General features: G+C 44.7%; 2 protein-coding genes across 2 annotated transcripts in view; both read right to left on the reverse strand.

The window, feature by feature from the left end:
* Positions 1-10,320: 10,320 nt before the first annotated feature.
* LOC123993409 (neuronal acetylcholine receptor subunit alpha-3-like) lies at positions 10,321-36,492 on the reverse strand. The gene is made up of 7 exons (XM_046295522.1): positions 36,231-36,492; positions 18,833-18,972; positions 18,674-18,718; positions 18,447-18,556; positions 18,061-18,268; positions 16,834-17,805; positions 10,321-11,135 (listed from the first exon to the last, which is right to left on the reverse strand). The coding sequence occupies exons 1-7, from the start codon at positions 36,286-36,288 to the stop codon at positions 11,010-11,012; spliced, it is 1,659 nt and encodes a 552-aa protein (XP_046151478.1). The 5' UTR covers positions 36,289-36,492; the 3' UTR covers positions 10,321-11,009.
* Positions 36,493-53,699: 17,207 nt separating this feature from the next.
* LOC123994081 (neuronal acetylcholine receptor subunit beta-2-like) overlaps positions 53,700-72,089 on the reverse strand; it is a 38,459-nt gene continuing 20,069 nt past the window's right edge. The window contains exons 2-5 of the mRNA XM_046296577.1: positions 62,812-62,957; positions 62,574-62,728; positions 55,455-56,469; positions 53,700-55,246 (exon numbers count right to left, since the gene is read on the reverse strand). Coding sequence (XP_046152533.1) covers positions 55,091-55,246; positions 55,455-56,469; positions 62,574-62,728; positions 62,812-62,957 — 1,472 coding nt within the window. The 3' untranslated portion in view covers positions 53,700-55,090. The remainder of the gene's footprint in view (positions 55,247-55,454; positions 56,470-62,573; positions 62,729-62,811; positions 62,958-72,089) is intronic.

Here is a 72,089-nt window from a genome sequence, read left to right on the forward strand (position 1 = left end):
TGCTGTTGTTCTTGTTTGGCCCATAATTAGTACATGCAGAATTTGACTCAGTAAAGAAGTATAAATAAGTAAAATAGTCTTCTTCCTCTCCCTCCCCTGCGGGTTAATCTTAATCTGTTTGTTATTTGAATGATTGTGACACGAGAGGCTAACGAGGGCCATCAAAGCTCAAAATCACCCAGCTTCAAAGGAAATGCACAGAATATTGTCTCAGTCAAAGTTGTACTCTAACAGCAGCTGTTATAGGCTATAGGTCCACTAATTAATACAGCAAGTAAGAAATAATCATGAATAAATAAATAATTCCCCTGTTCTGGTGTTTGAAGACATCTTTGTATGGTGCCTTATTGCTCTGATGAACTGAGATCTCTCAATCAGCAACTATGAAAGGCTACACTCATCAGAGATACGATGTGATTGAAAACCTTCAAACTGGGTTCGTGCTGGGCTTCAATGGTTAATGGTTAACTGGGTTTTACTGGCTACAGTATTTAGCTAGAGGCCCACATCCTGATCAGAGAAAACTGTCTCAGTGACTCAAAGCTGATCAAAGCAGGTGAATCAGAAGGAGAAAAAATTTATGAGAGGAGAGGATTATGGGAAAATGGCCACTCAGTGTCGACATGGTGCATTCTGGGATGGAGGACTTGAGGGGTCATAGTTTAACTGACTGAGTTGAGAAGAAAGTCGTGACAGAAAGATAATAGAAATTCCTCATCTGACCCCAATCTCAAATATGCTCTCTCTCTCTCTCTCTCTCTCTCTCTCTCTCTCTCTCTCTCTCTCTCTCTCTCTCTCTCTCTCTCTCTCTCTCTCTCTCTCTCTCTCTCTCTCTCTCTCTCTCTCTCACACAAGACATGTCCACATTCATGGCATGTCTGTCAAAATGATCTAGAAGAGGATGGCATATTCCCCTTAACATAGTCAGTGACCTGCATTTGCTTCACCCAGCCTATAGAATCCAGCCAACGATTGACACGTGATGTCACAGCCCATAGAATACGATTGACAAATGATGTCATCGCATCTGGGCGATGACAGCTGATATTAGGAGAAAAAGAGTTGACATTTTTATTTATTTATTTTATTTCACCTTTATTTAACCAGGTAGGCTAGTTGAGAACAGGTTCTCATTTGCAACTGCGACCTGGCCAAGATAAAGCATAGCAGTGTGAACAGACAACACAGAGTTACACATGGAGTAAACAATTAACAAGTCAATAACACAGAGAAAAAAGGGGAGTCTATATACAATGTGTGCAAAAGGCATGAGGAGGTAGGCGAATAATTACAATATTGCAGATTAACACTGGAGTGATAAATGATCAGATGATAATGAACAGGTAGAGATATTGGTGTGCAAAAGAGCAGAAAAGTAAATAAATAAAAACTGTGGGGATGAGGTAGGTGAAAATGGGTGTGCTATTTACCAATAGATGATGTACAGCTGCAGCGATCGGTTAGCTGCTCTGGATCGGATCGGTTAGTCCATTGGATGGACTAAAACGCTAACATGCAAACCACCACTACAACATCTCATACCTTCGTCCTTATCAGAGTGATGGGCTGTTCAAAAAGTTTGTGACTATGGTGTTTCTCCCCCCAAATAGGTCTTATTAGTTATTAATGAACCACTTCACCACCACAGCAATACAGAGATAGATACTGTAGAGAAGTGTTAACTGCCTTGGTCAGGGACAGAACGACAGAATTTTACCTTGCCAGCTCGGGGATTCAATCCAGCAACCTCTAACCACTTGGCTACCTGCCCCCCACTAGGCTACCAATACCCCTATAATGACAAAGAAAAACAGGTTTCTAGAATTTTTTGCAAATGTATAAAAAATGAAAAAATGAAATATTACATGTACATAATATTCAGACTCTTTATTCAGTACTTTGTTGAATCACCTTTGGCAGTGATTACAGCCTTGAGTCTTATAGAATATGATGCTACAAGCTTGGTAAACCTGTATTTGGGAAGTTTCTCCCATTCTTCTCTGTAGATCCTCTCAAGCTCTGTCAGGTTAGAGGGGGAGTGTCGCTGCATAGCTATTTTCAGGTATCTCCTGAGATGTTTGATATGGTTCAAGTCTGGGCTCTGGCTGGGCCTCTCAAGGATATTCAGCGACTTGTCCCGAAGCCACTCCTGCATTGTTTGGTTGTGTACTTAGGGTTGTTGTCCTGTTGGAAGGTGAACCTTTGCCCCAGTCTGCGTTCCTGAGTGCTCTGGAGCAGGTTTCCATCAAGGATCTCTCTGTACATTGCTCTTTCCCTCGATCCTGACTAGTCTCCCAGTCCCTGCTACTGAAAAACATCCCCACCAACATGCTTCACCGTAGGGATGGTGCCAGTTTTCCTCCAGACGTGACACTTAGCATTCAGGGAAAAGTGTTCAATCTTGGTTTCCTCAGACCAGAGAATATTGTTTCTCATGGTTTGAGAGTCCTTTAGGTGCCTTTTGGCAAACTCCAAGTGGGCTGTCATTGTCATGTCCTGACCGTAGCTATCTTTGTTTTCTTTATTATTTTGGTTAGGTCAGGGTGTGACGAGGATGGTATGTGTGTTTTTTGTCTTGTCTAGGGTTTTTTCTATATCTATGGGGTTTTTGTATGTCTAGGTATTTGTAGGTCTGTGGTGGCCTGAATTGGTTCCCAATCAGAGACAGCTGTTTATCGTTGTTTTTAATTGGGGATCCTATTTAGGTTGCTATTTTCCATTTTGGTTTTGTGGGTTATTGTCTATGTGTAGTTGCATGTCAGCACTAGTTGTTTAAAGCTTCACGTTCGTTTTGTTAGTTTGTTTAAGTGTTCTTCGTTTTAATAAAAGAAGAATGTATTCCAATCACGCTGCGCCTTGGTCTCCTCGTTACGACGAACGTGACAGTCATATGCCTTTAACTGCGGAGTGGCTTCCATCTGGTTGTCCTTCCAGATGGTTGTCCTTCTGGAAGATTCTCCTATCTTCACAGATAAACTCTGGAACTCTGTCAGAGTGACCATCAGGTTCTTGGTCATCTCCCTGACCAAGGCCCTTCTCCCCCGATTGCTCAGTTTGGCTGGACGGCCAGCTCCTGGAGGAGTCTTGGTGGTTCCAAACTTCTTCCATTTAAGAATGATGGAGGCCACTGTGTTCTTGGGGACCTTCAAGGCTGCAGACATTTTTTGGTACCCTTCGCCAGATCTGTGCCTCAACACAATCCTGTCTCGGAGCTCTACGGACAATTCCTTCAACCTCATGGCTTGGTTTTTGCTCTGACATGCACTATCAACTGTGGAACATTATACAGACAGTTGTGTGCCTTTCCAAATCACATCCAATCAATTGAATTTACCACAGGTGGACTCCAATCAAGTTGTAGAAACATCTCAATGATGATCAATGGAAACAGGATGCACCTGAGCTCAATTTCTGGCCTCATAACAAAGGGTCTGAATTCTTGTGTAAATAAGGTATTTCTGTTTTCACTTTGTCATTATGGGGTATTGTGTGAAGATAGTTGTGGAAATTAATTAATTCAATACATTTGAGATTAAGGCTGTAACGGAACGAAATGTAGAAAATGTCAAGGGGTCTGAAGACTTTCAAATGCACTGTAAGTAGGAGGGTAGGAGATTTGGGTTGTGCCACAGGGCATATGTGTTGAGTTGATCACGTTCTAGGTAAATGGTTGAACTAATTCCTGTCTCCCTTCTCATCATTATTGAATTGGACGTGGTTACGGAACCCACGAGACATAACACTCAGTGTGCTTAGTATCACAAACCAAATCATTCCATCTTCAACATAGTGTACTTATGAAACTATTTCATCCCTTAACTGATGCTATCATCAACAGCCTCGAACCACACACACACACACACACACACACACACACACACACACACACACACACACACACACACACACACACACACACACACACACACACACACACACACACACACACACACACACACACTAGGGCTTGCCCTGTCTTCTCCATCTCTCTTCTCTCACTCCTCTTCAGTGGTTTGTCCCAGCAGATTTAGCTGTGCCCCCCCTCTCCTTCACAGGCACCCCTATGAGTACTACTGTGATTTTCACCCTAACATGGGGGGGTGGTTCCCTGTCAAACACACACACATTCCTATCAGTCCCTGGGTTTGGGGGTCACAAAGCAGAAATAGATTCATACATGATAATACAATTGTATTTCTACATGATATTACTATTAACATGGACCATCAAGCTATTTGACTCTCTGATTCTCTATTTTTGGACACCTGGGGTTATCAGAAATAAATGTGTGAAATAGTTTGATGAATCTTAACAATCTGACCTCATTGCCGTTATCTCAATAAGTTGTAGCACAAGGTATGTCAAATCAGATCATGGGAAATGTCAGTCTGTAGTGGGAAGTATGCTTTTGGAGTGATTGAAATACATCTGAAAATGTATTGGACAGTTCAGGAAAACATCAGGGATGTTATGTGTGATGGTTTGTGGAGAATCAATTCATTTCCCTCAGGTATTATGTGCAGATTCATCACGCCTCCCTTCTAACGATTCCTGCACAGCTTGTGTCGTAGGTGGAAACCTAAGACACATTTGTGTTCCTGAGAGTGTTAGTTTTCAGGGATGGGGTAGTACCAGTCATAGTCGGTAATAGTTCTCAATGTTCAAAATCTAGAAGCACATTTGTAGGAAGAAAATTATTTAAAGATGGGTTTGTCCCAGCCGCTACATGCTTAGGGTCCAAAATACTGAATATCTTCATTACAATATGATACTTAAGCCATTCTGAACTATTTCTTGTCAAAAGCACATTCTGTTGTTTATCCAAAACTAACATGCTGTTCTTTTTTAAATTCACTGAAAATGTCTCTCTGTCCTGCCATGAATATTCAACAGCAGTAAGTACAATAAGACAGACAACACACCCAATGTGGGGGGGGGGGGTGTTTGTGTGTACTAATGTGAGCGGGAATGTGTGTGCATGCACAAGTTTGTGTGTGTGTTTGTGTGTACTGTATGCACACAAGTTTGTGTGTGTGTTTTGGTGTGCATATGCACAGCTTACCATTGTAATGAATTATTTCGCTCAGAGTCTCCTCCACTTAGTCACGGTCGTCTGGCCCCTGGCTTCCCTCCCTCAACGCGGGAGAACACCCCACCTTACCGTTAGTCTACTGCGGTACTGTCAGTCAACCATGCCCTTATACCACAAATGTCCCTCACTGCAACCTGTATGTCCTTATGGCAGCCCTGTCACCTACAACAGCTGTGGAACCTCACCTACGAACAGAAGGTCCAGGAAGAGGGCTCCAGGGGAAATAGGGAGAACAGAGAGAGGAGGAGAAAGAGGGAGAACAGAGAGAAAGGAGGAGAAAGAGGGAGAACAGAGAGAAAGGAGGAGAAAGAGGGAGAACAGAGAGCAGGGATGAGGTCAGAGCAGAAGGAGAGGCACGGAGAGGGAGAGAGGGAAATAGAGAGAGAGCTAGGGCAAACACGAGGCCGAAAGGAAGAATTGGCGCGAAAGAGAGAAGGAGAGATGGGTGAGAGCAGCAGGGTGGTGGAAACAGGAAACAGTTATTGATATGGATTTCGAGAAGAGAAGAGAGTGAAAGGGAGGTAGAGTGGGAAGGAGAAGAAATTTAGAGATGGAGCAGGAGGAAGTGGTAGGAGGAGGGGGATACAGGGAAGAAGAGATTAAGCAAAGGAAATAGAGAGGGGGCCCAAAGGAGGAGAAGGGCACAGGAGCACAGGAAGCTTCCTGTCTCAAACATTGTTGTCAGACTGGATGTTTCTAAAAGTTTGATGACAAAAACACAGACCATACTACTGTCTGAACACACACACACACAAACAATGCAAACACACACACTTTGCGTTGAGTCTGATATGCCATCCAAGAGCTGGATGAGTGCCGTCACACTGTGAGCATGAAGAGAATCATGTACAATATTCACCCTGTGCCAGTCTTAATAATACATTACTCTGCCACTTAAAGTACGGATGTGCCACGCCTCCTACAAGCCACACTCTGAAAATACATCAGGCATTTCTGCTCCTGACACATCCCAGAGATGCATGAAGGAGTTGTTGGCTTAGCTTGGAGGTTGATTCTATGCTTTGAGTTTTGCCACATCATCTGGGCCAATCATGTGTCAGAAGGCTAAAGTCTGGTGTGGATCATGATAATTTGAGGAAACAGCTATGTGACCAAGTCAGGATCAAAGATGAGGGGAGGAGACAAAAAGAGAGAGATGAAGATGACAGCAGGGAGGGAGGGAGGGGGTGATGACAGGGGGAATGAGAAGTAGACACAGAATCAATCTCTCTCTCTCTCTCTCTCTCTCTCTCTCTCTCTCTCTCTCTCTCTCTCTCTCTCTCTCTCTCTCTCTCTCTCTCTCTCTCTCTCTCTCTCTCTCTCTCTCATCTTTAGGCCACATTATGAGCAGCCCATGACACTGTCAGGCTGCTCTTTGGTCTGGGTGGATGAGGGCAGGCAGGCAGACAGACATCTCCATATTAATGACTGGATGACTCTTCACCATTTCCTAATCCCCCAGCTCCAAAGTGGGACAGGGATTACATACCACCACAGGAGGGATGTTATGAGCCAACCACAGTGTTGTCAGACCCACACTAGGTCTCAGACAGGCTCAGGCTCTAGTCTAACTGGGAGATGAACAGTAGAAGCACCACGTGACTCAGTCAGACACAGTGTTGTCAGACCCACACTAGGTCTCAGACAGGCTCAGGCTCTAGTCTAACTGGGAGATGAACAGTAGAAGCACCACGTGACTCAGTCAGACACAGTGTTGTCAGACCCACACTAGGTCTCAGACAGGCTCAGGCTCTAGTCTAACTGGGAGATGAACAGTAGAAGCACCACGTGACTCAGTCAGACACAGTGTTGTCAGACCCACACTAGGTCTCAGACAGGCTCAGGCTCTAGTCTAACTGGGAGATGAACAGTAGAAGCACCACGTGACTCAGTCAGACACAGTGTTGTCAGACCCACACTAGGTCTCAGACAGGCTCAGGCTCTAGTCTAACTGGGAGATGAACAGTAGAAGCACCACGTGACTCAGTCAGACACAGTGTTGTCAGACCCACACTAGGTCTCAGACAGGCTCAGGCTCTAGTCTAACTGGGAGATGAACAGTAGAAGCACCACGTGACTCAGTCAGACACAGTGTTGTCAGACCCACACTAGGTCTCAGACAGGCTCAGGCTCTAGTCTAACTGGGAGATGAACAGTAGAAGCACCACGTGACTCAGTCAGACACAGTGTTGTCAGACCCACACTAGGTCTCAGACAGGCTCAGGCTCTAGTCTAACTGGGAGATGAACAGTAGAAGCACCACGTGACTCAGTCAGACACAGTGTGTCAGTGAGTGGTGTGACATACAGTTGAAGTCAGATGTTAATATACACTTAGGTTGGAGTCATTAAAACTTGTTTTTCAACCACTCCACAAATTTCTTGTTAAGATAACAAACTATAGTTTTGTAAAGTTGGTTAGGACATCTACTTTGTGCATGACAAACAATTGTTGGGGAAATGACTTACAGACAGATTACTTCACATATTATTCACTGTATCACAATTCCAGTGGGTCAGAAGTTTACATACACTAAGTTGACTGTGCCTTTAAACAGCTTGGAAAATTCCAGAAAATTATGTCATGGCTTTAGAAGCTTCTGATAGGCTAATTGACATCATTTGAGTCAATTGGAGGTGTACCTGTGGATGTATTTCAAGGCCTACCTTCAAACTCAGTGCCTCTTTGCTTGACATCATGGGAAAATCAAAAGAAATCAGCCAAGATGTCAGAAAAAACATTGTACACCTCCACATGTCTGGTTCATCCTTGGGAGCAATTGTCAAACGCCTGAAGGGTGGTACCTTCAGGCGTACAAACAATAGTACGCAAGTTTAAACACCATTGGACCATGCAGCCATCATACCGCTCAGGAAGGAGACGTGTTCTGTCTCAGAGATGAAAGCAGTTTGGTGAGAAAAGTACAAATCAATCCCATAACAACAGCAAAGGACCGTGTGAAGATGCTGGAGAAAACAGGTACAACAGTATCTATATCCACAGTAAAACGAGTCCTATAAATCTACATAACCTTGAAATGCCACTCAGCAAGGAAGAAGCTACTGCTCCAAAACTGTCATAAAAAAGCCAGACTACGGTTTGCAACTGCACATGGGGACAAAGATCGTACTTTTTTTGAGAAATGTCCTTTGGTCTGATGAAACAAAAATAGAACTATTTGGCCATGACGACCATCGTTATGCTTGGAGGAAAAAGGGGGAGGCATGCAAGCCGAAGAACACCATCCCAACCGTGAAGCACGGGGGTGGCAGCATCATGTTGTGGGGGTGCTTTGCAGCAGGAGGGACTGGTGCACATCACAAATGGAAGTAAAATTATGTGAATAATTTTGGTCGCAAATGGGTCTTCCAAATGGACAATGACCCCAAGCATACTTACAAAGTTGTGGCAAAATGGCTTAAGGACAACAAAGTCAAGGTATTGGAGTGGCCATCAGAAAGCCCTGACCTCAAGCCTATAGAAAATTTGTGGGCAGAACTGAAAAAGCGTGTGCGAGCAAGGAGGCCTACAAACCTGACTCAGTTACACCAGCTCTGTCAGGAAGAATGAGCCACAATTCACCCAACTTATTGTAGGAAACTTGTGGAAGGCTACCTGAAACATTTGACCCAAGTTAAACAATTTAAAGGCAATGCTACCGAATACTAATAGAGTGTTTGTAAACTTCTGACCCACTGGGAATGTGATGAAATAAATAAAAGCTGAAATAAAGCAATCATTCTCTCTACTATTATTCTGAAATTTCACATTCTTAAAATATAGTGGTGATCCTAACTGACCTAAGACAGGGAATTTGTACTAGGATTAAATGTCAGGAATTGTGAAAAACTGTTTAAAAGTTTAAATGTATTTGGCTAAGGTTTATGCAAACTTCCGACTTCAACTGTACAAGACTGTGCATGTGTGCGTGTGCGTGTGTGTGTGTGTGTGTGTGTGTGTGTGTGTGTGTGTGTGTGTGTGTGTGTGTGTGTGTGTGTGTGTGTGTGTGTGTGTACACATGACATTGAAGCACTATCAGGGGTCATATTGATGTAATTCAAGTGGCTGCTCTGCCCAGGGTCTCTCAGACAGGTACACAGAGAGAGATGACACATTAAAGCCAGCATAACATTAACAAGCCCCCAGTAATTCCTAGATGACTTTAGTTAACTCCCCACATCATCTAGCCTTCACGGTCTCCTCTTCCTTGATCCCTCTATCCCCTACCTTCAACTGGATCTACATCTATACAAGAGGTGTCCAAACCCTGGCTTGTGGGCCAACTGCAGCCCCTGAATACTGTAGGTTTACAACAGAGCACAGGATAGTTTATGTGTGTGTGGACCGCAATAGGAAACATAAACATACAAGTAACTTGTTTCTGATAAAATGGACCATAACATAATTAGCTCAGTAATACTCTCTCCCGCTTTCATCTAGTCTTCCCTTCCCTGCCATTTCTCCCTGCCTCTCCATTTATTCACCACCCTCCACTAAAACTCTCCTCCATCCATGAGCTCACTTGTCCTCTCCTCCATCTGCCTATGGGACTTATTGACCCCAATAAGGATTCCATGGTTTATATAACATCATTATGGCATTATTAACCCCTTTCATCCCACCATTAACCCTCTCTGTCCCCAGAGCAGACACTGCCTGTGGCCAACAACACAAGCAACACACACACACACATAACACAAAACATCAGAGCCCGCTGGCCCTGTACCCATACACTTGAAAAGCCCACTTGATTCCAGAGAAGCAGAGGGTGATTTTCCACCAATCCCCAGTCAGAGATCGTATAACAGTCACGTTACTACACGTTTACACCTTCTGAATGAATGAAACCAGACAGGATGGGTTTTCACATCTTTTACAGAGAGGTTTTAATCTACAACGTGCATTTCAAAGTGTCTTTACAGTTTGTACATTTACATTGAGTGGTTAGCCAACCCAAGTGTGATATGTAAACATGCTATCATGGTCTATTAAAGTCATAAAACCATGTCTGTACAGAAACCTTATTTAAAGTTAGCATCATTAATCATGCATCATCTATATATTTTGTACAGTACCAGTCAAAAGCTTGGACACAAACTATTTTGTGTGTATGTGTGTTTTGTGTGTTCTGCAGCAAAGCTGTCATGAAGGCAAAGGGTGGCTACTTTGAAGAATCTCAAATATAAAATATATTTTGATTTGTTTAACACTTTTTTGGTTACTACATGATTCCATATGTGTTATTTCATAGTGTTGGTGTGTTCGCTATTATTCTACAATGTAGAAAAGAGTTTAAAAAATAAAGAAGAACCCTGGATTGATTAGGTGTCCAAACTTTTGACTGGTACTGTATAGAAAGTATAACTTAGGTCAGGAGTATTTCCATAGAGTTGTTCCTGGTAAAGAAATACTCCTAGCCTTAATTAAGCATTGCACAGGAGTGAAGATAGGTATAGAAGATAGAGATATAACAGATTTACATCATGAACAAATCAGTAGACTACAGTATCATAACATGAACAGTATGCCATTAAGAAAGAGGCATCGTGTGGTTACTCCTTCAGTCAGCCACTACATACGGCACAGAGCTACATATTCTAGATCCGTTTGGCATCATGTCTAGAACAAGAACTAACTTCTCTACTGGCATAATACAGGGGTAGTAAGAGAGATGGTAACCAGTAAGAATGTAGTTGTCCTAAGAAAAGGGTTACACAGTAAATCACTGGTTATAATGAGGCAATGCCATTTAAAAAATACAAATACATGTATTTTTCCTGCTTTTGGACAGGAAGATAATAGATGCCAGTAGAAGAGGAAATAAATAATGGGAGTGTGAGAGAGAGAATTGGAGAGAATGAGAGGATAACGGAAACAGAAAGACAACAAAGAAAGGAGAAAAGAGTAGTGTCACGGTTCATGTGAAGAAGCCGATGAGAGGCTGTAGGAACAGTCCCAGAGTTCCAGTGATACACACCGTCACAAACACCCACAGGAAGATCCTGTCAATCACCATGGCTACGTACTTCCAGTCATCCTCCACCTGGGGGGGGGGGGGGACACAGCTCATTAGAGGACAGGGAATCACAGATCATTAAAGGCAATTGGAAATACTGTAAGACAAAAGAAGGAAAGGGATGTGAGGGGAGGGTTAAGCAGGGATTTAAAAGTTCAAAAGGGAAGTAATATTAATCTCTTTCCCTCCCTCTCTTTCCCCCCTATCTCTTTCCATGTCTCTCTCCCCCTCTCCCCCTCCCTGTCTCTCTCTCCCCCCTCTCTGTCCCTCATCTTATGGCAGGCAGTAATGTAGTGTGCTGCCAACCCACAGCTCTCTGCGTCCTCCCCCAACAGGACGGGTAGCCTATTCCTATCAGAGAGGTCTTTGAAACCTTGAATAAGGGTTTCAAATTTGGGGAAATTACAAATTGGTTTATATTTTTGACATTTTGTCAGGAAATGCAGCTCTGTCTCAGGTTCTGCTGTTCTGCAGTGGTTGCACAACCTTTCCTCTACAGGGAGCCAGGTTTTCCTGTGTCTACCCTTCTCAATGGCAAGGCTGTGCTCACTGAGCCTGTACTTTGTCAAGGTTTTCGTAAGGTTTTGGTCAGTAATCATGGTCAAATAGTTAGCCATGGTATACTGTCAATTTAGGGACACTCACTGCCTTTTGCTTGATGCTTGTGCTTATGTTTCCCAATAAGCAAGAAGTTTTGTTTTGACTGTGTTGTAATTTGGTTTATTCTGATTGATTGGATGTTCTGGTCCTGAGGATTCAGTGTGTTAGTAGAACAGGTTTGTGAACTCCAAGACCAGATGGATGAGGGGACTCTTTCTTTGCCCAGCTCTTGGCATTGCAGGGCTTGGTAATGATATGAGAGGGGGTGTTTAGATGTTTCCAAAACTAAATTGCTCTTTTTTGCATTTGTATTATTAGTGGATATTGGCCTAATTCTGCCCTGCATGCATTGTTTGTTGTTTTCCTCTGGACATGTAGGAGAATCTTACACAACTCTGCATGCAGGGTTTCAATGGGGTGTTTGTCCCATTTGGTGAAATCTTGTTTTGCAAGTGGACCCAACACCTAATCAAATCAAATCAAATTTTATTTGTCACATACACATGGTTAGCAGATGTTAATGCGAGTGTAGCGAAATGCTTGTGCTTCTAGTTCCGACAATGCAGTGATAACCAACAAGTAATCTAACTAACAATTCCAAAACTACTGTCTTATACACAGTGTAAGGGGATAAAGAATATGTACATGAAGATATATGAATGAGTGATGGTACAGAGCAGCATACAGTAGATGGTATCGAGTACAGTATATACATATGAGATGAGTGTGTAAACAAAGTGGCATAGTTAAAGAGAGTACAGTATATACATATGCATATGAGATGAATAATGTAGGGTAAGTAACATTATATAAGGTAGCATTGTTTAAAGTGGCTAGTGATATATTTACATCATTTCCCATCAATTCCCATTATTAAAGTGGCTGGAGTTGGGTCAGTGTCAATGACAGTGTGTTGGCAGCAGCCACTCAATGTTAGTGGTGGCTGTTTAACAGTCTGATGGCCTTGAGATAGAAGCTGTTTTTCAGTCTCTCGGTCCCAGCTTTGATGCACCTGTACTGACCTCACCTTCTGGATGATAGCGGGGTGAACAGGCAGTGGTTCGGGTGGTTGATGTCCTTGATGATCTTTATGGCCTTCCTGTAACATCAGGTGGTGTAGGTGTCCTGGAGGGCAGGTAGTTTGCCCCCGGTGATGCGTTGTGCAGTCCTCACTACCCTCTGGAGAGCCTTACGGTTGAGGGCGGAGCAGTTTCCGTACCAGGCGGTGATACAGCCCGCCAGGATGCTCTCGATTGTGCATCTGTAGAAGTTTGTGAGTGCTTTTGGTGACAAGCCGAATTTCTTCAGCCTCCTGAGGTTGAAGAGGCGCTGCTGCGCCTTCTTCACGACGCTGTCAGTGTGAGTGGACCAATTCAGTTTGTCTGTGATGTGTATGCCGAGGAACTTAAAACTAGCTACCCTCTCCACTACTGTTCCATCGATGTGGATAGGGGGGTGTTCCCTCTGCTGTTTCCTGAAGTCCACAATCATCTCCTTAGTTTTGTTGACGTTGAGTGTGAGGTTATTTTCCTGACACCACACTCCGAGGGCCCTCACCTCCTCCCTGTAGGCCGTCTCGTTGTTGTTGGTAATCAAGCCTACCACTGTTGTGTCGTCCGCAAACTTGATGATTGAGTTGGAGGCGTGCGTGGCCACGCAGTTGTGGGTGAACAGGGAGTACAGGAGAGGGCTCAGAACGCACCCTTGTGGGGCCCCCGTGTTGAGGATCAGCGGGGAGGAGATGTTGTTGCCTACCCTCACCACCTGGGGGCGGCCCGTCAGGAAGTCCAGTACCCAGTTGCACAGGGCGGGGTCGAGACCCAGGGTCTCGAGCTTGATGACGAGCTTGGAGGGTACTATGGTGTTGAATGCTGAGCTGTAGTCGATGAACAACATTCTCACATAGGTATTCCTCTTGTCCAGGTGGGTTAGGGCAGTGTGCAGTGTGGTTGAGATTGCATCGTCTGTGGACCTATTTGGGCAGTAAGCAAATTGGAGTGGGTCTAGGGTGTCAAGTAGGGTGGAGGTGATATGGTCCTTGACTAGTCTCTCAAAGCACTTCATGATGACGGAAGTGAGTGCTACGGGGCGGTAGTCGTTTAGCTCAGTTACCTTAGCTTTCTTGGGAACAGGAACAATGGTGGCCCTCTTGAAGCATGTGGGAACAGCAGACTGGTATAGGGATTGATTGAATATGTCCGTAAACACACCGGCCAGCTGGTCTGCACATGCTCTGAGGGCGCGGCTGGGGATGCCGTCTGGGCCTGCAGCCTTGCGAGGGTTAACACGTTTAAATGTCTTACCTCACCTCGGCTGCAGTGAAGGAGAGACCGCTTGTTTTCGTTGCAGGCCGTGTCAGTGGCACTGTATTGTCCTCAAAGCGGGCAAAAAAGTTATTTAGTCTGCCTGGGAGCAAGACATCCTGGTCCGTGACTGGGCTGGGTTTCTTCTTGTAGTCCGTGATTGACTGTAGACCCTGCCACATGCCTCTTGTGTCTGAGCCATTGAATTGAGATTCCACTTTGTCTCTGTACTGACGCTTAGCTTGTTTGATAGCCTTGCGGAGGGAATAGCTGCATTGTTTATTTTCGGTCATGTTACCAGACACCTTGCCCTGATTAAAAGCAGTGGTTCGCGCTTTCAGTTTCACGCGAATGCTGCCATCAATCCATGGTTTCTGGTTTGGGAATGTTTTTATCGTTGCTATGGGAACGACATCGTCGACGCACGTTCTAATGAACTCGCACACCGAATCAGCGTATTCGTCAATATTTCCATCTGACGCAATACGAAACATGTCCCAGTCCACGTGATGGAAGCAGTCTTGGAGTGTAGAGTCAGATTGGTCTGACCAGCGTTGGACAGACCTCAGCGTGGGGGCCTCTTGTTTTAGCTTCTGCCTGTAGGCAGGGATCAGCAAAATGGAGTCGTGGTCAGCTTTCCCGAAAGGGGGCGGGGCAGGGCCTTATATGCGTCGCGGAAGTTAGAGTAACAATGATCCAAGGTTTTACCACCCCTGGTTGTGCAATCGATATGCTGATAAAATTTAGGGAGTCTTGTTTTCAGATTAGCTTTGTTAAAATCCCCAGCTACAATGAATGCAGCCTCCGGATAAATGGTTTCCAGTTTGCAAAGAGTTAAGTAAAGTTCGTTCAGAGCCATCGATGTGTCTGCTTGGGGGGGGATATATACGGCTGTGATTATAATCGAAGAGAATTCTCTTGGAAGATAATGCGGTCTACATTTGATTGTGAGGAATTCTAAATCAGGTGAACAGAAGGATTTGAGTTGCTGTATGTTTCCTTCATCACACCATGTCCCGTTAGTCATGAGGCATACGCCCCCGCCACTCTTCTTACCAGAGAGATGTTTGTTTCTGTCGGCGCGATGCGTGGAGAAACCCGTTGGCTGCACCGCCCTGGATAGCGTCTTCCCAGTAAGCCATGTTTCCGTGAAGCAGAGAACGTTGCAGTCTCTGATGTCCCTCTGGAATGCCACCCTTGCTCGGATTTCGTCAACCTTGTTGTCAAGAGACTGGACATTGGCAAGAAGAATGCTGGGGAGTGGTGCGCGATGTGCCCTTTTTCGGAGTCTGACCAGAACACCGCCTCGTTTCCCTCTTTTTTGGAGTCGTTTCCTTGGGTCACTGCATGCGATCCATTCCGTTGTCCTGTTTGTAAGGCAGAACACAGGATCCGCGTCGCGGAAAACATATTCTTGGTCGTACTGATGGTGAGTTGACGCTGATCTTATATTCAGTAGTTCTTCTCGACTGTATGTAATGAAACCTAAGATGACCTGGGGTACTAATGTAAGAAATAACACGTAAAAAAAAAATAACTGCATAGTTTCCTAGGAACGCGAAGCGAGGCGGCCATCTCAGTCGGCCGCCTCGCTGCTATGAAGTGCAATTGGTTCAATGACACATTCAATTAGTTTTAGCCTAATTTTAATAGGTATTTCAATTTGAATTTGTTTTATAATGGCGTAGAATGCCCTGTGTTCTTTCTATCTCAGTTCATTCACTGCCTCATTAAGGTGTCCAGTTGAGCTTATTTTTAAACCATATGTAATTCTCCCTCTCTCTCCCTCCCTCTCCCTCCCTCTCTCTCTCTACCCCTCTCTCTCTACCTCTCTCTCTCTCTCTACCTCTCTCTCTCTCTCTCGCTCTCTCTCGCTCTCTCGCTCTCTCTCTCTCTCTCTCTTGGACGGCCGTAAGAAACAGCAAGAGAACAAGACAGACCGAAAGAGACAGAGAGAGAAACAAAATACCAGTTTTCATTGAGCCCTATAGCGTATATCAGGATTGGGTCAGGTCAGATGTGTGTTTTCCTGAAGCAGCCTGCTAAGGTCCGCTACTTCAGGGTGAAGTAATGCCATTGTCTCCTGAAGTGTGTATGGCTGTTCTGTGTGCATCATTTCAACACTGAGATCAGGCCTTACTAAGAAAAGACTGCGAAAACACTGAGCAACAACAAGCGTATCAGCCCGATGCAGAGAGGGGTGAACCTAACTGAAGCTCTCTCACAAACAGCTTTGCAGATTAAACCAGGTAGAAAGCAGGAATGAGACCCCATGGAGTTTGGCTCTCTATCAGAGAATACCCTGCCTCAGTTGGGTCTGGGTGTGTAAGAATATTTGTGTGTGAGAATGTGTGTATGAAATTGTGTTTGTGCATGGATTAATGTGAATCTGTGTGTGTAAGGATGTACCGCGTGTGTGTGTGTGTGTGTGTGTGTGTGTGTGTGTGTGTGTGTGTGTGTGTGTGTGTGTGTGTGTGTGTGTGTGTGTGTGTGTGTGTGTGTGTGTGTGTGTGTGTGTGTGCGTGCGTGCGTGCGTGCGTGCGTGCGTGCGTGCGTGCGTGCGTGTGCGTGCGTGCGTGCGTGCGTGTACATGGCCCAGCACATTTGCCAATTCCATTTAGCTGAAGTCTAATTACAGCGTGTATTTTATATACCACTTCCACTGGACAAGCTGCAAGAGGGAGAAGGACTAGGGAAAGATTCTGCTCTCTTCAGTTCACTATTAGATGTGATCCAAAACCTCAGCTCACAAAGAACTACACTGCAGAGCATTCATCTGTAGTTACTGACAAATAATTATGTCATAACCCAAAGTGTCCTACCTCTTTGGCCTTGTTGCGTGTCCTCATGTTCTCAGCGATGTACTTGACACTCTCGATGGCTTGTTTGATTTCTGGTGATACCACGGAGAAGGCCACCACTGCGTTGATGTTGGGTGGGGCGTTGAGAGCTCGGGGCAGTTTGGGTAGGTCTGGCTCAGAAGGGGCAGGAGAGGGAACCACCGGGGGAACGGTGGGGATGGACACCTCTTTCCCCTTACAGGGGAACGTCGGCTTGTTTTGCACTTCACCGGACTCCACACAGTTCATCGCCTCCACCTGCCCCCTGTCGGCTGCGACCGCACCCCCGTCCACCTGCACACACCCTCCCCCTATCCCTCCCCCTATTCGTCCTCCAATACTGTTTTTCCTCTTCTTCCCCGTTCCCCTCGCTCCTCTTCCCACACCTCCACCTCCAATACTCCCCCCTCCTGTTCCATCTCCCCTCCCACTCCCCACAGAGGAGGGGCAGCCCTGGTCTACAGGCCTCCTCATGAGCATCACCTTGGGCAGCAACCCCAGGAACACAGACCGGACCCAGGCCGGCATGGTGTGAGTCATGGGCGTACGGTAGTGGACGTTCAGCACGAACACGGTGATGACGATGGAGAGGGTGACGAAGATCATGGTGAAGAGGAGGTACTCCCCGATGAGGGGGATGACCAGAGATGTAGACGGGATGGTCTCAGTGATGACCAGGAGGAACACAGTGAGGGACAGGAGGACAGAGATACAGAGGGTCACCTTCTCTCCACAGTCAGAGGGGAGGTAGAAGACGAGGACGGTGAGGAAGGAGATGAGGAGACAGGGGATGATGAGGTTGATGGTGTAGAAGAGAGGGAGGCGTCTGATGTAGAAGGAGTAGGTGATGTCTGGGTAGATCTCCTCACAGCAGTTGTACTTGATGTCGTGTTTGTAGCCCGGGGCATCGATGATCTCCCACTCGCCGCTCTCCCAGAAGTCTTTGAGATTCACCTACGGAGAGACAGTAGTATGTTAGCAGTGAAGCAGAGCCTAGGGAGTTCTCTCCTAGAAGGAGATAAAGAGGGTTTCGACTGAGATTACATCATAAAAAAGACCAGGAAGTACTTCCTGTTGAAATTGACTAAGTAAACAATAAACCCAGCCACATTGACTTAGCCAAATAACCCAGCACATTTTCTTAATGTGGAGTTAGCTAACTAGCTAGCAAATGAGTTAGTAAACTAGCTAACCAGTGTGATTACTGACCTTTGACCCTATTAGCACCAGGTCGATCTTGGCCTTGTCGTAGGTCCAGGAGCCAAACTTCATGGAGCAGTTCTGGTAGTCAAAGGGGAAGTAGGTGATATCCATGGGGCAGGATGATTTAAAGATGGCGGGGGGGATCCAGGTGATGGTGCCATCAAACTTCAGCAGAGCTTTGGTTTTGTCCTCAACCAGGAAGTCTCCCACAGCACTGAAGAGAGGGGAGATATGATAGTTAGCATATCATTTATCACTGATGGCAACAAAAAAACACCCACAGACCTGGAGAAGAGACAATGAGTGCTGGTTAGTGTAGCATTTAGCACTGTTGGCTGAAAAGCAACAAGAGAACATCGATATAATGTACATAGTTAAGATATTGAGCTCACTTGTTGTAGAGGACGATGTCCGGCCTCCATATCTTATTGGACGGCACACGAATGAACTCAAGTCCGTCATACTCAACGGGAAACCATTTCAGCTTGTAGTCATTCCAGACCTGCAACAAAGAGAGGAGAAAACAGATCTTAGACCAGATTTTAACAGTGCCTACTATACTAACTGCTGTACTGGGGATTAGACCTCAGTTCTTAGATCAGATGATAACTTGACTTACATGTCTCAGCCAAAGATTTGTCTCCATAATCTGATTGACTTCATCCTGAGAAGAGATGGAGGAAAAAAATGAACATGACGTCATAGCCTGTACATAATCAAATCATTCGTTCAAAGGTATATGCTTATTTGCTCCAGTAATGATGCAGGTGAGTCTCACCACTTTGACCAGCTGGGATATGGAGACCTCAAACTCCACGGTAACAGGGTCAGAGACATTCTCCACTGGTCTGATGAACTGGTTGTATCTCCTGAATAGCTTCCTGAACAGCCTGTCCTCCCCCTTGGATGACAAACAACCTGAGAGGTAGAGAGAGTGAGAGTGAGAGTGAGAGTGAGAGTGAGAGTGAGAGTGAGAGTGAGAGTGAGAGAGAGAGAGAGAGAGAGAGAGAGAATCTCCACTCAGGGGGGGGGGGTGCTTTTACAAAATAGTAGGGTGTCTTTTTAAATTACCACCACAAAGAGATTATCCCTTGTTGTCAGGCTTTAAATGAAGGGGACTTAGAGGGGAAGTCATGATTCAACCTTTAGCATTTTATCACTTTGTCCACATGAAGGTACGGTGTGTGAGGAGTCACACATAGGAGCTGTTTCTACAGAGGAAGCCAAGTGGAAGCTTTTAGTAAATCCCCACAGACTGGAACGCAATGTCAGTTATGTGTGTGTGCCTGCGTGTGTGTGTGCCCAAACCTGTTAAATTCTGAGTAGACCTGGCATAGTAGGTATGAAGGTCATTTCGTGACGTGCAAAAACCTACCCCACTGGTGACTTGGTTGCCGGGGACAACGCGTGAAACCCACGCCTGTCCGAGCAGAAAATCGTGCCTCACTTGGGACATCCCTCCACCCCCGCATCGGCCATAGCTTCAAAGGACACCAATCTTTTAATTCCCCTCCTCTCCCTCTAACCTTCACACTCCCTTTCTTCCTTCATCATTTTCCCCTCCCTCTCTATCTCCCCCCATCTCTCTCATGGTTAATTGAACACAGCCTTTAAAAGACCACCAGTCTCTCGTCTCTCTCCCCAGCCTGCAAGCTCCAAAGTCAGCCGCCCGTCCGTTCGTCCGTCCGTTTGTCTGTCAGCAGTCTTTCTGTCTGTTTGTCTGTCTGCCTGTCTGCAGTCTGTATGTCAGCATGTCTGTTTGTCTGTCTGCCTCTGCACCAGCAGAGAACTAACACCAGTACAGCCTAGATACTGGGACCAGTGGATTTGAGCATCAGTGCATCACCCCTCCATTCTGTGACCAGAGAGTAGAGTGGCTGAAAGCATTTAGTGATTAAAAGTGCAAACAGGGCCAAAACAACACAAAAACATTTCCTGGTAATAATGAATGAATAAAATCTGTTCTTTTTGGGGACTTACAGTTAACAGTAAACCATGTGTGTTCTGTAGGTTATATGTGGTCCAGACAGGTATCAACAACCCTGCCAGTACCACATTCCAACCAAATTTAACCACATATCTATTTTATCCACACCAGTTGGATGTTTAAGATTACTCTTGAAAAACATGGTTCCTATTTAACTCAGAAACATATTGACTAAGAACTCAATACAATTGGTTTGAGAGGTGAGGTCAGGAAGAGAACTGCTAGATAACCAACACATACACCCGCAAACACACATACACACCGTCCTATACTCTCCTAACTGGTAACAGAATAAAAGCACAAGCAGCAGAAACCGTCGTTCTGTTACCAAACTTTGTTCATTTTCTCTTCATCTAAAAGGCACAACCTCTCTGATCTGAACCGATGTCTTAAGACGTTGAACATGTTATTACTCCAACGTCGTGAAAGCAACAAACGGACACATTTTCATCTTCATCAAAAATTCATTTTTTTTTTTTAATTCAACTTTTATTTAACTAGGCAAGTCAGTTAAAGTTTTAAAGACGGATTTTTAAGCCTTGCGACAACTGAGACATGGATTGTGTATATGTGCCATTCAAAGGGTGAATGGGCAAGACAAAAGATTAAAGTTTCTTTGAACAGGGTATGGTAGTAGGTGCCAGGCGCACGGTCGCCTGGCACGCTCGTCTCCCGCCGAACTGTGCCGTCAAATCAAAGGCACTCCTTCGATTAAAGGGGCAGCAGGTAGCCTAGTGGTTAGAGCGTTGGGCCAGTAACCGAAAGGTTGCTATATCAAATCCCTGAGCTGAACAGGTAAAAATCTGTTGTTCTGCCCCTGAACAAGGCAGTTAACCCACTGTTCCTAGGCCGTCATTGTAAATAAGAATGTGTTCTTAATGATTAAAGTGGTTTTAACAAATGACATCAATAAGGGATCATAGCTTTCACCTGGATTCACCTGGTTATGCAATGGAAAAAGCAGGCAACTTATCAAAATTACTACCAGGAACACAACTTTCCTGAAGTGGATACTCTGTTCGGACCACCACCCAGGACAATGGAGCTAATTCCAGTAGGTGATCCAAAGCAACAACTCCGCAGAAGGGGCAGACGAAGCGGCCACCTGGCAAGGCTCCATAGACATGCACACTGCTCCCGAGTATACTACTAGCCAATGGCCAGTCTCTTGGTCTTGTTAGGGATAGGGTCTAGTTTCCTGAATTGACGCCTGACTGACATGCCCAAAGTAAACTTCCTGTTACTCAGGCCAGGATATGCACATAATTGGTAGCATTGGATAGAAAACACTTTGACGTTTCTAAAACTGTTAAAATAATGTCTGAGACTATAACATAATTGATATGGCAGGCGAAATCCGAAGAAAAACCAACCGGAATTATTATTTTTTTGAGGTCCCAGGCTCTTATAAAGGAAACCTATTGTTCCTATGTAAATCAGTCTCCCCGATTGCAATTCATATGGATTCCACTAGATGTCAGCAGTCTTTATTCAAGGTTTCAGGCTTGTTTTTTTTTAAACAAGCAAGAATTTGGAGATCTGGTGAGGAGATCACTGGAACAATATCAGGTCTTTCGGCGAGCAAATGGAGAGGGCACAAATTTTGCTTTCCTATTGAACATACTACTTTCCGTATGAAATATTATAGTTAATTTATATTTTAGAGTACCTGAGGATTAAATAGAAACGTCGTTTGACTTGCTTGGATGAAGTTTAGCAGTTTTGGACTCCTTTGTCTGCCTGTTTGAACGAGTGGATTACTGAAATCGAAGGAGCCAACTAAAACAGACTTTTGGGATATAAAGAAGGATTTTCCTAACAAAACGACCATTCATGTTGTAGCTGGGACCTTGGGATTGCAAACAGAGGAAGATCTTCAAAAGTGAGTGATTTATTTAATCGCCATTTGTGATTTTATGAAGCTTGTGCTGGTTGAAAAATATGTTGATGTGGGGCGCCGTCCTCAGACAATCTCGTGGTATGCTTTCGCCATAAAGCCTATTGTAAATCGGACAACGCAGTTAGATTAACAAAACTGTAAGTTTTAAATTATATAATGTTCATGAATGTTTAATATTCCGATTATTTATTTTAATTGCGCTCCCTAGGAATTTCACCCGATGTTGTTGGCTGGCTAGCGTGACGCCAATCCCTAAGAATTACAAGGTAGACTAAATTTGAGCAAGGGTTACCTTCCAGAGAGACATCAAAGATTGTAACATTCTCTGTTTCACAGAAACATGGCTCTCTCGGGATATGTTGTCGGAATCGGTTCAGCCACCGGGCTTCTCCATGCATCGCCCGACAGAGATAAACACCTCTATGGGAAAAGGAAGGGCAGTGGTTTATGCTCACGACTCATGGTGAAATCATAACATCCTACAGGAACTCAAATCCTTCTGCTCACCCGATCTAGAATTCCTTACAGTCAAGTGCCGGCCATTTTACCTACCAAGACCATTCTCGTCAGATATAGTCAGAGCTGTGTACATTCCCCCTCAAGCACACACCAAGACGGCCATCAATGAACTTCACTGGACTATATTCAAACTGGAAACCATACATCCTGAGGCTGCATTTATTGTAACCGAGGATTTTAACAAAGCAAATTGGAGAACAAGACTACCAAAATTCTTCCAGCATTGATTGCGCTATGCACAATAACCTCGACCGCTGCTACTCTAAGTTCCGCGATGCATACAATGCCCTCTCCAGTCCTCCCTACGGCAAATCCGACCACGACGCCATCTTGCTCCTTCCGTCTTATATGCAGAAACTCAAACAGGATGTACCGGTGACGAGAACCATTCAATGCTGGTCCGACCAATCGGAAGCCACGCTTCAAGATTGTTTTGATCACACGGACTGGAATATGTTCCGGTCAGCCTCCGAGAACAACATCAACCTATACGCTTACTCGGTGAGTGCGTTTACAAAGAAGTGCATTGGAGATGTTGTACCCACTGTGACTATTAAAACCTTCCCCAACCAGAAACCATGGATGGATGGCGACATTCGCGCAAATCTGAAAGCGCGATCCACTGCATTTAACCATCGAAAGAGGTCTGGAAATATGTCTGGATATAAACAGTGTAGCTATTCCCTCCGCAAGGCAATCAAACAAGCAAAATGCCAGGACAGGAACAAGGTGAAGTCGCAATCCTTTGCTCAGACACGAGATGTATGTGGCAGGGTCTACAGGAAATCACGGACTACAAAAATAAATCCAGCCACGTCAAGGACACAGACATCACGCTTCCAGACAAACTAAACACCTTCTTTACCCACTTTGAGGGTAAAACAGTGCCACCGTCACGGCCCGCTAACAAAGACTGAACCCCCCCCCCCTCATTCTATGTTGCTGATGTGAGTAAAACATTTAATCGTGTTAACTCTCGCAAGGCTGCTGGCCCGGACGTCAAAAAAAAACGGAGATGATCGTGAACTTCAAGAAACAGAGGGAGCACCCCCTATCCACATCGAAGGGACAGAGGTGGAGAAGGTGGAATGTTTTAAGTTCCTCTGTGTACACATCACAGACAAACTGAAATGGTCCACTCACACAGACAGTGTGGTGAAGGCGGCGCAACACCGCCTCTTCAACCTCAGGAGGCTGAAGAAATTTGGCTTGTCACCTAAAACCCTGACAAACTTTTACAGATGCACAATCGAGAGCATCCTGTCGGGCTGTATCAAAGCCTGGTACAGCAACTGCACTGCCCTCAACCGCAAGGCTCTCCAGAGGGTGGCGCGGTCTGCACAACGCATCACCGGGGGCAAACTACCTGCCCTCCATGACACCTACAGCACCCGATGTCACAGGAAGGCCAAAAAGATCATCATCAAGTACATCAACCACCCGAGCAACTGCCTGTTCAGACAGCTACCATCCAAAAGGCAAGGTCAGTACAGGTGCATCAAAGCTTGGCCCGAGAGACTAAAAAACAGCTTTTATCTCGATGCCATCAGACAGCTAAACAGCAATCACTAACTCAGAGAGGCTGCTACCTACATTGAGACCCAATCACTGGCCACTTTAATAAATGGATCACTAGTCACTTCATACAATGCACTCTAATTAATGCCACTTTAATAATGTTTACATCTTTCATTACTCATATCACATTTACAGTGAGGGAAAAAATATTTGATCCCCTGCTGATTTTGTACGTTTGCCAGTCTATAATTTTAATGATAGGTTTATTTGAACATTGAGAGACAGAATAAGAACAACAAAATCCAGAAAAACACATGTCAAAAATGTTATAAATTGATTTGCATTTTAATGAGGGAAATGAGTATTTGACCTCTCTGCAAAACATGACTTAGTACTTGGTGGCAAAACCCTTTTTGGCAATCACAGAGGTCAGACGTTTCTTGTAGTTGGCCACCAGGTTTGCACACATCTCAGGAGGGATTTTGTCCCACTCCTCTTTGCAGATCTTCTCCAAGTCATTAAGGTTTCGGGGCTGACGTTTGGCAACTCGAACCTTCAGCTCCCTCCACAGATATTCTATGGGATTAAGGTCTGGAGACTGGCTAGGCCACTCCAGGACCTTAATGTTCTTCTTCTTGAGCCACTCCTTTGTCGCCTTGGCTGTGTGTTTTGGGTCATTGTCATGCTGGAATACCCATCCACGACCCATTTTCCAATGACCTGGCTGAAGGAAGGAGGTTCTTATCCAAGATTTGACAGTACTTGGCCCCGTCCATCGACTCCTTGATGCGGAGGTTGTCATGTCACCTTTGCAGAAAAATACCCCCAAAGCATAATGTTTCCACCTCCATGTTTGACGGTGGGGATGGTGTTCTTGGGGTCATAGGCAGCATTCCTCCAAACACGGCGAGTTGAATTGATGTCAAAGAGCTCCATTTTGGTCTCATCTGACCACAACACTTTCACCCAGTTGTCCGCTGAATCATTCAGATGTTCATTGGCAAACTTCAGATGGGCATGTATATGTGCTTTCTTGAGCAGGGGGACCTTGCAGGCACTGCAGGATTTCAGTCTTTCACGACGTGTGTTACCAATTGTTTTCTTGGTGACTATGGTCCCAGCTGCCTTGAGATCATTGACAAGATCCTTCTGTGTAGTTCTGGGCTGATTCCTCACCGTTCTCATGATCATTGCAACTCCACGAGGTGAAATCTTGCATCAAGCCCCAGGCCGAAGGAGATTGACAGTTATTTTGGGTTTCTTCCATTTGCGAATATACGCACCAGCTGTTGTCACCTTCTCACCAAGCTGATTGGCGATGGTCTTGTAGCCCATTCCAGCCTTGTGTAGGTCTACAATCTTGTCCCTGACATCCTTGGAGAACTCTTTGGTCTTGGCCATGGTGGAGAGTTTGGAATATGATTGATTGATTGCTTCTGTGGACAGGTGTCCTTCATACAGGTAACAAACTGAGATTAAGAGCACTCCCTTTAAGAGTGTGCTCCTAATCTCAGCTCGTTACCTGTATAAAAGACACCTGGGAGCCAGAAATCTTTCTGATTGAGAGGGGGTCAAATACTTATTTCCCTCGTTAAAATGCAAATAAATGTATAACATTTTTGACATGTGTTTTTCTGGATTTTTTTGTTTGTTATTCTGTCTCTCACTGTTCAAATAAACCTACCATTAAAATTATAGACTGATCATTTCTTTGTCAGTGGGCAAACGTACAAAATCAGTAGGGCATCAAATTAATTTTTCCCCTCACTGTATATACTGTATTTTATACCATCTATTGCACCTTGCCTATGCCGCTCGGCCATTGCTCATCCATATACTTACATGTGTGTATTAGGTAGTTGTTGGGTAATTGTTCGATTACTTGTTAGATATTACAGCACTGTCGGAACTAGAAGCACAAGTATTTCGCTACACTCGCATTAACATCTGCTAACCATGGGAATGTGACAAATAAAATGTGATTTGATTTGATTAAAGAGCATCTGCTAACTGACCAAAGTATAAATGTAGATGTCAAATGTGGCTAAATGTGTCTCAAACATCACTCAAGTCCTATACAATTAATGTGAGTGTTCTTCTGGAGAATTTCCCAACAGTCTCCTGAACTGTCCTGGGGTACATGTTAGACATCTTGGCCAGGTGTAACGGCTTTCTTCCGTTGAAGGAGGAGGACCAAAATGCAGCGTGGTTAGAGTTCATGGTTTTTAATATGAGAAACTCAACATGAACACAATTACAAAAACAACAACCGTGGCAAAACCGAAACACTCCTATCTGGTGCAGAGAACACAAAGACAGGAAACAATCACCCACAAAATACCCTCAGAATATGGCTGCCTAAATATGGTTCCCAATCAGAGACAACGATAGACAGCTGCCTCGAATTGAGAACCGATCTACCTAGAAAGGAAACAGCCCCATAAACATACAAAAAACCCTAGACCAGACAAACACATAAATCCCCCATGTCCACACCCTGACCTAACCAAAATAATAAAGAAAACAAAGATAACTAAGGCCAGGGCGTGACACCAGGGGTACATGTCAGAACCTTCTTACAGTTTCCCACAGCCCTAATGTTCCATGTTACAGTAATACATTCTGTTAGTAAGATCCCAGACAAACTTTCCACAAGATTTCTGAGGTCACTTAAAGCGGCGCAGAGACCTGCTGATTCTTACAGCTTAATGAAAGATCTCCTCTCCAGAGAGAGCCCAGTGGATGGCTGTAATTTCTGTCTTCGCTACCTGCCGACATTAAAACACAGCACTGGTCCCTGATTGGCTGCGCTCTGAGAACCTCGTTTAAACCCCTAATTGGGTAGAGGAAATGAGGGCAATTATAATCTGTTCATTAATTGGTCCTTTTGTGCGCACTGAAAAATAAAATAAATGCATTTCCTCTGTTCCTTCCTTCCCCCTTCTTCATCCTTTCTTTCTTTCTTTTTCTCTGTGTAGATTGGAAGGTTCCTTACACCATACAGACTTAATAATACCCTCTCACTTTTCAACCACTGGTGACATCGTTGTGACAGAAACTGCCAGCTGTCACATTAAACATGGCTCAGTCAAGACGCAAGGATATGTGTTTGTGTGTTGTATGCAACTATGGAGAGAGAACCAGAAACACAGAGAACCAGACGTATGTATATGTCCTCCTCCTGATCTATCAACTCTTTATCCCAAATCTCGGTACAACCTAAGACTAGGGGCTTAATTCAATCAGATCCACTTCAGCCGACATCAGCATAGCGGTTGTTTTGGCGAAGTCGGAGGTGGAACTGTGTTAGATCTTTCAAATCCACAAGCTGCTTCTGGGTTATACCTAAAGTGGACAATGCCATTGGCTTTACAGAGTCGCATTAAAACTTCTTATGGCTGGGGGCAGTATTGAGTAGCTTGGATAAATAAGGTGCCCAGAGGTGCCCAGAGTAAACTGCCTGCTACACGGGTCCCAGTTGGTAATATATGCTTATTATTAGTATATTTGGATTAAAAACACTCTGAAGTTTCTAAAAGTGTTTGAATGATTTCTGTGAGTAATAACAGAACTCATATGGCAGGCAAAAACCTGTGAAAGAATCCAACCAGGAAGTGTGAAATCTGAGGTTGGTCATTTTTCAACTTATTCCCTATTGAAGATACAGTGGGATATTGGTCATGTTGCACTTCCTAAGGCTTCCACTATATGTCAACAGTCTTTAGAACCTTGTTTGATACTTCTACTCTGAAGTGGGGGTGAATGAGAGGGGAATGAGTCAGAGGTCTGCCAGAATGCCTTGAGCTCGTGAAGCTCGTTCACGTGAGAGCGAGCTCTGTTCCATCGCAATTCTACAGACAAAGGAATTCTCCGGTTGGAACATTATTGAAGATTTATGTTAAAAACATCCTAAAGATTGATTCTGTGCTTTGTTTGACATGTTTCTACGGATTGGAACGGAACTTTTGACATTTCGTCTGCTCCTAGTGAACGTGCTTTGTGAGTTTGGATTTGTTTACCAAACGCGCTAACAAAAGGAACTATTTGGAGATAAACGAACAAAACAAACATTTATTGTGGAACTGGGATTCCTGGGAATGCATTCTGATGAAGATCATCAAAGGTAAGTGAATATTTATAATGTTATTTCTGACTTCTGTTGACTGCACAATATGGCGGATATCTTTTTGGCTTGTTTGAGCTCTGAGCGCCGTACTCCAATTATTGCCTGGTTTGCTTTTTCCCTAAAGCTTTTTTGAAATCTGACACAGCGGTTGGATTAAGCAGAAGTGTATCTTAAGTTCCATGTATAACGCAACATTTTTTACGAGTATTTCTGTAAAATGATGTGGCTCTCAACAGATGTTTTTGGAACTACTAAACATAATTCATCAAATGTATACCGAGACTTTTTATATGTAAGTATGAACTTTATCGAACAAAACATACATGTATTGTGTAACATGAAGTCCTATGAGTGTCATCTGATGAAGATCATCAAAGGTTAGTGATTAACCTGTTAAGTCGACCCTCTACTTTTTCGAACATTCTGTTAAAAATCGCGCAACATTTCAGCGCCCTGCTACTCAGGCCAGCAATATAGTATATGCATGTGATTAGTATGTGTGGATAGAAAACACTCAGACGTTTATAAAACTGGTTAAATCACGGCTGTGACTATAACAGAACGTGCGTTTCATCGAAAAGCGCAGGAAAACCTGATCACTGAAAATGGAAATAAATATCCATCCGCGACTTCAAGGAATTGTTCAAAGTGAACCGAATTACATGAGACCGAGGTTTCAGTGCCTACAGCTTCCACACGTTGTCTAGAGTCTTGTCATTTGATTCGCAATTGATTCTTGGTCTAACCGAATCAAGTGAACCAATCCCCTCCGGTCTCCGACCGGATGTTTCTTTCGAGCTCTCTTCAGACATGTTTTCGACACGGACAGCTAAAGAATTTACATCGCCTACTGATTAATTTTATCGCTTATTAACGTGTACTAATACCTAAAGTTGCATTACAAAAGTATTTTGAAGTGTTTTTTGAAAGTTTATCGTCGACTTTTTGAATTTAAAAAAATGACGTTACATTATGAAACGCTATTTTTTTCCATTTATCACACAGTCTACATAGAACAATATCTAGGCTATATATGGACCGATTTAATCGAAAAAAAGACCCAATAGTGATTATGGGACATCTAGGAGTGCCAACAAAGAAGATGGTCAAAGGTAATGAATGTTTTATATTTTATTGTGCGGTTTGTGTAGCGCCGAATATGCTAATTATTTTGTTTACGTCCCCTGCGGGTCTTTTGTGGTGTTACATGCTATCAGATAATAGCTTCTCATGCTTTCGCCGAAATAGAATTTTAAAAATCTGACTTGTTGCCTGGATTCACAACGAGTGTAGCTTTAATTCAATACCCTGCATGTGTATTTTAATGAACGTTTGAGTTTTAACTAATACTATTAGCATTTAGCGTAGCGCATTTGCATTTCCAGAGCTCTAGATGGGACGCCTGCGTGCCAGGTAGGAGCAAGAGGTTAATTCTCTCTTATTTCTGATTTTTGTGACTCCTCTCTTTGGCTGTAAAAATGGCTGTGTTTTTCTGTGACTTGGCAGTGACCTAACATAATCGTTTGTGGTGCTTTCGCCGTAAAGCCTATTTGAAATTGGACACTGTGGTGGGATTAACAAGAAGTGCATCTTTAAAATGGTGCGAAAAACTTGTATGTTTGAGCAATTTTAATTATGTGATTTCTGTTGTTTTGAATTTGGCACCATGCACTTTCACTGGCTGTTGTCATATTGATCCCGTTAGCGGGATCTCAGCCCTAATTATTAAGAGAAATCCCATGCAGCCTTGTTCACAAGTTCAGACACTGGAATGTGAGGTGTGATCTACACCTCCATTAAGCTGATAGAAATCCACATTATTTAGTTTAAATGATTTTCAATTTGAGTGTCATTATTTCTATATAGCCTACACTTTCTCATTCTGAACTTCTAACATGTGGGACGGGTGTGGCTTCATGACAATGATCAAGAGCAGTTGCTCACCGATTTGACAGCTCCAACGCAGTTCCAGCTCCGACACCGCCAAAACATCAGCTATTTGGGTGTCGGCTATTGCCGGTTAACAGTTGATCTGACTGAATCTATGCCTGACTCTCAGAGACAGCTCTTAGAAAGCACTAAGCAGACATCTTTTCGACGGCTACATTGATTAGGAGTTAAGAAGCCAAGCAGAGTCCCTTTCTGTGGAAATGGAGCAGAGCCCTAAAGGGCTGAAACCTCATTGACTGAGAGCCCTTTGATCAGACGTGTGCTTGACGTGATTGACAAAGATGCATGAGGCTGCGGGTCGCCCGCTCCAAAGGAACTAATTACGACCAAAAATAAGCTGATGGCTCTGATTGGTCTGTGTGTGTGTATGTGCATGTGTACGTTAGCATTTGTCCAAGAGAGTAAGATTGAGGGTGTTTGTGACATGCTTTATGATTCACTAGAGAAATTAATGTGATCACTGAACGTTTGACCACGAAGCAGTGTGTGTGTGTGTGTGTGTGTGTGTGTGTGTGGGGGTTTGTGTGCGCGCTGCCTCTATCCATCCACCCTTGATTACCATACTCCCCATATTGCTCCTATCTGCTGCCCTCTTGCATGCTGAATGTCCACAGTGAGGAGCTTATGCGAATGTCTGCCAGCCTACTGTGTAGTAACCCTGCTACCTGAGGTCATCAGGAGCTGATGGTGTATCTCCATCAACAAACACCATTCCCTTTTACTCAAAACAACCTTGCCCTGAACCTCTCACACTCCAACTGCCCCACACCACGGTCAAACACAGACAGATGACACACACGCACTCAGAGACACGTGCACGGCGGTTTACGAGGATGGAATTCCACAGGAGACGTAGTGGCCTTGGACTGCAGTGCACAACAGAATCTACAGGCTTCCCAAATGTGTGTGACAAAGGTAGGCAGCCAGTACTGTTGAGTTGAAAGCACAGTGGCGTTTGCGTCATGATTCATAAATGTACGTATGCAGTCAGGCTGCAGTCATGCAGACAGGAGTGGATGTCGAGGAACATTCAGAACATTCTAAACATTCTGAATATGGAGCAAGGGATTGAAAAGGGATCATATTTATACAGGCATGCTGTCTCTATATGTAGCAAGGCCGCTATTGGCCACTTTTCTAAATGCATGGTTGGTAATGTTGGCCACTCTACTGTCACAGTACAACTAGAGGCAGCACAGCAAGAGTTCTTCAGGGAGATGAGGGTAAGAACCAAAGGAAATAGAGAGGGAGGAAGAGAGGATGACATCAAGACGGAAGGAGACACCCTTCTCTTCCTGCTCTGGAGTGTTCTTTTTCTCCTCCGACAAGGCTCCTTTATTCCCTCCCTCCATCCTCTCCTCTTTCTCTCCTCCGGGCAAGGCTCTATCCCTCCATCCTCTCCTCTTTCTATCCTCCGACAAGGCTCCTTTTCTCCCTCCCTCCATCCATCCTCTCCTCTTTCTCTCCTCCGAGCAATGCTCTATCCCTCCATCCTCCTCTTTCTATCCTCCGACAAGGATCCTTTCCTCCCTCCCTCCCTCCCTATCGTCCCCTTTTTCTCTCCTCCGGGCAAGGCTCTATCCCTCCATCCTCTCCTCTTTCTATCCTCTGACAAGGCTCCTTTCCTCCCTCCCTCCCTCCCTCCCTCCCTCTATCCTCTCCTTTTTCTCTCCTCTGGGCAAGGCTCTATCCCTCCATCCTCTCCTCTTTCTATCCTCTGACAAGGCTCCTTCCCTCCCTCCATCCTCTCCTCTTTCTCTCCTCCGGGCAAGGCTCCATCCCTCCATCCTCTCCTTCTATCCTCTGACAAGGCTCCTTCCCTCCCTACATCCTCTCCTCTTTCTCTCCTCCGGGCAAGGCTCCATCCCTCCATCCTCTTTTTATATCCTCAGACATGAGGTCTGTCCGCAGTTCAGAAGACTGGGATGTCTCAACGGACATCCATAGGAAGGAGGAGGGAGGCAGGGGGAGGTAAGGGGGGTTTGCTAAGCTGTGGGGGGTATCGCGGTGAAATGAGGCTCCCACCGTGTGTGTGTAAGACCGAAGTGCCGAGCAATAATCGCACAGCAATCATGTTAAGAGGATCTGTGAACCTCTGAGACACTAATACACATCCACACAAACATAAGAAAAAATGAACAGTCACCATAAAAAGGCAAATTGGGCTGTAGTTTTACTATAGGGGTTGTGGGAGAGGCACCACTGAGAAACACAGCACTGCTTTGCGACCATTTGGGTTTGGGAAAGGTTCAGTCATTAGACTGGGGCTGGATGTAAGGGTTACGAAAGGGTTGGTGGAGATGAAGCTATAGGCTTAGGTTTCAGTTTAGGCTTAGGTTTATGTTTATGTTTATTAAGGCCAGAAGTAGAATTAGGACTTTGGGAGTGGACTCTTAAGCCCTCTTTAAATATTATGAATACACATTACTCTGACGGCCTCTTTCTAGTGTACCTATTTGTCCTTCCTTACCTCCAAATTCCCACATCCAGTCTCTTTCCCTCACTATAAATACCCCAAATCCTAGGATTGCAGGATCAGCAATTCCTCTGTTACAGAGACAAACCACCAATCCACAGAATGGAGACAATACCTGTTCTAATGCCTCAGTATGGGAGGCTGAATGGACCTCCTCTCAGAGTGTACTGTACTGTACACTCTAATCTACACACTGACCAGGATACAGCCCTGACTGAGACAAAGCCCACACATTCACCATGGCACCTAAGTGGAGTGGAGGAGAAGGAGGCATGGGGGGCGGGATAGGATGAGATGGGGAGAGGTTGGCAGAGAAAGAGGGGAAGGAGAGAGAGCGAGAGAGAGGGAGAGGGTAGGCAGAGAGAGAGAGGGGGGAAGAAGATGGTGAGGAGGGGAAAGGGTAGGTAGAAGGGGGAGGAAGAGAGAGGAGAGGAAGAGCGAGAGGTCTCTGTGCCCTCACTATAACACAAATGGGTCCACATAATTAAATAAAACAATTGAGTGGAAATGAATTGAAAGTGTCTCTGTGTCCATGTTCATGTCAAACAGACAGGACCCGAGATGAGAACCTCAGAAGGGCGTATTACGATGTTCTCCTACTTTTACTTTTTCATAATCTAATCCCAGTTTAATAGCCTGTATAATAGCCTGTATACACTATAGTACAGTAGAAACACCATCTGTCTTGCAACTGTCCAGAACAGGTAAAGGGCAATGGGTGAAGTGAATCCTGGTGGATGTACAGAGTCCTCCTCATGAACACACTTCCTTCTGACTCCCACTAATACCTGTCATGACGTTGCCCTCTTAGGGTACAGCGAGCGTGAGACCGGCCATGAGCCCAGTTAGTGTCGGGCATCCTGGGACAGGCCCTTTTCTGCAATTCTGAATAAATCCCAACTTTGAGAAATTCTCACCAGACCATGTTTTTCTCCATTACGAGGGGACAAAGGCTGTAGACCATTGCTGAATCTTTTAACCATACCACATGTTAAGTGACTGTCCCACTGGATGTCATAAGGTGAATGCACCAATTTGTAAGTTGCTCTGGATAAGAGCGTCTGCTAAATGACTTAAATGTAAATGTTAAATGTAAAATGGTTAAACTCTTAGACTATTGATACTGACAGAATAAGAACACGTCTTTGATATTAATTACTAGTCTGCAGCTAGGAATTCGGTATCATTGAACGCGAAGAACGACAACTCAATTTAATGATAGTAAAGACACTACACACTATTAGAGAGAGAGTTGTGTCCCAGTCTCTCACTGGCTGCTACAGTGGGACTGTATGGCACAGTCTGCAGGTAGCAGGTTTGGAACACAAACACACACACACACACACACACACACACACACACACACACACACACACACACACACACACACACACAGGATCAGAATGCAATATTTTATTTTACCTTCATTTAACCAGTTAAGCTAGTTGAGAACAAGTTCTCATTTACAACTGCGACCTGGCCAAGATAAAGCAAAGCAGTGCGACAAAAAACAACAACACAGAGTTACACATAAACAAATGTATAGTCAATAACACAATGGACAAAGATCTGTGTACAGACTGTGTAAATGTAGAAGAGTAGAGAGGTAGGCAATAAATAGGCCACAGGGGTGAAATAATTACAATTTAGCATTAACACTAGAGTGATAGATGTGCAGATGATGATGTGCAAGTAGAGATACTGGGGTACAAAAGAGCAAGATGTTGGGTGTGCTTTTTACAGATTGGCTGTGTACAGGTACAGTGATCGGTAAGCTGCTCTGACAGCTGATGCTTAAAGTTAGAGAGGGAGATATAAGACTCCAGCTTCAGTGATTTTTGCAATTCGTTCCAGTCATTGGCAGCAGAGAACTGGAAGGAAAGGCAGCCAAAAGAGTGTTGACTTTGGGGATGACCAGTGAAATATACCTGCTGGAGCGCGTGCTACAGGTGGGTGTTGTTATGGTGACCAGTGAGATATACCTGCTGGAGCGCATGCTACAGGTGGGTGTTGTTATGGTGACCAGTGAAATATACCTGCTGGAGTGCGTGCTACGGGTGGGTGTTGTTATGGTGACCAGTGAGATATACCTGCTGGAGCGCATGCTACAGGTGGGTGTTGTTATGGTGACCAGTGAAATATACCTGCTGGAGCGCATGCTACGGGTGGGTGTTGTTATGGTGACCAGTGAAATATACCTGCTGGAGCGCATGCTACGGGTGGGTGTTGTTATGGTGACCAGTGAGTGAGATAAGGCGGGGATTTAGATAGCAAAGACTCATAGATGACTTGGAGCCAGTGGGATTGGCGACGAATATGTAGCGAGGGCCAGCCAATGAGAGCATACAGGTCACAGTGGTGGGTAGTATATGGGGCTTTGGTGACAAAATGGATGGCACTGTGATAGACTACATCCAGTTTGCTGAATAGAGTGTTGGGAGGCTATTTTGTAGATGACATTGCCAATTCTATATTTAATTTTAGATTGGAGATGCTTAATGTGAGTCTGGAAGGAGAGTTTACAGTCTAACCAGACACCTAGGTAGTTGTAGTTGTCCACATATTCTAAGTCAGAACCATCCAGAGTAGTGATGCTCGTCGGGCGTGCTGGTGCGGGCAGCGATCGGTTGAAGACCACGCACTTAGTTTTACAAGCATTTAAAAGCAGTTGCCACAGAGGCCACAGAAGGAGTGTTGTATGGCGTTGAAGCTCGTTTGGAGGTTTGTTAACACAGTGTCCAAAGAAGGGCCAGATGTATACAGAATGGTGTTGTTGTTACAGGAAGGGTCTCACTTTAGTGTGGCTTGGAGGTATAGATTTATTTTAGCATGTTCCATCTGTTTTGAAGAGGCAGAGCTGAAATGACACGTCAGTAACACACTCAGCATGCACAGTGTACGAATCTCTGGACAGGCATGCAGTACAAACGGAAAACATAGGTTCCGTGTGCTTGAAGGCACGTAGAGTCACGACCACAGTTCATCCCCTGGGATGACAAACCATAGCCTACCGTAGGGAGTCTTGTGGGGGGAGGAAGGATCATAGATGGTATGGAGTAAATGGAATGTTATCAGACACTTGGAAAACAAGGTGTTTGATGTGTTTTATACCATTCCTTTCATTATGTTCCAGCCATTACCATGAGCCCGTCCTCCCAATTTAAAGTGCCACCAGCCACCACAGCCATCCGCTATATTCATCTGAATAGATAGCGCTGCAAGGCCCTATGACATTACATGTTCTATTACATTATAACCAACTTTTGTAGCCTTTTTAAAAAATGGATTAGCGTTCATTTATGTGGTTTAGTTTATTGTCCAAGTTATCGCAGAACCCCACTCAAACGACAATTAGCCTACTTTGTTGAAAAGCTTCAACGGGCAAACATAACAATCATTACGATTAATTTGTGAATTTCTGTCGGGAGATGATGGCTACATTTCTGACCGTACAATGCTGCGGATTGAAAAACGGGGTTTCTAGTTCGTCGCACAATCAGAAAAAAATCAACCCACCAACAACGCGAACTGCTTACAATAAGACAGAAAATCCATAATGAATTTATCTGTGAGGTGAATAGCCTAGCCTATATTATACTATGTGAAGTTTGCAGTAGCGCTCAGATCTCTCATATTGTAAGTTGGTTCTGCACTCCCCAAACTCTCCGACATTCCCACTTCTTCAAAACGCTTGTCTTACCTTGCACTGTCAGGACCACCAGCATAAGCAGCACGGTGACTTTCCTGGAGGAACTCATCTACACCTCGGTGCTCTTGGGGTCCCTTTTAGATAAGAACTGGGACTATTTGGTAAACACACAGAAGGAGTCGATGGGTAAAATTTAGAGAGACATTTTTCTGGGCGCTGCGCATGGTGAGATTGATGTCAGCGCGCGCTCTCCGACATTGAGAGCCTCGGCTTGTCCCGCCCCCCTCGGGCACAACCTCACGCATGTTTTTTTTCTCACAAGGTAATTTTATATATATAAACATGTTATGCAAACATGACCAATATAGCCTACTGTTAGCCCTAAGAAAAGTTACAACACATAGGCTACGGCATTGAGACCTGCGTTCAGACAGGATGGTTGCGCGCATTGCCACTCCCGAATTTTTAACCAAACCCAGCCAGCCCTGTTTAGCTTTTATATTTGTCACTGACTACTACCAATGTGCTATCGTGAGAATGATTATTGAGAGATCTCTTAACTAAATCGATTCACATTTGCTATCGAAGTCGTTCCTCGGGGTCGGTTAACAGAGTAAATGAAATGTAACCATACTTTATTACATATATAACCAAGTATACTATTTAGGCCTATATTGTTTCAATTCGACAAAATAGAAGAAACACCAACGTAAAGTTTCTCAATCGTTTGTTGTCCACCGCGAGCCACCAGAACAGCCCCAGTGCACCTTGGCATAGATTCTACAAGTGTTGTGGACTTCTATTGGAGGGATGCGACACCATTCTTCGATGAGAAGAATCGTGTTTTGTTGTTGATGGTGGTGGAAAACGCTGTCTCAAGCCCCTCTCCAGAATCTCCCATAAGTATTTGATTGGGTTGAGATCTGGTGACCGACAAAACACACATACACCCTTTAAACCCCCTCCGCTCTTTTGAAAGAAACCTCTTTCAAAGTGACTGAGATCTCTTCTTCTAGCCGTGGTAGCCAAAATAAAGGGCAACTGGGCAATTTTGTACATGACCCTAAAACATCCCCTGGTGCTTAATTAACCCAGGAACCACACCTGTGTGGAAACGCCTGCTTTCAGTATACTTTCTATCCCTCATTTACTCAAGAGTTTTCTTTTATTTTGGCAGTTACTTGTATATTCTGCTTGGATAGTGCCATCTGTGCCACTGACTTAGTCCGGCTTTATTTACAGTTTGTCTACAAATGAATCATGAATATGTTGGATTCAGTTCTCCATCTAAACAAAAAAGCAAGTTAAAGAATATGACTAAATCAAATGCATTGAAATACAGTGGCTCAGATGAAACAATCCAGGGATTAGATATACTTTAAATGTTGATATTTGATTGTGTTGTCAATGAAACACAATTGAATATTACTTTTGCGATACAGTAAATAGCATGAAGTTAAGGTCATTTTACAAACTAATGTAACAGTATTCAATCAACCTTAAGATGAGTAACACATCCATGGTTACATTTTGAGATTACTGTAACTATAAATGTCTTCTTATGTAATCATAGAAAGAGTGCATGTTCAAGATAGCTTGCAAAGGTTGCAGGTCTGTGGAGATCGTCACGGAATTGCTATAATAATCTGTGCAGAACTTCAAAGCATTGATTACTTTGGACTTTTAATGTAATCTCAACTGCAATCCAGGTCATTTGGTTCTGCTAAGCACATTAATCTGATATAAATACAAAATATCTGACATTGTATTCCAATATTAACTTTGTTGTGGTTTGAAATGGTTTGAAAGTGCAGTGATAACACATTTAGACGACAATTAAACCAAAAATCAGACATTGTTTTTCCATTGGAATTTGGTAGTGCTTTTAGTTGGTTGAAGCATGGTGATAACACGTTGGAAATTCAACAGACTTCTGGCTGTCTTTTTGAGAGAGTGAATAAATGTTCAACTGTCATTGGTCAACCTCTCAATGAAATAACACCCACACATTGCCCAGCCGGGCCTCAATGCTGTACCTGGCTGTTTCTCCTAATCAGAACCGCTGATACATGGAAGGTCACAGCCCAGGTAGGTTATATCAGGGAACCTTCCGTCCCGACCACCACCCACATACTATATACTGCATTGTTCTATGCACACTGGATTTACATACACACACACCCACACACATGCGTGTGTGTGTGTGTGTGTGTGTGTGTGTGTGTGTGTGTGTGTGTGTGTGTGTGTGTGTGTGTGTGTGTGTGTGTGTGTGTGTGTGTGTGTGTGTGTGTGTGTGTGTGTGTGTGTGTGTGTGTGTGTGTGAATCCAGTGCGCGCGCACACACACAACCCCCCCCCCCCACACACACACACGCACACACATAAACATCCGACCACCCTCACACACACACACACACACAATTTACTGCTGGGCTGTAAATGACCTATTTAGACACTTAATTGATTTTACACGCATAACAATGATCAGCCAGCTAAATATCTTACATTAGAACTTCTGACTAACAGAGTCCTGGAGGCTAACGCATCGCTTCACGGCTCTATCACACTACTTAGACAGGGAGGCTAGGCTATTTGCTGAACATAAGCTCCACTTTAAACAGTACTTGACAGCTACCATCTAATATTTGATACATAATCCTTTCATTCTGGTGTATTTATCCAGACTATAAGCCCGACATTGTGGATATAGTGTAGTTATGCAGGTGGTTGAGTATAGTGTAGTTTTGCAGCTATGCTGTCCTGAGCTGTACTGTTGGAGGCAGTATCTATGTGTTGCAGCAGCGAGCAGCAGCTGGGAGAGCAGAGAGAGTTTGTGAAAAGGAGGAGGTTTGTGTGAGTCTATCTCCACCGCCATGCTCTCCTTTCTAATCGGCTTACCTTGCATATACAGTATGGGTATGTATCCCAGCTATTAACTCTGAGTTCATGAATAAACACAGTACACACAGCATTTCTACTGTTCATATTTACAAAAATATGTTCATATTCAGACCCCTTCACTTTTTCCACATTTTGGTACTTTACAGCCTTGTTCTAAAATTTAGTACATTGTTTTTTCCCCCTCATCAAACTACACACAATACCCCATAATGACAAAGCAAAAACAGGTTTTTCAATTTTTATTTTGCTAATGTATTAAAATAAAATAAAAACTGAAAAATCACATTTAGATAAGTATTCAGACCCTTTACTTAGTACTTTGTTGAAGCACCTTTGGCAGCATTTACAGCCTCAAGTCTTCTTGGGCATGACGCTACAAATTTGGCACACATGTATTTGGGGAGTTTCTCCCATTCTTCTCTGCAGATCTTCTCAAGCTCTGTCAGGTTGGATGGGGAGCGTCGCTGCAAAGCTATTTTCAAGTGTCTCCAGAGATGTTCAATCAGGTTCAAGTCCAGGCTCTGGCTGGGCCACTCAAGGACATTCAAAGACTTGTCCTGAAGCCACTCCGGCGTTGTCTTGGCTGTGTGCTTAGGGTCGTTATCCTGGAAGGTGAACCTTCACCCCAGTCTGAGGTCCTGAGCGCTGTGGAGCAGGTTTTCATCAAGGATCTCTCTGTACTTTGCTCCATTCATCTTTCTCTCAATCCTGACCTTTTACTGAGGAGTGGCTTCCATATGGCCACTCTAACATAAAGGCCTGATTGGTGGAGTGCTGCGGATATAGTTTTCCTTCTGGAAGGTTCTCCCATCTCCACAAAGGAACTCTGGAGCTCTGTCTCTCCCTGACCAAGGCCCTTCTCCCCCAACTGCTCTAGGAAGAGTCTTGGTGGTTCCAAACTTTTTCCATTTAATTCTGTTTCGGAGCTTTACGGACAATTCCTGCGACCCCATTGCATGGTTTTTGCTCTGACATGCACTGTCAACTGTGGGACCTTACATAGACAGGTGTGTGCCTTTCCAAATCATGTCCAATCAATTGAATTTACCACAGGTGGACTCCAATCAAGTTGTAGAAACATCTCAAAGATTATCAAAGAAAACAGGATGCACCTGAACTCAAGTCTCATAGCAAAGGGTCTGAATACTTATGTAAAGGTATTTCTGCTTTTCATTTTTAATACATTTTAGAATTAGGATGTAACGTAACAAAATGTGTAAAAGGGTAGGGGTCTGAATACTTTGCGAATGCACTGCATATAACTACATATAGCATAGGTATTCACTTATAAACATCAAGGAAATAATTATTGATTAGAATAACAATCAAGGATAACAGTCCTCACTCTAACCCTAACAAAGAGCTTTATCTCTGACCTGTGCTAGAGTGGGTGTTCTGGCCCCATGTGATGTGGTGTTATACAATGGGTATGGAGCAGGGCTTCCTTCCGAACAATTGACCCCAGTCAGTCAGGGGCTCCAGAGAAAAGGGTTGAGACGTTGCTGGAATGCATTAGGTGCAATTCAAGTCACTACACCCAGTTTTGAATTCAACGTACAGTATAGCTGACTCCTGGTAAGGGCACAGACTTCCCTCCTTATCACTTACGGTGAGGTTAGACTTAACAGCTTACAACTGCCTCCTTAGCTCATGTTTTCGGCCCAAATGACAACCTATTTCCTATAGGAGTAGTGCACTACATAGGGAACAAGTTGCCGTTAGGATCGCACCCCTCCTCTATCATCCCCCTCTCCTACTCATTCTCTCCATCTCTCTGTGGTCTGAAGAGGGCCTGGGGTTCTGTGTGTCATTTAGCAAGCACACTCTGTCAGCCTCTGACAGCTCGCCTCTGGCTGGCCATCTGCTGTTGTTTAATATTACACTTCAGAGTAAACACATTTGATGTCACATAGATAACATGAAGGATGACTGATGCTTTTGGCAGGTAATGATCAGAGACATATGTTTATTTACTTACTGGTGCTATAGGTAGAAATGTAGAAAGTAGAAGTCATGTATAGTTCAGGCTCCTGGGCTGAAAGACGGATTAAGTGTTCACTCTTTTGAGCTCAACTAGGTTCATTCTTGGGCGCTGTGTCGACTCTGGCCTTCATGATTGGAGTTCTAAATGGGTAACGGATGAAGTGAGTGAGTGAGTGAGTGAGAGAGAGAGAGAGAGAGAGAGAGAGAGAGAGAGAGAGAGAGAGAGAGAGAGAGAGAGAGAGAGAGAGAGAAGAGAGAGAGAGAGAGAGAGAGAGAGAGAGAGAGAGAGAGAGAGAGAGAGAGAGAGAGAGAGAGAGAGAGAGAGAGAGAGAGAGAGAGAGAGAGAGAGAGAGAGAGAGAGAGAGAGACAGAGAGAGAGAGAGAGAGAGAGAGAGAGAGAGAGAGAGGAGAGAGAGAGAGAGAGAGAGAGAGAGAGAGAGAGAGAGAGAGAGAGAGAGAGAGAGAGAGAGAGAGAGAGAGAGAGAGAGAGAGACAGAGAGAGAGAGAGAGAGAGAGAGAGAGAGAGAGAGAGAGAGAGAGAGAGAGAGAGAGAGAGAGAGAGAGAGAGAGAGAGAGAGAAGAGAGAGAGAGAGAGAAGAGAGAGACAGAGAGAGAGAGACAGAGAGAGAGAGAGAGAGAGAGAGAGAGAGAGAGAAGAGAGAAGAGAGAGAGAGAGAGAGAGAGAGAGAGAGAGAGAGAGAGAGAGAGAGAGAGAGAGAGAGAGAGAGAGAGAGAGAGAGAGAGAGAGAGAGAGAGAGAGAGAGAGAGAGAGAGAGAGAGAGAGAGAGAGAGAGAGAGAGAGAGAGAGAGACAGAGAGAGAGAGAGAGAGAGAGAGAGAGAGAGAGAGAGAGAGAGACCACTTACATCACCACCCACTCCACCATAAATGTTAAAAAGGTTCAGAATAGACTACAGCTCCAGAACAAGAGAAGAAAACTAACCAAAGAATAAAAACATCTGGTTTGTGGAGAATTTCCTTGTATTCCGGCAGACTCGGGGTAACACTGAGGCATCTCTCTCCCATGGGCACTCTAGCTGAGGATAAACACTGTCATCTCTCTTTCCCTACCTCTCTTTCCCTCCCTCGTGCTTTCTCTATCACACACCCACTCTCCATTTCGCAAACCCTCTCTCTGTCACTCTCTTTCTCTACCGCTCACTATTCTGTCACACGAGGGTTCTACTGTATATGGAATGATTTTAAGATGGTCATACCATGAATCATTTAGCTATTCGATTTAGAATTCTAGTAAAAAATGATTTGATTAAATGTTGAATTTGGCCTATAGCCCATATAAACACATTGAATAACACATTCATAAATGGAAAAACAGACAGTCAAAACAGACATCATTAAGGACTAAGGATTTTAAGTGTCTGTCCGATATCTAGGAGACATAAGAAAGCGAAGGAAATATTTTAGTCTTTTGTACCTCTTTTTTTTTTTTGTCGACACTTCCAAACTGCCATAAAAGAAATGTACCTTCAGACGAGTCCGTTGACACGGGGGTCGTGGAACAAAACGGAGAACACCACCGTGTTCATGAGAGTCTCAATCTACAGACGTATTCTTGAGAAGACCGGTTTTCGGGATGTCTCATGTCTCTGACCAACTCCGCTGTGTAGCTCGGTCACCTTCCACCACAGATGTGGACGGTCGACATAGACGGAGCCGGTGGATGGAGACACAGCCCAATGCAAAAAAAAAGAGACCTCTATCTTCATGACGGATTTTGATTGGGATTTATTATGTTATTTAGATTGATGCACGGGTGCATCAATAGAATCTTGTCATTTAGGGATCCCACACAGGTGTCCATTTCTGTTTCGTCTCCGTGATGAACACAGGCACCAGGCAGAATATAACGGAAGGGTCTCATTTCTTCAATTATTTTCTTCAAACATCTCTGAGAAGGTTTCAATTAGAACCTAACATTAAGGTTTAGGGCCTGTTTTTCAGTCATTAGAACCCAACATTAAGGTTTTAGGGCCTGTATTCCGGTCAATTAGAGCCCAACATCAAAGTTTTCGGGCCTGTATTCCAGTCAATTAGATCCCAACATTAAGGTTTTAGTGCCTGTATTCCAGTCTGGTGAGGATGAGACCTGAATCTGTTCTCTCATGTTCTGCTTAATGAATTTTAACCGTTTCATTTCCATTATGGGTTGATCAACCATAGCAATGTCCTCTCGCATCACTAACCACCAAATGCCTCGTGAACGTATGGCCATTGGCGACGAACAGAATAAATGTGTGTGTGTTTGCGTGCCAACATCCGATTGCTCTGTCTTTCTAAGGTAAAGGACAGCCTGTGTTTAACCTTCAGCTAAAGTACAACTCAGCGCTCCGACCAGGCGAAAGATACAGACACACACAGAGATCAGGAAAGAGGGTTTAGTGAGTTGGAAAGGTACACATGAAGGGACATGGGTTAGTTAGGTCAGCAGAGCAGGAGTGAGACCTTCCATAGAGAATGTATGTTTCTCCAGTGTCGTGTCCATGTGGGTCAGGTGGGGCCAGGACACTGCAATGCGAGGGGATATCCCCATGCCACTATTATTCATACAGTGTAGCCGGGATAAACACACTCTCTATATCTCCCTTTGCACACACAGCCGGCGCCCAAACTCCACTGCTATTTAAAAACAGCAGGCATCCACTTAGACGGCTCAGACACAGCAGATGGACCCCGAGGGCGAGAGTAGGCAGAGACGGAGGGAGAGGAAAAGGGCAAAGGCATTTAGAGCAAGGGGACTCAAAGAGGACTTTGCTTACTGAAACACATCAGCACCACACTCTCAAGCTTTGTCTCGCTCCCTCTACCTCTCCCACTTTCTCTCTTTGCTTCTCTCTATCTGTGCTGCTTTCTCTACTCTTTCTCTATTGTGTCTCCTTTCTTTCGTTCTCTCTCTTACCCTCTCTCTCAGCTCTCTGTTCATTACATTTACATTTTAGTCATTTAGCATACGCTTTTATCCACAACAGTAAGTGCATATATTTGAATGCTTTTTTTTCTTCTTTTTTTTCCCCCCTCTCTCTCTTTGCCTCTTTCCCTCTCTCTGTCAGGGGATTTGGGACATCCCTGTCCTACACAGGAAAATGGTCTTCATGTTTATCCTCTAGAACAGTGCTATTCACATTTTTTCAGCCAGAATTTTTTTCTGCCACAATTTCTGGGGACCCACATTTTCCCCCCCCAAAGAATGTCTTGCAATCCCACCACAAATCTAATGACACAACCTCAAAGTCGGTAAATATAGATTTGTACAACAACAAATAACCTTGAATTCATTGCATTTTCATCTCTTATCAAAATGAAAAGAAAACTATAAATACATTTACTCAATAACATTGTATATTTCTAATAATCTTTGTCTAAAACGTTGAATATTGTCCCATAAATGAATATGTACTCTTCATTTTTGTATATACAGTATATATATATATATATATATATATATATATACAGTGCCTTGCGAAAGTATTCGGCCCCCAGGCTTCAAACATAAAGATATAAAACTGTATTTTTTTGTGAAGAATCAAGAACAAGTGGGACACAATCATGAAGTGGAACAACATTTATTGGATATTTCAAACTTTTTTAACCAATCAAAAACTGAAAAATTGGGCGTGCAAAATTATTCAGCCCCTTTACTTTCAGTGCAGCAAACTCTCCAGAAGTTCAGTGAGGATCTCTGAATGATCCAATGTTGACCTAAATGACTAATGATGATAAATACAATCCACCTGTGTGTAATCAAGTCTCCGTATAAATGCACCTGCACTGTGATAGTCTCAGAGGTCCGTTAAAAGCGCAGAGAGCATCATGAAGAACAAGGAACACACCAGGCAGGTCCGAGATACTGTTGTGAAGAAGTTTAAAGCCAGATTTGGATACAAAAAGATTTCCCAGGCTTTAAATATCCCAAGGAGCACTGTGCAAGCGATAATATTGAAATGGAAGGAGTATCAGACCACTGCAAATCTACCAAGACCTGGCTGTCCCTCTAAACATTCAGCTCATACAAGGAGAAGACTGACAGAGATGCAGCCAAGAGGCCCATGATCACTCTGGATGAACTGCATAGATCTACAGCTGAGGTGGGAGACTCTGTCCATAGGACAACAATCAGTCGTATATTGTACAAATCTGGCCTTTATGGAAGAGTGGCAAGAAGAAAGCCATTTCTTAAAGATATCCATAAAAAGTGTCGTTTAAAGTTTGCCACACCAAACATGTGGAAGAAGGTGCTCTGGTCAGATGAAACCAAAATTGAACTTTCTGGCAACAATGCAAAACGTTATGTTTGGCGTAAAAGTAACACAGCTCATCACCCTGAACACACCATCCCCACTGTCAAACATGGTGGTGGCAGCATCATGGTTTGGGCCTGCTTTTCTTCAGCAGGGACAGGGAAGATGGTTAAAATTGATGGGAAGATGGATGGAGCCAAATACAGGACCTTTCTGGAAGAAAACTTGATAGAGTCTGCAAAAGACCTGAGACTGGGACGGAGATTTGTCTTCCAACAAGACAATGATCCAAAACATAAAGCAAAATCTACAATGGAATGGTTGAAAAATAAACATATCCAGGTGTTAGAATGGCCAAGTCAAAGTCCAGACCTGAATCCAATCGAGAATCTGTGGAAAGAACTGAAAACTGCTGTTCACAAATGCTCTCCATCCAACCTCACTGAGCTCGAGCTGTTTTGCAAGGAGGAATAGGAAAAAATGTCAGTCTCTCGATGTGCAAAACTGATAGAGACATACCCCAAGCGACTTACAGCTGTAATCGCAGCAAAAGGTGGCGCTACAAAGTATTAACATAAGGGGGCTGAATAATTTTGCACGCCCAATTTTTCAGTTTTTGATTTGTTAAAAAAAGTTTGAAACATCCAATAAATGTTGTTCCACTTCATGATTGTGTCCCACTTGTTGTTGATTCTTCACAAAAAAATACAGTTTTATATCTTTATGTTTGAAGCCTGAAATGTGGCAAAAGGTCGTAAAGTTCAAGGGGGCCGTATACTTTCGCAAGGCACTGTATACTGTATATAAAATACATTTTGGCGACCCACTGCAGTTCCCCTGTCACGACCCGAGAAGTAGACAACAGAAGGAGACAACAGGGAACCTCAAAACTCATGACTTTATCATACACAATGAGAGGACAACAAAGAGGATGATGAGTGGAGCAAACAAGAAAAGGAGGGCAGAGAATACAACGGAGAAGATGGGAGGAAGAGGGGTGAGGAGCATTCCACTGCAGCTGAAATGTTCAACAGTTTCCCTATAATCTTGAATGGGTGTATTATTTTCTATGTCCAGGTGGACATACACACACACTTTCCTTCTGGTCTTGCCTCACCTCCAAGCCCAGTGTCGGCTAAACTTAGACTCATGCCTAAATAAGGCGGTAACCAGGGGGAAAGCTAGTTGCCAGGAGATACGTTTCCAGGTGGCTTCTCTCCAAAAATACCCCTCCATCTCTGGAACGTTGTAACTATCTACAGCCTGCTAGGATATTACTAATGTCTACACCCTAGTGCTGCTGGGATCCAGCTAGGGTCTGCTCTAATCACACTCCAAAGACGCTACATACATGTGCATGTATTAAAGCCAGTAAAGTAAAAAGGCCATCCTGTTACAACAAGGCCGACTTCAAAAGGAAAGCAATCGGACAGCTGACCCGTAAATCCAAGCGACGACAGATTAATCAACAGAATGCATTGAAATAGAAGGCATAAATCAGGTGTGATGTTGGTTACATTCAACAAGGACACATCGCAAACAAAGCAAACCGACCAAACAATGGCAAAATGAGGAAGTACAGATGATGTTCTAGCGCGTGTGTTCACCAGGAACCATCAGCACCACTGAATGGACAGCGTTAGTCTGACAGGCACGTGGTGGTAGTCACTCCGAGGTGCTGAAAGGACAGCGCATTGCCGTATTTGTGGGCAGTGGGACATTTGGGGGCACAGTTTGTCGCAGTCAACAACCCTCACACAGCATATTACTTACTCTCTGAATAGACTAAAAGAGAGTCTGCACAGTATCGACCCTCACATAACACACTGCTGACTCTCGAATGGTGCAATTTTCCTCTTTATATTTTGTATCCCGTAGTAAGATAGTATGGCTTTTGGTTCAATCACACACAGTTTTCTCCAGAACCTTCTTAACCTCCCCTAACCACTCTCCCGCTCCTCCATCTTCTCCTCCTCCTGGCCTCTCCTGCCCCCCCCCCCCCCCCCCCACAGCCCAGGCAGCCTGTCACTCACATGCAGACCAGAGACCGATGTTTACTCCCCAGTTATAATGCTTTTGAAAATTAGTCATGCTGCCATGTGGCCTGCTTGTTGCCGCCAGCAACCGATTAAAGCCCCTGGCTGCTCAAACCAGAGTTATCTGATTAAAGCCATCACTGCTAATTAAACTGCGTTTTTCTCTCCTTTCTCACACGCAACCCTCCTGCACTTCCCTTGCACCTTTCTCCTTTCTGCTTTCCTCTTTCAGTTGCCTCTCTCTTTTTCTACTAACTGAGCCACACAGGACCACATCTCCTCCAGCCTGTATTTACCTGTCCCTTCATGGCTCTTCCCTTCATGGCTCTTCCCTTCATGGCTCTTCCCTTCATGGTTCCTCCCTTCATGGCTCTTCCCTTCATGGCTCTTCTCTTCTCTCCCCCTCCTTCTCTCCCCCTCCATCTCTCCCCCTCCTTCTCTCCCCCTCCATCTCTCCTCCTCCTTCTCTCCCCCTCCATCTCTCCTCCTCCTTCTCTCCTCCTCCATCTCTCTTCCTCCTTCTCTCCTCCTCCTTCTCACCCCCTCCTTCTCTCCCCCTCCTTCTCTCATCCTCCTTCTCTCCTCCTCCTTCTCTCCCCTCCTTCTCTCATCCTCCTTCTCTCCTCCTCCTTCTCTCCTCCTCCTTCTCGCCCCCTCCTTCTCTCCTCCTCCTTCTCTCATCCTCCTTCTCTCCCCCTCCTCTCCCTCCTCCTTATCTCCTCCTCCTTCTCTCCCCCTCTTTCTCTCCCTCTCCTTCTCTCCACCTCCTTCTCTTCTCCCCCTTCACTCCCCCTCCTTCTCTCCCTCTCCTTCTCTCCCCTCCTTCTCTCCCCTTCCTTCTCTCCTTCTACTTCTCTCCCCCTCTTCTCTCCCCCTCCTTCTCTCCTCCTCCTTCTCTTCCCCTCCTTCTCTCAATCTCTCCCCTTCTTCTCTCCTCCTCCTTGTCTCCCCCTCCATCTCTCCTCCTCCTTCTCTCCTCCTCCTTCTCTCCTCCTCCTTCTCTCCCCCTCCTTCTCCTCCTCCTCTCCCCCTCCTTCTCTCCTCCTCCTTCTCTCATGGTGTGTTGTGTGTCCTCTTAGTGTCCTCCAGTCTCACCTCCGGGATCATGTCATGACTGATGTGGCCACTAGTTGGCAGTAGTAGATGTTCAATCTCACACAAAATCAAAGAGCACCCTATATATATTTGATGAGTGCTGTATGATTTAATAGAACAAGCCTTACCAGCAATAAAAATGTCTTTGTGTCTGAGGCCATGGGTCCATCACTCTCTCCCTCTCTCCCCAGGTCTCACTGTGATGGGAGGTGGCAGGAAGGCAGAGGTAGAGTGATGTGCTATGGTCCCAGCCACTCAGCAGTTACACATGCAGTAATGTACTTCATAAATATCGACTGGGGACAGAATGGTGGATATAAATTCTCCAACCATGTCTAGCAGAGGATGCAGAGTGCAACTGGGGTTACGGGGGCTCATCATGGTGTCTCGGACTTACTCTTTACAGAGTTCAAGACAGGGCACTTTGGCGACAAAATAAGAGAACTCTGTCTGCACAAATAGAATGGACAGAACCAAATAAAATACTGTACCATAGAATAAGAGTGAGCCTGATAAAGTGTGTGCATGTGTGTTTATGAAACTAGAGATGTGGGGTATTGATCTCTGAGCAGAGAAATGCCCTGTGAAGTTCAGTGAGTCAGGTTGGTTGGAGATGCAGTGGCCCAACGGCGTCTAGTCTTTATGACTGAGATTCATCATTCATATCTGACTCGATATGACTCCTCTCATCTCCTCTCATCTTCACATGGTCTGCTCATCTCTAGGCTCAAGGCCATAAAGTGTGTGTGTGTGTGTGTGTGTGTGTGTGTGTGTGTGTGTGTGTGTGTGTGTGTGTGTGTGTGTGTGTGTGTGTGTGTGTGTGTGTGTGTGTGTGTGTGTGTGTGTGTGTGTGTGTGTGTGTGTGTGTGTGTGTGTGTGTGTGTGTGTGTGTGTGTGTGTGTGTGTGTGTGTAACCCATCCTTTTGCTAGCACTAAATAACTAGATAACGAGGAACTGAATTGACTAATCAAATTCTGATATAGTGTATATATAGTTTTGAATAGGTTCAGGTTTTAAAATGGCAGACTTACTGTAAGTTAATGCACAAAATAACTGATTAAAATATTTGGAGAAGGATATATAAAAATATGTAAACAACCCCCCACCCCACCCCCACCCCCACCCCAGCCACTCTGTTAAGGGAAGTTGATGTAGATGTCACTATATTTAATTTATGGATCATACCTACATGCATATGGGGAGAAGTGGGGTATCTCAAACAGTCTGTTTATCCACATAACCCAACCATAAAGGCAGCTTTCGGAAAAGCTGACCACGACTCCATTTTGGTGATCCCTGCCTATAGGCAGAAACTTAAACAAGAGGCTCCCACGCTGAGGTCTGTCCAACGCTGGTCCGACCAAGCTGATTCCACACTTCAAGACTGCTTCCATCACGTGGACTGGGACATGTTTCGTATTGCGTCAGATAAAAATATTGACGAATACGCTGATTTGGTGTGTGAGTTCATTAGAACGTGCGTTGAAGATGTCGTTCCCATAGCAACGATAAAAACATTCCCTAACCAGAAACCGTGGATTGATGGCAGCATTCGCGTGAAACTGAAAGCGCGAACCACTGCTTTTAATCAGGGCAAGGTGTCTGGCAACATGACCGAATACAAACAGTGCAGCTATTCCCTCCGCAAGGCTATTAAACAAGCTAAGCGTCAGTACAGAGACAAAGTAGAATCTCAATTCAACGGCTCAGACACAAGAGGCATGTTGCAGGGTCTACAGTCAATCACAGACTACAAGAAGAAACCCAGCCCAGTCACGGACCAGGATGTCTTGCTCCCAGGCAGACTAAATAACTTTTTTGCCCGCTTTGAGGACAATACAGTGCCACTGACATGGCCTGCAACGAAAACATGCGGTCTCTCCTTCAGTGCAGCCGAGGTGAGTAAGACATTTAAACGTGTTAACCCTCGCAAGGCTGCAGGCCCAGACGGCATCCCCAGCTGCGCCCTCAGAGCGTGCGCAGACCAGCTGGCCGGTGTGTTTACGGACATATTCAATCAATCCCTATACCAGTCTGCTGTTCCCACATGCTTCAAGAGGGCCACCATTGTTCCTGTTCCCAAGAAAGCTAAGGTAACTGAGCTAAACGACTACCGCCCCGTAGCACTCACTTCCGTCATCATGAAGTGCTTTGAGAGACTAGTCAAGGACCATATCACCTCCACCCTACCTGACACCCTAGACCCACTCCAATTTGCTTACCGCCCAAATAGGTCCACAGACGATGCAATCTCAACCACACTGCACACTGCCCTAACCCACCTGGACAAGAGGAATACCTATGTGAGAATGTTGTTCATCGACTACAGCTCGGCATTCAACACCATAGTACCCTCCAAGCTCGTCATCAAGCTCGAGACTCTGGGGCTCGACCCCGCCCTGTGCAACTGGGTACTGGACTTCCTGACGGGCCGCCCCCAGGTGGTGAGGGTAGGCAACAACATCTCCTCCCCGCTGATCCTCAACACGGAGGCCCCACAAGGGTGCGTTCTGAGCCCTCTCCTGTACTCCCTGTTCACCCACGACTGCGTGGCCACGCACGCCTCCAACTCAATCATCAAGTTTGCGAACGACACAACAGTGGTAGGCTTGATTACCAACAACGACGAGACGGCCTACAGGGAGGAGGTGAGGGCCCTCGGAGTGTGGTGTCAGGAAAATAACCTCACACTCAACGTCAACAAAACTAAGGAGATGATTGGGACTTCAGGAAACAGCAGAGGGAACACCCCCCTATCCACTTCGATGGAACAGTAGTGGAGAGGGTAGCAAGTTTTAAGTTCCTCGGCATACACATCACAGACAAACTGAATTGGTCCACTCACACTGACAGCATCGTGAAGAAGGCGCAGCAGCGCCTCTTCAACCTCAGGAGGCTGAAGAAATTCAGCTTGTCACCAAAAGCACTCACAAACTTCTACAGATGCACAATCGAGAGCATCCTGGCGGGCTGTATCACCGCCTGGTACGGCAACTGCTCCGCCCTCAACCGTAAGGCTCTCCAGAGGGTAGTGAGGTCTGCACAATGCATCACCAGGGGCAAACTACCTGCCCTCCAGGACACCTACACCACCCGATGTTACAGGAAGGCCATAAAGATCATCAAGGACATCAACCACCCGAACCACTGCCTGTTCACCCCGCTATCATCCAGAAGGCGAGGTCAGTACAGGTGCATCAAAGCTGGGGCCGAGAGACTGAAAAACAGCTTCTATCTCAAGGCCATCAGACTGTTAAACAGCCACCACTAACATTGAGTGGCTGCTGCCAACACACTGTCATTGACACTGACCCAACTCCAGCCACTTTAATAATGGGAATTGATGGGAAATGATGTAAATATATCACTAGCCACTTTAAACAATGCTACCTTATATAATGTTACTTACCCTACATTATTCATCTCATATGCATACGTATATACTGTACTCTACATCATCGACTGCATCCTTATGTAATACATGTATCACTAGCCACTTTAACTATGCCACTTTGTTTACTTTGTCTACATACTCATCTCATATTTATATACTGTACTCGATACCATCTGCTGTATGCTGCTCTGTACCATCACTCATTCATATATCCTTATGTACATATTCTTTATCCCCTTACACTGTGTATAAGACAGTTGTTTTGGAATTTTTAGTTAGATTACTTGTTGGTTATCACTGCATTGTCGGAACTAGAAGCACAAGCATTTCGCTACACTCGCATTAACATCTGCTAACCATGTGTATGTGACAAATAAAATTTGATTTGATTTATGTTGATGGTACCAGACAGACTTCATACAGAGACATATACAGGCCCACATACAAATGTCAACTAGAATGTTAAACACTGAAAGTTAGGTTATGATTTAAGACTTCCTCTCCAGAACAGATAAACATAGACAGATCCAAGTTGATGAAGGCTAATGTTGTATCAGCTGCCTCTCCTCATTTTGCCACTTCCAGACCAGCGTGTGCACATTTTCGTTTTGTGGGCACGCACGTGTGTGTGTGTGTGTGTGTGTGTGTCAGCATGAGTTAGGCAGAGCGTCTCATCTCTGCCATCTTAACCCGAACATGAAGGGTTCTGACTTCAGAGCGCTTTCTAATGAACTCTTCATCAGCTGACTAACTTTTAGCCTGAGCGCCAGACAATTCAGACGAGACACAAAACCGCCCATAGCTGCGCGTTCCTGAAACGCCTTGCCTTTCGCACTGAACCATCTGTGAGGTTCATTTCGGAAAAAGAAAGAGCTCGAGGATATGGTTTGTCATATGGTCAGTCAGCTCTTATAATGAGGGTACAACGCAGGGTCCGATAATCTTGATTCATAATGTTGTGTAAGAAACCCTGGTGAGAAAAGTATCAACAGGAGTATGTATTATGTAAAACAGAATAATATCCGCCATTTAGCAGACGCTTTTAGCCAAACTCGTAATCAGGACTACCTGACTTGATGACTCCTTGCTGTCCCCAGTCCACCTGGCCATGCTGCTGCTCCAGTTTCAACTGGCCTGGGCCCTAGGACCATGTCCCAGGACTACCTGACATGAGGACTCCTTGCTGTCCCCAGTCCACCTGTCCATGCTCCTGCTCCAGTTTCAACTGTTCTGCCTTACTATTATTCAACCATGCTGGTCATTTATGAACATTTGAACATCTTGGCCACGTTCTGTTATAATCTCCACCCGGCACAGCCAGAAGAGGACTGGCCACCCCACATATGCTCTCTCTAATTCTCTCTTTCTTTCTCTCTCTCGGAGGACCTGAGCCCTAGGACCGTGCCCCAGGACTACCTGACATGATGGCTCCTTGCTGTCCCCAGTCCACCTGACTGTGCTGCTGCTCCAGTTTCAACTGTTCTGCCTTATTATTATTTGACCATGCTGGTCATTTATGAACATTTGAACATCTTGGTCATGTTCTGTTATAATCTCTACCCGGCACAGCCAGAAGAGGACTGGCCACCCCACATAGCCCGGTTCCTCTCTAGGTTTCTTCCTAGGTTTTGGCCTTTCTAGGGAGTTTTTCCTAGCCACCGTGCTTTTACACCTGCATTGTTTGCTGTTTGGGGTTTTAGGCTGGGTTTCTGTACAGCACTTTGAGATATCAGCTGATGTACGAAGGGCTATATAAATAAATTTGATTTGATTTGATTTGATATGCGTATGTTTTTGTATTGGTGGGACTCAAACCCACGTTCCTGAGCCACACAGGACCACATTCCAGAACCTCATCCCGTTGTTGTTTCCTTTTATTGACTTCTTTGACATGTCATCAGCATTGTTACTTCCTGTCATTCTGAGCGCTACCCAGAATACACCAGTCCAGGACGACAAAACCAAAACAGGTCACATAACTGGCCAGCGGAAGAAAAACACCTTCTTTACACTGATAAAAAGAAATACATGAGATGAGAACAAAACTCTTCACTTGAAATGTGTACAGTATGCCTTCCCTTGGCTAGCGTTTATAGCAGTGACAGAGTGCATATATGACAGTCACGATAAATAAGTTGAACACAGACTTAGGTTAAAGATTTCTGAAAAAATACTGAGCAGTGTTTATACCGCCTGGAAGATTGCTAGTGCAGAGCCAAACGCTGTTCAGTTTGACCGGTTTGCTTATGGAGTTTGTGTACAAATGCTGGTTACCTGGAAAACCTTGTGAGAATGAACACTTCTTACACCGGCGTACTGTACCTTTAAGAGAAGCAAAGGTGAGTGACAACAGTTTGATGGTCATTTTGTATTTACTCAACAGCTAGCTTCCCGTTGGTCCCACCCTCTTTGAACACATAAGAACAACCATTTTGAACGTAAAATTACACACATAACCCGGTAGGCTAAAAAAGCTAATGTTAACGCATTGAAAGACCATCAGGTGACTGACCACCTGGGGCCAGAATCAGTCCCGAATACTGTACAGTAGTACTCAGTCAACACACTGTAGCGTGAGGGGAGACAGTCAAGGCTTCCCGTTTCACAGCAAAATAACAAGCCTGCTGGCATTCCTGTCTAAAATGCATCTCTCCCTCTTCATCTGAAGGCAAGAGTTATGTCTGTGTGTCTGTGCTTCACTGGACGAGGACACACGGAGGAGCGGTCCTTCTCTGTAGCAGAGACTGGAGGCTCTGTCCTCGTCTTCTGGCCAGGGTCTGGCTCGTCGTGTGTGTGTGTGTGTGTGTGTGTGTCTGTGCTTCACTGGACGAGGACACACGGAGGAGCTGTCCTTCTCTGTAGCAGAGACTGGAGGCTCTGTCCTCGTCTTCTGGCCAGGGTCGGGCTCGTCGTGTGTGTGGATCTTTGGGCTCAGCAAATTATTCTGGAACTCTGCAGAAAAGATTGGTTCCCCTTTTCAAACTAAATGCAGAAATAAAATGAAAAACAACAGACCCATTTTCTAGGGTTGGTGGGATTGCTCTGTTCCATACAAGATGTTAAGAGGGGAGGTTGAGGGGCATTGGTTGGTGTGGTGGTGGCCGGTGTGCTGTGTGCGTACAGTATGTGAGTGTTTCAGAATAACACAGTTCTGTTTCAAGGTGTTGGTAAGTAGCTGTTTTACTCGCCGCGGTTGTTCCTCATGGGGGTGTTGGGGGGCATCAGGTTTCGGGTCAAAGGTCATAGGTCAGTTCTGCTCCAGGTCGTCTGCCGTGGGTGTGTTGTAGCTCTGGAAGAGGGGCTGCATGAACAGCCCCAAAGTCCCAGTAATGCACACAAACACAAATATCCATAGGAAGAGCCGGTCAATCACCATGGCAACATACTTCCAGTCCTCGATGACCTGTGGCAGGATACAAAAAGAGCGATACACGATTAAAAATGTTGACAATGGAAGCATAATACTGTCGGCTCCAAACTAGTAAAAGGGCTCTGAGTGAAAAGACATACAAACTGTAAGAAACTGAAAATGTGATGTATCTGTTGTGTATGCTGTTTCTGCTCATATCATCTCAAGGCTGTCCTTCCACCACACACACACACTCACTCACCCCCTCATCGTTGTCCTCACTCTTCATCTTCTCGGCAACATAGCGCACCCCGTCCACAGCCTCCTCAACGTCTGCGTGACACTTCACTGTCATCCTCTTTCTGAACTCTGTGTTCTCCGACAGGTCGCTGATCTTCCAGCCGTACCGCTTGGCCGACTCCTCATTCACATAGAAGGAGTCGGCCCTGCCTATCCCAGACCCCTCTGCCACCCCCATTCCCCCCGCGGCCGGGGCCACTGCCACTGCCCCGTCTCTCAGCTTCAGGTCGGAGTAGGAGGGCCGCTGGTGCTTCTGGCGGAACCTCTCTCGGATGTTGGAGCTGGCCGGCCGACGCATGAACAGGAAGGAGGGGAGGCGGTGCAGGAAGAGACGTTTGACCCAGGGGGGCATGGTGTGTGTGGAGGGCGTGCGATGGTGCACGTTGAGCACACACACACTGGTGACGATGGAGAAGGTGACCAGCACCATGGCAAACATCAGATACTTCCCTATGAGAGGGACAGCTAGAGACGTAGGTGGGACGATCTTGGAGATCAGCAGCAGGAACACAGTGAGGGCCAGGAGGACTGATATACAGAGAGTCATCTTCTCTCCACAGTCAGAGGGCAGGTAGAACACCAGGATGGCCAGAGAGGTGATGAGGACACAGGGAATGATGAGGTTGATGGTGTAGAACAGTGGCTTGCGCTTGATGATGAAGTCATAGGTGATGTCCAGGTAGGTGATGTCATAGGGGTCTTCGTTCTTGCGTCCCGGCAGAGACACGATGTCCCACTCACCGCTGGGCTTGAAGTCGTCACGGCTGGCGAAGTCGCTGAGCAGGATCAGGTCGATCTCAGTGTGGTCGTAGGTCCAGGATCGGAACTTGAGTGTGCAGTTCTGCTGGTCGAAGGGGAAGTCGCGGACCTCGATCTTGCAGGCCGACTTGTAGATGGCGGGGGGCAGCCAGTTCACCTCTCCATTGTTGGAGACCACCGTGTTGGAGTAGAATGAGACCTCATAGTTCCCATCCGCACTGAGGTGAAGACAAGACAGAAAGGAGTCAGAACCAGCACACATACACAGATAGGATACATATTAGAAGGAGACATCATAGTTCCTATCGGCATTGAGAGACAGGACTCCATGGGTGGAGAGAGAGAGGAGGAGTCAGTGATACCACACAGATAAATACCTAGAAGATAAATACATAGAAGAAGAAGATAAATACATCAAAGAAGAAGATAAATACATAGAAGAAGAAGATAAATACATCAAAGAAGAAGATAAATACATCAAAGAAGAAGATAAATACATCAAAGAAGAAGATAAATACATCAAAGAAGAAGATAAATACATAGAAGAAGAAAATAAATACATAGAAGAAGAAGATAAATACATCAAAGAAGAAGATAAATACATCAAAGAAGAAGATAAATACATCAAATAAGATAAATACATCGAAGAGCATAAAATACGTAGAAGAGGATAAAATACGTAGAAGAGGATAAAATACGTAGAAGAGGATAAAATACGTAGAAGAGGATAAAATACGTAGAAGAGGATAAAATACGTAGAAGATGATAAAATACATCAAAGAATAGAAATACATCAAAGAATAGAAATACATCAAAGAATAGAAATACATCAAAGAATAGAAATACATCAAAGAAGAGAAATACATCGAAGAAGAAGATCAATACATAGAAGAAGATCAATACATCGAAGAAGATCAATACATCGAAGAATAGAAATACATCAAAGAATAGAAATACATCAAAGAATAGAAATACATCAAAGAATAGAAATACATCAAAGAATAGAAATACATCAAAGAATAGAAATACATCAAAGAATAGAAATACATCAAAGAAGAGAAATACATAGAAGAAGAAGATCAATACATAGAAGAAGATCAATACATCGAAGAATAGAAATACATCAAAGAATAGAAATACATCAAAGAATAGAAATACATCAAAGAATAGAAATACATCAAAGAATAGAAATACATCAAAGAATAGAAATACATCAAAGAAGAGAAATACATAGAAGAAGAAGATCAATACATAGAAGAAGATCAATACATAGAAGAAGATCAATACATAGAAGAAGATCAATACATAGAAGAAGATCAATACATAGAAGAAGATCAATACATAGAAGAAGATCAATACATAGAAGAAGATCAATACATAGAAGAAGATCAATACATAGAAGAAGATCAATACATAGAAGAAGAACAATACATAGAAGAAGATCAATACATAGAAAGATCAATACATAGAAGAAGATCAATACATAGAAGAAGATCAATACATAGAAGAAGAAGATCAATACATAGAAGAAGAAGATCAATACATAGAAGAAGAAGATCAATACATAGAAGAAGAAGATCAATACATAGAAGAAGAAGATCAATACATAGAAGAAGAACAATACATAGAAGAAGAACAATACATAGAAGAAGATCAATACATAGAAGAAGATCAATACATAGAAGAAGAGAAATACATAGAAGAAGATCAATACATAGAAGAAGAAGATCAATACATAGAAGAAGAGAAATACATAGAAGAAGAGAAATACATAGAAGAAGATCAATACATAGAAGAAGATCAATACATAGAAGAAGATCAATACATAGAAGAAGATCAATACATAGAAGAAGAAGAGAAACACATAGAAGAAGGAGATAAATACATACAAATAAACACACAGGGGACAGAAATTGGTGAGAGGTGCATTAGGTGAAGAGAAGACAGAGGAAGATATGGTAGCTGGTGTTGTTGACTGGGCATTAGGGTTGTTGTGCTTGGGGACCAGGGACAGGGATGGGGGAAACTACATCAGACACCCCTGTCACAGGACATGTCTGAATCTGCTGAGATTTCGATTTTAGATTCTCACCAGGCCGCAGGTGTTATACATTATACATAAAAGTGTTATCAATTATAGAGCAGGTAAGGAGGAATCCAGCCATAACATTGCTCTGCTCCTAAGCACAAACACACACACAGACACGCTGCTCTACGCAATAAATATACTCCTGTTCGAAATATGCAGCTGGTTAAAAGTCTCTTTACAGCTCTATACCCAAACAACTACTTCCACACCCAAACAACTATAGCTCTATACCCAAAATACTATAGCTCTATACCCAAACAACTATAGCTCTATACCCAAACAACTATGGGTGGTCCTTCAGTTGGTAGAGCATGGCGCTTGTAACGCCAGGGTAGTGGGTTCGATCCCCGGGACCACCCATACGTAGAATGTATGCACACATGACTGTAAGTCGCTTTGGATAAAAGCGTCTGCTAAATGGCATATATTAACTATAGCTCTATACCCAAACAACTATAGCTCTATACCCAAACAACTATAGCTCTATGCCCAAACAACTATAGCTCTATACCCAAACAACTATAGCTCTATGCCCAAACAACTATAGCTCTATGCCCAAACAACTATAGCTCTATGCCCAAACAACTATAGCTCTATACCCAAACAACTATAGCTCTATGCCCAAACAACTATAGCTCTATGCCCAAACAACTATAGCTCTATGCCCAAACAACTATAGCTCTATGCCCAAACAACTATAGCTCTATGCCCAAACAACTATAGCTCTATACCCAAACAACTATAGCTCTATGCCCAAACAACTATAGCTCTATACCCAAACAACTATAGCTCTATACCCAAACAACTATAGCTCTATGCCCAAACAACCATAGCTCTATACCCAAACAACTATAGCTCTATGCCCAAACAACTATAGCTCTATACCCAAACAACTATAGCTCTATACACAAACAACTATAGTTCTATACCCAAACAACTATAGCTCTATACCCAAACAACTATAGCTCTATGCCCAAACAACTATAGCTCTATGCCCAAACTACTATAGCTCTATGCCCAAACTACTATAGCTCTATACCCAAACAACTATAGCTCTATACCCAAACAACTATAGCTCTATGCCCAAACAACTATAGCTCTATACCCAAACAACTATAGCTCTATACACAAACAACTATAGTTCTATACCCAAACAACTATAGCTCTATACCCAAACAACTATAGCTCTATGCCCAAACAACTATAGCTCTATACCCAAACAACTATAGCTCTATGCCCAAACAACTATAGCTCTATACCCAAACAACTATAGCTCTATACACAAACAACTATAGTTCTATACCCAAACTGCTATAGCTCAACACCCAAACAACTATAGCTCTATACCCAAAAAACTACCTCCATACCCAAACAACTGTAACTATCAACCCGCAGACCAGACCAGGTTTCCAACACATTGAGATATAAATGTTTGGCTGTGACTCTGACCCAAACAACTACAGTACAGCTATACCTTGATACTCGAACAACTATTCCTGAAAACATCTATTACTCAATATCCAAATAAATATAATAACTTCATAGTCAATCAAACATTTGTCAACTAAACACATTCATGCATGAAAAAATGAAATCATTTATTTTCACTTTGTGTCATGGTTCCTCCTGGCACCAGAGAGCGGCAGAGAACGCCCTAGAGACTTTTTTAAAACTCAGGTGTGTCTTATTATTTCATGATTGTGTCTCTGTTAAAAGAGGTGTGTTTCTGTGGTCCTTTGCAGAAGCTTGAATTGTTTACTGTGTACGGTCAGTCAGTGAGTGAGTGAGTGAGTGAGTGAGTGAGTGAGTGAGTGAGTGAGTGAGTGAGTGAGTGAGTGAGTGAGTGAGTGAGTGAGTGAGTGAGTGAGTGAGTGAGTGAGTGAGTGAGTGAGTGAGTGAGTGAGTGAGTGAGTGCGTTTTTGAGTGTTTGTTGTTTTTCCCCAGTGTACTGTGATTCTGCAGCTACTGTTTCGCAGTAACGTAATTTATGTTTATCCTTAACCACTGATTCCTCATCTGGTCTCTTCTCTGCACCTGGTTCCAACCTCACCATGTCACACTTTGACAAGTCAGCCCAATATAATCAAATAGAAATTCTATTGCACTTCCATATTTCACATGATTCTTCACAACTAAAATAATTTGCCTTATTTCCACTATAAAAGCTAAAGTCCAGAAAGACTAGATCGGGACAGAACTCCCATGGTGGTGGTGTTGAGTACCAGGAGTGTGAAACAGGTGAGGGCGAGAGCCTTTCTGTCATACACACACAGCCACCTGACCTGGCCTCTGATAACACACATCACACAGCCACCTGACCTGGCCTCTGATAACACACATCACACAGCCACCTGACCTGCCCTCTGATAACACACACACAGCCACCTGACCTGGCCTCTGATTAAACAAATCACACAGCCGCCTGACCTGGCCTCTGATAACACACACACAGCCACCTGACCTGGCCTCTGATTAAACAAATCACACAGCCACCTGACCTGGCCTCTGATAACACACACAAAGCCACCTGACCTGGCCTCTGATTAAACAAATCACACAGCCGCCTGGCCTGGCCTCTGATTACACACATCACACAGCCACCTGACCTGGCCTCTGATTACACACATCACACACAGCCACCTGACCTGGCCTCTGATTACACACACAGCCACCTGACCTGCCCTCTGATAACACACACACAGCCACCTGACCTGGCCTCTGATAACACACACACAGCCACCTGACCTGGCCTCTGATTAACACACATCACACAGCCGCCTGACCTGGCCTCTGATAACACACACAAAGCCACCTGACCTGGCCTCTGATTAAACAAATCACACAGCCTGACCTGCCTCTGATTAAAACAAATCACACAGCCGCCTGGCCTGGCCTCTGATTACACACATCACACAGCCACCTGACCTGGCCTCTGATTACACACATCACACACAGCCACCTGACCTGGCCTCTGATTACACACACAGCCACCTGACCTGGCCTCTGATTACACACATCACACAGCCACCTGACCTGGCCTCTGATTACACACACAGCCACCTGACCTGGCCTCTGATTACACACACCACACAGCCACCTGACCTGGCCTCTGATTACACACACAGCCACCTGACCTGGCCTCTGATTACACACATCACACAGGAGTTTCATAATCCAAATCTCCTCTCTGCAGATTTAACAGTGCTCATCTATCCCCTCTCTCTCTAAGCCCTCACCTCTGTCTCCTGATCCCTCCCTACAAATTATTACAGTAATCACATCTTGACTTTAGCCCTCCCTCCTGTCCTGAAGACCTTAGGTTAGCTGAGGCTCAGATTAGAACCAGAATCATTATTAGTTGCCAAGTACATTGACACATACCCAGAATAAGATTTAGCGATTTCTGCAAGATGGGCCAGCTACAAAATCAAAATAGGCTGTTTTGTAAAAATGAATGAAAACTAATACAAGCTGTATAGTCTTCATTTACGGTTAGGGTTATGCATTATGGTTAGCAGTGTGGTTAAGTTTAGGGTTAAGCTTAGGGATCAATGACTTTATGACTTTGTGGCTTTGCCAGCTAGGGACCACTCTGCAGAGCTGCCAACAGGGCAAAATTCATGTCAATAAATGGCAACCTGTGAATTAGTGCTGCCAGCAATAGACAAATGTACAGACAGAATACAGACAGAGAAATTTACAGTCAACATACAGTATTTCAGTGGTGTAAAGTACTTAAGTGAAAATATTTGAATGTACTACTTAAGTAGTTTTTGGGGGTATCTACTTTACTATATATTTTTTTTGACTACTTTTACTTTTACTTCACTACATTCTCGAAGAAAATTATGTACTTTTTACTGCATACATTTATAACACATAGTGTCTGATATATAAACATGGATAATATTTCGGCAATAAGGCTCGAGGGCGTGTGGTGTGTGGCCAATAGACCACAGCTAAGGGCTGGTATTTACGCACGACGCGACATGGAGTGCCTGGATAACAGCCCTTAGCCATCATATATACATACCCCAAACCCCAGAGGTGCCTTATTGCTTTAAAAACTGGTTACCAACGTAATTAGAAGAGTAAAATAAATGTTTTGTCATACCCGTGGTATACACACAAATACATACCACGGCTTTCAGTCAATCAGCATTCAAGGCTTGAACCACCCAGTTTATATTTACACATAACACACACACAGAAAAACACACACAGCTCACTCACTTGTTGTAGAGGACGATGTCAGGCAGCCAGATGTGTTGAGACGGGAGGCGGACCTTCTTAATGCCCTCATACTCCTCTGGGTCCCACATCAACCTGTAGTCATTCCATACCTGAGTCAGCCAGCAGTTGGTGGTCATGATCTGTTCTCTCTCATTCTGCAATAGGCAGACAGACAGAAGCATGAGAGCGAATGTGTGCATGTGTGTGGGTGTGTGTGTGTGTGCGCGTGTGTACTCACCACACTAATGAGCTGGGCCAGGGACACCTGTATATGGATGGTGACCTGTTGGCTCTTGTTGACAGCAGGTCTAATCAGTTTGTTGTAGCGCTCTGGAGACAGCAGGTAGGTCACCAGTCGCTCCTCTATCTCCGCACCCAAGGCAGCTACACACACACACAGGCACAAACACACACACAGGGGGAGAGGGATACAGTTATGTAACTGGCAGAAAAGGCGTACATACACAAAAAACATCCCCAAAAGGAGTTTTAAACTAACTTTCAAGACAACATGCCATGTTGCCCCACAGCCGCATTTGATCCTCAGCGATTCAAGTGCACTAACCTTTGACCACTGTGTGAACTTTCAAAGTGGACCCCAAGCCAAATACGTAAACAGGAGCAACTAAAAACACCCTGCTTGTACATATTCAGACTGGCCTAATATCATCATCGCAGTACAGTGGGAATGTGTCCAATATACTCTATGACCCTTCCAGTGTTACGGTTTCCTTCAGGTGAAAGAGAGGACCAAAATGCTGCGTGGTTATCTTTATACATCTTTAATAAAGATTAAAAATACGAACAATATACAAAACAAGAACCATGAAAACCCGAAACAGCCCTATTTGGTGCAACAAACACAGAGACAGAAACAATCACCCACGAAACACTCAAAGAATATGGCTGCCTAAATATGGTTCCCAATCAGAGACAACGATAAACACCTGCCTCTGATTGAGAACCACTCTAGGCAACCATAGACTTACCTAGACTACTCTACAAAACAACCCCATTAATCTACAAAAATCCCTAGACAAGACAAACACATAATCACCCATGTCACACCCTGGCCTGACCAAAATAATAAAGAAAACACAAAATACTAAGGCCAGGGCGTGACATCCGGCACCCCCCAAAGGTGCGGACTCCTGGCCGCACACTTAAACCCATAAGGGAGGGTCTGGGTGGGCGTCTGTCCACGGTGGCGGCTCTGGCGCGGGACGTGGACCCCACTCCAACATAGTCCGCTTACTCCGCGTCCTTAGATTGGCGACCCTCGCCACCGACCTTGGCCTAGTAACCCTAACAAAGGGCATCCCACTGGACTGAGGGGCAGCTCCGGACTGAGGGACAGCTCGGGACCGAGGGGTAGCTCGGGACTGAGGGGTAGCTCAAGACTGAGAGGAAGCTCAGGCAGGTTGATGGCTCTGGCAGATCCTGGCTGACTGGTGGTTCTGGCAGATCCTGGCTGACTGGCGGCTCTGGCAGATCCTGGCTGACTGGCGGCTCTGGCAGATCCTGGCTGAATGGCGGATCCTGGCTGAATGGCGAATCCTGGCTGACTGGCAGCTCTGGAAGATCCTTGCAGGCTGGCGGCTCTGGCGGCTCTTTGCAGACTGGCGGCCCTGCCGGATCCTGGCTGACTGGCGGATCCTGGCAGACTGGCGGATCCTGGTAGACTGGCTGCTCCTTACAGACTGGCGGCTCTGGCGGCTCCTTGCAGACTGGTGGCTCTGGCGGCTCCTTGCAGACTGGCGGCTCTGGCGGCTCCTTGCAGACTGGTGGCTCTGGCGGCTCCTTGCAGACTGGCGGCTCTGGCAGCGCTGAACAGGTGGGAGACTCTGGCAGCTCATGACAGACGGGAGAATCTGGCAGCTCATGACATATGGGAGACTCTGGCAGCGCTGGACAGGCGGGAGACTCCGGCAGCGCTGGACAGGAGAAAAGCTCTGGCAGCGCTGGACAGGCGGGAGACTACGACAGCGCTGGCAAGGAGGAAGGCTCTGGCAGCGCTGGACAGGCGAGGCGCACTGTAGGCCTGATGCGTGGTGCTGGCACTGGTGGTACTGGGCCGAGGACACGCACAGGAAGCCTGGTGCAGGTAGCTGCCACCGGAGGGCTGGTGCGTGGAGGTGGTACTGGATAGACCGGACCGTGCAGGCGCACTGGAGCTCTTGAGCACCAAGCCTGCCCAACCTTACCTGGTTGAATGCTCCCGGTCGCCCTGCCAGTGCAGCGAGGTGGAATAGCCCGCCCTGGGCTATGCAGGCGAACCGGGGACACCGTGCGCAAGGAGGGTGCCATGTAAGCCGGCCCAAGGAGACGCACTGGAGGCCAGATGCATAGGGCCGGCTTCATGACACTTGGCTTGATGCCCACTCTAGTCCGGCCGATACGAGGAGCTGGTATGTACCACACCGGGCTATGCACCCGCACAGCATAACACGGTGCCTGCCCGGTCTCTCTAGCCCCCCGGTAAGCACAGGAAGTTGGCGCAGGTCTCCTACCTGACTTCGCCATACTCCCTGTGTGCATTTTTGGGGCTGACTCTCGGGCTTCCTTGCCAACCGTGTTCCCTCGTATCGCCAGCTCCTCTCTCTGGCTGCCTCTGCTCTCCTAAGTGCCTCCACCTGTTCCAATGGGAGGCGATCTCTTCCAGCCAGTATCTCCTCCCATGTGTAGCAACCCTTACCGTCCAACACATCATCCCATGTCCATTCCTCCTTGCGCTGCTCTTCCTGCCACTGCCTGTCACCACGCCACTTGGTCCTGTTGTGGTGGGTGATTCTGTTACGGTTTTCTTCAGTCGAAAGAGAGGAGGACCAAAATGCAGCGTGGTTATCTTTATACATCTTTAATAAAAGATGAAAAATACGAACAATATACAAAACAAGAAATGTGAAAACCCAAAACAGCCCTATCTGGTGTAACAAACACAGAGACAGAAACACCCACGAAACACTCAAAGAATATGGCTGCCTAAATATGGTTCCCAATCAGAGACAACGATAAACACCTGCCTCTGATTGAGAACCACTCTAGGCAACCATAGACTTACCTAGACTACTCTACTAAACACAACCCCATTAATCTACAAAACCCCTAGACAAGACAAACACATAATCACCCATGTCACACCCTGACCTGCCCAAAATAATAAAGAAAACACAAAATACTAAGGCCAGGGCGTGACATCCGGTACATATTCAGATAGAACTAATCACCTCTCTATTTATACTAAAGTCTCATAACCGTTTCAGTATATATTCATATAGAACTAATCACCTCTCTATTTATACTAAAGTCTCATAACCGTTTCAGTATATATTCATATAGAACTAATCACCTCTCTATTTATACTAAAGTCTCATAACCGTTTCAGTACATATTCATATTGAACTAATCACCTCTCTATTTATACTAAAGTCTCATAACCGTTTCAGTATATATTCATATAGAACTAATCACCTCTCTATTTATACTAAAGTCTCATAACCGTTTCAGTACATATTCATATTGAACTAATCACCTCTCTATTTATACTAAAGTCTCATAACCGTTTCAGTATATATTCATATAGAACTAATCACCTCTCTATTTATACTAAAGTCTCATAACCGTTTCAGTATATATTCATATAGAACTAATCACCTCTCTATTTATACTAAAGTCTCATAACCGTTTCAGTATATATTCATATAGAACTAAAATGAACCCTTCTACTTCATATTCATACTCATCACTTATATTTATATTGAACTTTAAACACTCTTATCTAGTACACGCTGTACTCTACAATTACCCTGCCATTTCATATCACCACGGCCGTATTCATCATGCCCTGGTATCATCCTCACTGTGCATATATTTACATAACTCAGCATAACAGAGCATGTGTAAGCCATCCATTATAAAGGACTGTCATGTAGCAGAGCAAGTGAGGCACATCAGACCAACATCAGACCTTTCAGACCACAGCTGACTCAGTGCATTGCTTTTAATGTGGATTATTATGAACTAACTGCTTCTTGATTAGCATAATTGAAAGGTTGATTAATGGACACACACACACACACACACACATAGAGAGAGAGAGAGAGAGAGAGAGAGAGAGAGAGAGAGAGAGAGAGAGAGAGAGAGAGAGAGAGAGAGAGGGCAGTGTTTAGTGGAGCGAGGTTTAAATCTCGTGCTGAGCGAAGGTCCTTCTAATCTGGACTGCAGGGTCGTGGGATGTTCTCATCGCCTGTTGCCGCTGCAATGAGAATGCAATGTGCAAAATCTCTCCAGATAGAATGTGTGTGTATGTGCGGGTGTGTACGAACATTATATAGTCTCTGATCTGACAAACAGTTGTGATGTGATTGTGTCTTTACTGATGGTCCAATACACGCATCCACACACACATACAGTATTTACATACTTATACCATGGCACTGTTGAATATTCATTTTGATTGGCTTGAAGGGAATTCTAATGTGTGCATTATTTCCCTATAAAGCTCAGTATAATTGCACTGTATAATTCAATGGCTATGAAGTTCATTCTTATATGTTCTATTTTGTAGCTGCTTTTGAAAGGAGGCTGATTAGTTAAAACCGTGTTCCAGCCGGTGTCTATTCCACAGATTACCACCAGCTAAGGCTATGAAGTTAAAATGCCTATTCTGTGATCCCTCTGACTGCGCAATCCACTATCTCATCAACCAAGCCAGGCAATTTATAAAGTTGATCTCCACTGTAAAAATAATTGAGACTTTATATCCCATTTTGTTTAAACTAGCATTTGGTTTTCAACAGTGGAGATTTTGTATTCACCTTGCTGTCTGTCTTTCCGACATTGGCAACATTGTTTCAATATTGAAATTTGATCTCCAGATGTCCCATAATGAACGTGTCGGGAGTCAGGATGAGACAGACACTGCTGGCAGCTGTTCTCAACCAGTCGAAATCATGAATCATGAATCATTTGCTGTCGTTCCAGCTTCTGTTTGAAGTTATTGTTGTTAGCTGTGTAGTTGGCTGGCTCCTCTGAACAGTGTCCTGGAAATCATGCATCACTAGCTCATTGTTATGGATGTATCTATAAAAAAGAAATCACGAGAAAAAAAACGCTTAAACAAAAGCAGCTACTTTGCTGTTATTCTGGCTGGTTGAAGGGACTGTGTTAGCCGTAGTTGGATAGCTAACAAGCAAGGGATGCGAACGTTGCAGCCATCATGGCAACAGAACATTTAGAACGAACCAAATGGCTCCATAGATTTAGAGCAAAAATAATTAACGACTGCGTCTCTGGCAACCGAACCGATAGAACAAACGACCAGCCGGCTTGGGTAGCAACCCTAGATTTGTGTCGGAATTGTATATTGTGGAAGGATAAATTGTATGAATAAATTAATACAAATAACGTTTTCAATGAAAACATGTCAATCATTATTTGAATATGTTGGTAACCCATATAAAAGTGACAATGCCCTCGTAACCGGTGTTTGGAGGATATATTGTCACGGTTTGCCGGCCCGAGATTAACAACACCGTGCCAATATATCCTCCAAAACACCGGCTTTGAGGGCATTATCACTTAAACATACTGCATGTATATACTGTATACACACACTACACATTTACCCACACACACACAGTCTAAAGCCCCACAGTCCAGGGGCTGCTGTATGACAGGGAGCTGATGTGATGATTATCTCCAGTTAACTGGATTAGTCACATGGTTCAGATCAGCTCATTGTACCACTCACAGATTCCCTTCCATTATGATGTTCTCACCCGTGTAATGCACTCCAAACGATGGCACCAGGGGTTAACTGGATGGCTTTCAGAGCCTCCACCGTAGCAGACACTATTATCCAGAGTGACTTACAGACAAACACATATCACAATCATAGAAGCACATTTTCGCTCAAATAAAGCAGCTATCAGCAAAGTCAGTGCTACTAACAAAAGACAAGTGTGAGTGTTCGTGCAAGAAAGGCAATGGTGTTAGTAGCCTATACAGTGCTATCAGAAAGTATTCAGACCCCTTGACGTTTTCCACATTTTGCTACGTTTACAGTCTTATCCTTAAATGGATTTTAAAAAAGAACTGTCCTCGTCAATCTGCACACAATACCCCATAATGACAAAGAGAAACAGGTTTTTAGAAATGTTAAATTAAAAACAGAAATACGTTATTTACATAAGTATTCAAACCCTCTTCTATGAGACTCAAAATTTGATCTCAGGTGCATCCTGTTTCCATTCATCATCCTTGAGATGTTTCTACAAATATAGTAAATTCTATTGATTGGACATAGTTTGGAAAGGCCTGTCTATATAAGGTCCCACAGTTGACAGTGAGTGTCAGAGCAAAAACCAAGCCATGAGGTCGGAGGAATTGTCCGTAGAGCTCAGAGACAGGATTGTGTCGAGGCACAGATCAGGGGAAGGGTACCAAAACATTTCTGAGGCATTGAAGGTCCACAAAAACACAGTGTCCTCCATCATTCTTAAATGGAAGATGTTTGGAACCACCAAGAGTCTTCCTAGAGCTGGCTGCCCGGCCAAACTGAGCTATCGGCAGAGAAGGGCCTTGTTCAGGGAGGTGACCAAGAACCCAATGGTCTGACAAAGCTCTAGAGTTTCTCTGTGGAAATGGGAGAACCTTCCAGAAGGACAACCATCTCTGCAGCACTCCAACAATCAGGCCTTTATCGTAGTGGCCAGACAGAAGCCACTCCTCAGTAAAACGGACATGACGGCCCGCTTGGAGTTTGCCAAACGGCCCCTAAAGTCTCCCAGACCATGAGAAACAAGATTCTCTGGTCTGATAAAACAGCGCCATACGGTAAAGCATGGTGGTGGCAACATCATGCTATCGGGATGTTTTTCAGCGGCAGGAACTGGGAGACTAGTCAGGATCGAGGGAAAGATGAAAGGAGCGATGTACAGAGAGATCCTTGATGAAAACCTGCTTCAGAGTGCTCAGGACCTCAGACTGGGGTGAAGGTTCACGTTACAACAGATCAACGACCCTAAGCACACAGCCAAGACAATGCAGGAGTGGCTTCAGGACAAGTCTCAATGTCCTTGAGTGGCCCAGCCAGAGCCCGGACTTGAACCCGTTCTAACATCTCTGGAGAGACCTGAAAATAGCTGTGCAGTGGATCTGCCTGGAAGAATGGGAGAAACTTCCCAAATACATGTGTGCCAAGCTTGTAGTGTCATACCCAAGAAGGCTCGAGGCTGTAATCACTTTCAAAGGTGCATCAAACGAGGGACTAAGTGAGGGAAACAAACAATTTCATCCATTTTAGAATAAGGCTGTATTGTAACAAAATGTGGAAAAGGTGAAAAGGTCTGAATACCTTCCGAATGCACTGCATCTATTATCATTTTGCTGGTAAAAATGTGTTCGCTGGAGTAGCTAGCAAGTTTACTAGATAGCTACAGTAGTTGCTGTGCTAACCAAACAAACAAACAAACGTGCTAGTTTAGCTAACCAACCCATCAGTCCTAACTTGCAATTACGAAAATCGAATTCAACATTGCCAACAATGTTTTCATTTCGACTTTTGCGTTCAAAAGCAGATCAAACATAGAACACGCAAAAATGAACTATAGCCATTGAATTCTGCTGTGCAAATATAATGTACATTATCGGGAAATAATGCCCTCTCTAGAACGCCCTTCAAGCTAATCAGAAACAGGTATTCAACAATACCATGGTATGAGTTGCATTATCAGGTCTTTGTTTACCAAGTCTCTTTCCAGAAACATCATTCAGGATAGAAACATGTTAACCTTTTATCCATTTAGAGAAGAAGTGAGTGGTGGTGTTTAGTAACATACATACTATATGTCATGTTTTGTCATTTATTAGCTTGTCTTGTCCCTGTGTTTCCCATTCTATTCGTTTCCCTCTGCTGGTCTTATTAGGTTCTTTCCCTCTTTCTATCCCTCTCTCTCCCCCTCCCTCTCTCACTCTCTCGCTCTCTCTTCTCTCTATCGTTCCGTTCCTGCTCCCAGCTGTTCCTATTCCCCTAATCAATCATTTAGTCTTCCCACACCTGTTCCCGATCTTTTCCCCTGATTAGAGTCCCTATTTCTTCCTTTGTGTTCCGTTCCTGTCCTGTCGGTTCCTTGTTTAGTATTCACCGTGCTGTGTTTGTGTATCGCCCTGTCGTGTCGTGTTTTCCTCAGATGCTGCGTGGTGAGCAGGTGTCTGAGTCTGTCTGGTTCAAGTGCCTTCCCGAGGCAACCTGCTGTTCACCTGCTGTTCAAGTTCGAGTCTCCAGTTTGTCCTCGTCATATCGAGTGAAAGTTGTGTTTTTTTGTTTGTATTTACTTTACTGGATTAAAGACTCTGTTTTCGCCAAGTCGCTTTTGGGTCCTCTTTCACCTCCATGACAGAAGGAACCGACCAAGGAATGGACCCAGCGACTTCAGACGCTCGTTACACTGCCGTCGAGATCCAAGGAGCCATGCTCGGCAGACACGAGCAGGAATTGTCTGCTGCTCGCCATGCCGTGGAGAACCTGGCCGCTCAGGTTTCCGACCTCTCTGGACAGTTCCAGAGTCTACGTCTCGTGCCACCTGTTACTTCCTGGCCTGCCGAGCCTCCAGAACCTAGGGTTAATAACCCACCTTGCTACTCCGGGCAGCCCACTGAGTGCCGCTCCTTTCTCACGCAGTGTGAGATTGTGTTCTCTCTCCAACCCAACACATACTCTAGAGAGAGAACTCGGGTTGCTTACGTCATTTCACTCCTTACTGGCCGGGCTCGAGAATGGGGCACAGCTATCTGGGAGGCAAGGGCTGATTGCTCTAACAAGTTCCAGAACTTTAAAGAGGAGATGATTCGGGTTTTTGACCGTTCAGTTTTTGGTAGGGAGGCTTCTAGGGCCCTGGCTTCCTTATGCCAAGGTGAACGGTCCATAACGGATTATTCTATTGAGTTTCGCACTCTTGCTGCCTCTAGTGAGTGGAACGAGCCGGCGCTGCTCGCTCGTTTTCTGGAGGGACTCCACGCAGTGGTTAAGGATGAGATTCTCTCCCGGGAGGTTCCTTCAGATGTGGACTCTTTGATTGCTCTCGCCATCCGCATAGAACGACGGGTAGATCTTCGTCACCGGGCTCGTGGAAGAGAGCTCGCATCAACGGTGTTTCCCTGCTCCGCATCGCAACCATCTCCCTCCTCTGGCTCAGAGTCTGAGCCCATGCAGCTGGGAGGGATTCGCATCTCGACTAAGGAGAGGGAACGGAGGATCACCAACCGCCTGTGCCTCTATTGCGGAGTTGCTGGACATTTTGTTAATTCATGTCCAGTAAAAGCCAGAGCTCATCTGTAAGCGGAGGGCTACAGGTGAGCGCAACTACTCAAGTCTCTCCATCAAGATCCTGTACTACTTTGTCGGTCCATCTACGCTGGACCGGTTCGGGTGCTACATGTAGTGCCTTGATAGACTCTGGGGCTGAGGGTTGTTTCATGGACGAAGTATGGGTTCGGAAACATGACATTCCTTTC

The sequence above is a fragment of the Oncorhynchus gorbuscha genome, linkage group LG13 (genome assembly GCF_021184085.1).
Source record: "Oncorhynchus gorbuscha isolate QuinsamMale2020 ecotype Even-year linkage group LG13, OgorEven_v1.0, whole genome shotgun sequence".
Taxonomy (NCBI): Eukaryota; Metazoa; Chordata; class Actinopteri; order Salmoniformes; family Salmonidae; genus Oncorhynchus; species Oncorhynchus gorbuscha.

Excerpts from the sequence above, each read along its gene's own strand:
- LOC123993409 (XM_046295522.1), bottom strand. The coding sequence starts at position 36,288 with ATGAGTTCCTCCAGGAAAGTCACCGTGCTGCTTATGCTGGTGGTCCTG. Across the intron at positions 18,973-36,230 it reads GGTGGTCCTGACAGTGCAAG|GTTGTTTGTCATCCAAGGGG; the intron begins GTAAGACAAGCG and ends TCTACCTCTCAG. Across the intron at positions 18,719-18,832 it reads TATCCCAGCTGGTCAAAGTG|GATGAAGTCAATCAGATTAT; the intron begins GTGAGACTCACC and ends ATCTCTTCTCAG.